This window comes from Plectropomus leopardus, chromosome 10 (genome assembly GCF_008729295.1).
Source record: "Plectropomus leopardus isolate mb chromosome 10, YSFRI_Pleo_2.0, whole genome shotgun sequence".
In the NCBI taxonomy this organism is placed as follows: domain Eukaryota; kingdom Metazoa; phylum Chordata; class Actinopteri; order Perciformes; family Serranidae; genus Plectropomus; species Plectropomus leopardus.
Genome location: NC_056472.1, coordinates 24,327,312 through 24,399,400, shown reverse-complemented (window position 1 = coordinate 24,399,400; position 72,089 = coordinate 24,327,312). Strand labels below are relative to the sequence as shown.

Genomic DNA, 72,089 nt, shown 5'->3' with positions numbered 1-72,089 from the left:
TGGCTGACCTCAAGCTAAAATGGTGTCTGGTCAGCTTTTATTAATACTTGACACCAGTTTTCTTGTGCTGCATTCAGATGCCTTTAACATACATTTAAACCTCTGAAACCTAAGCAATCTGGTTATTTCTTTCTAAAACATGGCTAAAAAGGCACTGAGCAATTTGGTAAGAGATTTCCTGCAAATTGCAAAAAAAATTGGAAAAAGATGACAAGAAAATTACCTGAAAATAAGCAGAGAGAGAGAAAGAAAGACAATTATGTGAAGGTAATAATAATCTTAAAAAAAATAAGGAAAATGTCTAAGAAAACATATTTCTAACTTTTTCCACAGTTTTTGAAAGATATCAGGTCAATTTGCTAAGTTCTTAAAGAGTTCGAAAAAATACTTCGGAGACAAACACCAATGTGTCACTTTCACTAGCTTAGCTGGAATAAACTGCTCTCAGACAGAATACTCCTTTCAATGACCTCAGATGTCCATGTCATTATAATATTATGCTATCATCATATTATTTCTTTAAGTGTGAGCAGAGAAAAATGTGATGCATTTGGGTCACCTGTCAAATGCTTAAAAAATGTTTGTGTTTATATGATTAATGAGTCCCACTGTCTGAGATTTGCAGTGATGTTACAATGAAAACATTTGTATGAACATGCACACGTTGCCTGACACTCAAGGTTTTTTTTTTCTTTCTCTTTTTACAAGCGTGTGAAGTATTTCTGCCACCTCCTGGTTAACTCACTGGTGTGCACAGCCCTCCTGCTTCTATTAATAAGAGCATTCTTGTCTATCTTGTATCTCTGCAACACATTCAGTTAGGGATTTAACGCAAAAATAAAAATTCTTATTAATTACACAAAAAGTCAAGTGAGACAATGACAGGAGGATGTCAGTCAAATAAATACATCTCTGAACAAACAGGGTTACGCTCCAGCTGTGCAGTTCATACCATATATTTATGTTTTATATCCATTTTTAAACCCCTAAGTTTGCTTCAACTGGTCAGAAACCGAGCGAGGCAGAGAACTTTTTCTTTGGCTCCACATCCCATGAATAACCCACTATAATCTGCTCCTCAGAGTGTACTCAGTAATTCTTTACAAGTGTCATTTCCACCTCAGTCTCAGTCCACTCATCTCCTGCCACGCTCATTTTATTACAGCCAACTCATCTGTAGCTTTTCTAATTCACATCCTAAACCACATCCTTAGTGTCCACTCCATCACTGGCTCTTTGGATCTTTTCCGCCCTCTGACCTTTTCTCAGCCGACTGGTGATTTTGACATGGCCGTGCCACTGTCTCCCCTGATGAGAGCTGGCCTTTGAAAGAAGCACACCTAGTTTCCACAGTGACAGAAGCCAGACATGCCAAAGAGTCCGGAGGAATGCCGCTGGGTTTTTCCCAACAAGAACTGGGACCTATTTTGGAGCGGAAGCTGCAGTCTGTTCCCAGTAATCAACAATGTGATCCATATATAAAAAGTAATTTAGGAGGCCTATTATCACCATCTAATTAAATACATGATTGCAGGATAAAAAAAATCTTAATTTATTGATCTAGTGAAACCATTTAAGTTCATAATTTTGACAAGTTGTGTTGACATAATAATGTTGATTACTACATCAGCTAAATATTGTGTAAAATGTAAGCTCCAATTCATGCGTTAATTAATTTAAAATAAAATTTAAGTTTTAGTAAGGTAATGAAACTGGCTTGATAATTTAACTTCTCCACCTTTACTTCAAAATTTTAAGTCTCCTCCTTTGACTACCAAAAATGCCTGGACAGTTTAGACTGTTTTAGGGGCCTGTAGGACAAACAACTATAACATAAAGGAAATTTCGTACTTAAAAAGTGATGTTTAGCTGTCAGTTATTAAGCAAGCACAACTTAAAAATGCCTTTGATTATACAGAAGTTAATTTCTCTAATTCAACATAGTGCACTCAAAGTTTTTTATTAGAAGTTGTCATAAATCAAAAAGATTGATGCAAATAACTGCATTTTTTTTAGAGTACATACATAATACACAGAAGAGAAGGAGATGTACAAAAATCAAGCTGATCTCTGAGAGTGACAAACTGAGCAACAACCTTTTTCTATTATTCATATTATCATTGTTATATTATGGTTTTAAGTAAGAATACTGCTTTGTTAAGAGGGTAAAAAAAAGAGTTGAACACATTAAAGGTGTATTTGTAAGTTATAAGCAAATGGATGGTTAACTGTTACAACATTTATCATCAGTACATTGGTCATATATAATGAACAAACAAGCATCACTGATTGTGGTTTAAAAAATGGTGATGTTATCCATTCACTCTATGATGCAAGGAAAAATGAAAGACCTATTAGAGGTGCGGACTGGTTTTAGGGGGTGAGAAGAAATAGATGAAAGAGGTGCGCTCATCCTGAGACATTTGTCAGGTTGAAATATTCAGACACACTTTTGCCAACAAATACTCAGGGTCAAGAAAACGATCAAAAGTGTGTTTGAAGTGCCTGAAATGTTTTGAGGTTTTGTGAAAAAGGGTCAAACTTCAATGGCTTTCTTTTTGGGCATAGAACAACCAGTGGGGTTTTTTAAAAATGTTTTTTTGTGAGTGATTTTTATCAAACAAAATGTATATTCCATCTTTTAATAAGAGCAAAAACTGAATTTTAAAAAATCCGTCTATAAATGTATTCAAAATAATATTTAAATGTATGTGCATATTCAGTTAAAACGGTGATAAATATTGACCTGCTCATGGTTTATTTCAGATATCTACAGAATTGTTATTATTATTATTTTTTTTTAACATCCTTTGGGGGTCATTTTTGAAATTCCTGCTTTTCTGGTCACATTGTGTCGGGGAAATTTTTCACAATAAAAAAGCCTTAAACATTTCCTAAAAACATACTTTAATCAGAAAGGATATCATGATTTTATCTGAGCTGTCAATTTCATTGCCATCTTATTGATTTTAGTAGTTCATCTTGATTTCAGTTTTGGGGACATGTATGACATTTTAGTTTAATTCTTCTGTTTTGAAGTGAATTATTAACAAATGATGGCACGGAGGAAAAGCCTGCAGTAAGAGCACTCACACATACAGTACACACACAGTTTCATATAAAATCTTTTTGCAAAGTCCCAACAGTCTTCACTGACTTTTCCATTGGGAGAAAATCAGCCTGGATCACAAAATCAGTGTTTTCATAGCTTTGCATAAAACTGTAAATTATATAAAAACTTGATGTCATGATAGTTAATAATAATAATGAATATGCTTTTTTGTTTCTAGCTAACTAGAGAGACGACGGGGTCGGTGATATCAGTTATTTATAATGTACATATTTTCCCTAATATGACCGTGTATATATAAGCATAACAAGGTTTAAGAAAATAAAGTTTTACTACCTCTTAGGAACGTCCCAGCACAGTGTCGGTATGTTTGTGTAAATGTGTGTGCATAAGTATTTTTAAAGGGTTGGAAATATTTTGACAAATCTTGCGCCCACAGATCAGAGGGACCATACAACGAGGGTCTGTTCAGTGTCACATAGCAACACCATGACGTTGTCATGGTAACCGCAGAGTGATGGAAACACCTCCTGTCTCTGCCTGGTTTGCTTTTCTCTGACACATTATTCTACATACGTGTTGCCTCCACAGTGACTTGTTCATACAGTAGAGCCACTTTCACACATCTGACATAAACATTAAGCAGCACAGTGCAGGGTGCAATTTAAACAAAGTGACCATAAAAAAAGTATATTATGCCATATTAGCCTCATTTTAAAACCCCCAGTGTCAGTCCGACAGCTGTCAGACATGAAGACGCATATAAATGTGCCACAGCTGTGAAAAGTCATGATGGCGTGAGTAACATGTTGTGAGCTGTTTCTCTCATTTGTGAGATTTACAGTTTAATTTTTCACATGCTGGTGTAAAACAATCTAAATCCCGCACTGATGACTCTCTGACAACCAGTCATCTGTAACAGGAACAGCAGCCACGCTCTACATTTTCATGCAAGGCGGATAACACCAATGTGTCAACCAGTGTGAAACTTTTAGATTGCAGAATAAACACACACGTGCAACTGAGAGATATTTGTGCAATTATGGGTCACAGATCTTCAAAAACAAGTTTTTGAGAAATGATCAGACATGTATCAATGTATTCGTTATGCACTTACTTTTCATAAATGATTCAATGCAACATATTGACAAGTCTTGTGATTTTTTTTTGTTTTGTAACTCTGTATGAATATTCCAAGCTCTGTCACACCTAAATGGCCTGTGTGAAATACTGCAGTAATACAATAACAAGTCCCAATTTCTTCAATCAAGTACTTCCTCATTAATAATAACAATAATAATAATAAAACTAATCTTATTCATGGGTGCCTTTCAAAGCACCCAAGGACAGCTTGCAAGTTAAATACTCATCAATTTATCCATGGATCATTAAGTCAGACAAATCAGTAATATAGAGTAATACTAATAGAAAAAAATCATAGTAAAAAAAAAACTACATATGAAAGATTTAACAACATCTTAGCTTGATTGTATCGCTTAAATTGGTCAATTTGGCATTTCTTATCAAACTACAAACGTTATAAAGCAAAAATAAATATGTTTCGATAAAATGTGATCGAGTTTTGCACCATGTCCACTTTTGGTGTCAAGATCAGCTCTAGAATGACTTAAATGGCTTTGTTACCGATAGATGCTACAAAAAGTGTCCACGAATGAGGGCTACAGGTCTAAGTTGAGCAGAATAAAGTATAAGGTGCAGCAAACCCAAAATACAATGTCTTCATGAGGACACAGGGTCGCAGGACTAAAGTTCCTATATACTCCTAAATTTTCTAAACTTCCTAAAGTTCCTAAACCCTTTTTGATGTGTCAAAAGTTAACATGTAAACACCTGATTGTTTCTTACAGATGTCAAATGTTATGAAAATAGCTATTTCAAGAGACAAGTACGAGATTTTTACTTTGGAATATCAGTCTCCCTCTGGTGTACAATATTAACATTAAGTTCTGTATGTCACAACAAACATAGTGGAATATCAAAAGCTCTGTAAAATTATGAATTTCCTGTTTTCACAGTTGCCACATCCATCACCTTCTACGAGTTCTGTCACTCACACATTAACCACGAGACAACAGCCCAGGGGGACAAGGAGGTACAAATATCTGCGGTTAGAACCCTAATTTTTCAACATCTGCTGCCAAAATCATATGTGGCTGTCGGTCATACACCACTGAGCTCTCAGCATGTCCTGCCCGGCCCAGACAGTCTCAAAAATAAGCAAACCTCAAATTCGTCCACATTGTGTGTCTGTGTGTGCCTCTGTTTCCCCAACTACTTCCAGATGTCCATCTTTTTTGACATTTTAAATAAACGAAACACAGTAAATCGTCCGTCAGGTGTGCGACGCGAGAGGACTCGAGGGCATCATGTGTCCGTAAGATGTTGTTTTTGCTGAGTCAACCTTCGCCCAGCGGAAGCCGAGGTGTCGGCTACTGCGTTTTATACAAGCTGCAATCTCATTAAAACCACAGCAGCTGTGCAGCACTGAACAAATGTCAAGAAAGAATAAGGCTATCAAAACTACAGTTTGTGGAAATGAATCTCAGCTGCCTTGGTACTTCTGATTGACCATTACATGCTCTGAGGGAACATTAAAAACTGAAGTTTACATTAGGAAGCCTCAAACATGACGGAGGACGGCATTTTTAAATTGGGCTTATTACAAATAAAGAGAGAAAACTTTATCAGTGTTTAAGGCACTTTGGAATTACTAATTATTGTCTTTCGTTGCATCATTTGTACTATTAAACATAACAGTAAGGTTGTTATTATAATCTGAAGGCATAACTTCTGTGTAATACTGAGTTCCAATTATGAATTACGAAAACTTTATTGACCACAAATGTGAAAATTCGTCCCCAATTTCACCATGAAAAACATAAAAGACATGCCCTAAAACATAAAAACATTGATAATACACATTTAAGCAAATATAATTTACAATAAATTAATATTCATGTAGAGTGAGTAGTGAGTAGTGAGTGAGTAGAGTATGTAGGAGTCATAGTGGGATTTAGGAGAAATTATTCAACACTTTCATATATTTCAGCAGAGATATTGTTGTTTAAAGGGCAGCCTGCAACAGCCTAGTCAGCAGAAAAAAATACTGACATTATTTATTTCTTCAAACCACTAATACTTTACATTTGTACGTTTCATATTTATCATATCAACTTTTCAAAAATTATGCAATTTATAAGCTGACTTTTGTCCTGGGAGGTGTAGGGATTGGTGGATGGGGTGACACCTACACAAGACGAATGTCGAGTTGCAGACCACTGATTGAAACCAACAACACTGCTCTTTTTTTGGCGAGCTTTCGCTGCACGCAGTATTTATGGCACCGAACGAGTGTTTTCCCTAAACTGTTCCTGATTTTGCAGCAGCTTTTGTGCCACCAAATGTTGGTGTTTTAATCTAAAACATGATCTTTTTTGAACCGTAAACAGGGGCGTTATGGTACAGGGAGAAGTGAGACTGATTATCCAGGGCCCCCAAAGGGAGGGGGGCCCTCAAGAAGCCTGTGATGGTTTTGTTTTGATTTTTTTAAAATCAATTTAATAAAGTAATTGGTGCCATAACTAAATAAGAAAAACGTCTGAAAGAATGAACTTTGTATAAAAAATAGTGGAAGCTCTCTAAGGCCCCTCTTACCCCTTAAAGGTAAAATGACTTAGTTCCCCAGCAAACTGACTTTGTGAAAAAAAAACCCAAAACCAACCTGAAAAGGTGCATGAGCATCCCGCCCTTTCTCTCTTGATGTGAGGACGCCAACAGTGACTGCTTAAGCATAGGGCAAAGAATCTGGTCCTGACCATAACCAACTGATTTTTGGGCCTGCACTTAACCAAACCTTCACCGCAAAGTTGTTGAGAATCCTAAAGTTTAATGTATCCACTGTAATGTAATGTACAAATGTATTGCATCCGAGGTTTGCAAAAATGTAAAATATGAAAAAAAATCTCTGGCAATCGTGTTGCAAGCAATAATATTGACATTGCGTGTTGACGGTTAAAATAAAATTTAGCATGGTGTTATTAATGTAAAAGTTAAACATCGCTTAGTAAGTTGTTGTCATTTGCCTCATAGACGTCAACGCCAAACAGTTTAGGACAGGAATACGAGAAAAAATACAAATAATGATAGAGAGAGGCTGCTGGCTGATTCCTAAGTCATGGAAACACACCTGTCTCTGGTGTCCTGGATTCTTATTGCTCATGCACATGCACGCATGCAGACACACACACACACACACACACACACACACACACACACACACACACACACACACACAAGCACAAAATCTGGCACTTCTACAAACAGTGACAGAGCTCAGCTGATGGGACTGGACAGCCAACATTCTTCCTCAAAGCACTTTTTAATCTTGTCTCTCATGCATCGCACTGAGATGGAAATATCAGCTCTGTCTCTCCTCATGTCTCCAGACACATCTGTCTATTCTCTCCTCTCTGTCAGATACAGACGACTCTCTTCTCGCTGTCTCCTTCTCTTCCTGTGTCTCTGTGAGAACATAGCGATGTCTGTTCTGAACCATCTTCACCCTCTGCTTCATGTCTGTCTGTTTGCCCTCGCTGGCCCTTTTTTCAGTGACTTGAAGACACTTGTTGACCCCGCTGATTTTGGTGGAGGACTGTGTCTCTTTAAACCACCTAGCTAACAGAACAGGAACAGGCACTACAGAAAAGGTGATGAGATTTAACAGTAAATTGGGTGTTTAACTGTTCTTAAATGAGCACACTTCAGATTTGCTCGTGCTTTATGTTTGTATTTGTAGCAAGAACGCATTACAGAAGCATGGAGCATTTGAACTATTCCTTTATTTTACCAAATTAAGTCTCTGAGTTTCTCCTTCTGCTGCCTGACCAAAAGCCAGTGTTTAAAACTTCTTGAACATATTTGGCAAACCACTCTGCCTTCCTCCCTGCACCACAAACCATTTACAAATTTATACTTAAGCCAGCCATGCGCCCTTCCACTCAATCTTGGTAAGTGCACTGACATTGTGGTTTCTCAGCCAGAGGGGAAAAAACATTTGCAGCTCCTCGGCTCCCTAAACGCAGCTTTTATCACAAAGCACACCTCGTAAAATTAACACCTCTTCAAGTCACGCTGCAAATGTCCCTGTTCAAACAAACCCCGAACACAAACCAGAGGAGCACAGCTACTCCACACACACACACTGCCACAGCTGTGCAGCTAAATAACCAAGGTGTTTACTTCTGTGCCTCTCCTTTACTCCACCATTATTCTTACTTTGCTTTGGGTGCTTTTGTCCTTTTTGTGCGGTGCATTCCTGAAGTTTGCAGAATAATGTGTACAGGAGGGTACAATGTTGTTTGTGCACACAGACAAAGACAAGCACAAACTCCATCTGAAAGGTTACTTATTGTGCGCAGGACCAGCTTTATGTCTTCTATAGCACTTTACACACACTGAGGTCACTACAGGGGCACTGACTTTATATCATGATGCACTGCAAGAATGATACATATAGGCAGATGAGAGAGACGTAGAGAACAAAAAATACTTTTTTGTCAATAAGAAGAAGAGGAACACTTAAACCCTATAGAAACTTGTATAATAGTTTTATTTGTGCACAATATAATGTTTTTTGTGTAACATGCTGTGCAATTTCCTACTGCGCAATATTTTACCACTTACTGTGCAACAGTATTTAGGCTGTATTTCTATTTATCTGCATTAAATACATCACACACCATGTGTGTACGGTATACCGTGTAACTATCAATCATGGACATACAGTGTCTGTATAAGTAAAAACTGTATATAATCTACATAGATTTAATTTAATTTTATTTTTATTTTTATTATCATTAGTTTTTATTTATTTATTTTTTCCAATTTGCATTTTGTAATATTGTATCCTTTTTTTAATCACTTTTAATCACGCTTAGCTGCTCTAATGTGTGGGATTATTAGTCTAATCTTATTTTATCTTTACTTAAGGTCCCTTAACATCATGCACAAGACAAAATCACATATTAATAATGATTCAAACAGGAGAGAAAAAGACCAAATCTGCAACCTCAGAAGGAACTAATAACATTACAACCAAGAAAATAATTTATGGTATTTTTCTGAGGACTTCTGCAAATCTGCGTGATGCAACATATCAATCTCAAAATGGATCTAAAATATTTTTTCCTCACATTGTTTTCATTCATAGTCTTGCAGCTGAAGAATTGTGTTCTCTGTGAAATGATTTGATTTGTCAGGTGAAACTGGAGACTCTTTTGAAAACACATATTGTCTATGTGATAATCAGTACAAACACCACTTCAGCTGTAGCATCATACTGACAAGCCTTCAGTGAAAACTAAATATCTGATCAGGATGGAAAATTCTGAATATAGAGATTAAAATAAATAGATTTCATCATTTAGCTACTGAACCATTTAATAGACGCTGTGACTGACAAGGCACTAAACAGATAAGTCACACCAGATCATTACAAAGCAAATTGGGCAGAGAGACAGAGCTGCTCAGAGCCGAAGATGGTGTTTGCTCTGCAGTCTCTTCTCACCAAACTGCTGCTCTTACCCCCATCACATGCATCTGACAGTTTGGCTTTAGCTTTCTGCGTGCGCGCGCGCGCGCACACACACACACACACACACACACACACACACACACACTCACACACACACACACACAAAACATTTCTCTCACAGATGGATGCACAGCACATACTTCAGCTCTCTGGAGCTCCGGAGAGAGAAGACTAACTACTGCAGGGATGCATCAGCCTGGGAAACAGCACGCTAGCTTATATAGGATCTGCTCTGTCTTCTTCTCTTCAGGATGATGATGTGCAGGAGCGAGGCTGACTCCACAGCTAAAGGCCAGATTCATTAGATATTTCGGATCCCCTAGCAGCCCAAAACAGCTATTATTGTTGTCACTCAGATATTAAAACATGGACATGATTTTGGACTATATATATATGATATATAAACAATCTTGAACATTTACCTGCTGTATATGTCACATGCGTGGTGATATATTTAATTAAGAGCTTCTTTTTAAAGCATAAATCAAAGCTCAAGTTGAAGACGAGTTCAAATGACACATGCCATTTAAATATAAAACAAAGGAGTGAAACAAAATTCACTGGATCAAATATTTTCACCATGAATTCCTGCAAAATCCCAATTACAATGACAGTCAACTTTAAGTTAACCATTTAGAAGATGTATTGGATGCATACTAAGTAGTGCAACAACACTGGAACTCACAAAGTCATCATTAAAGACATTTTTCATGCAGATGCACAAGAAAATTCTCCCACTAATCACACAAATAAAGTGCTAATAGAAATTAAAGGAAAATGAAACACATGATACAGTGAGAATCAGAGGGTGCTTACCTTTGTGAGTGGCCGTTTATGGGGAATTAATCACTGCAGTCAGACTATCAGACAGAATAGCAGGCAGACAGACACACAGAGTGAACCCTGGGATATGTGCTCATAACAGACGCACACCTTGTGGACACAGCTTATATCTGCTGGAGGGTGGAGCCACTTGGGTGGGTGGGAGAGAGACAGACACAGAGAGGAAGGGAGGGATGGAGACTTGACTGAGAGTAAATATAACCTCCCAAAAAAGTTATGCCATAATTTATAGCGGCAAAACATACTCACATCCCCTTGCTGAGCGCCCACAGTGGATGACAATGATAAACAGGAATGTTTCCCTCATTAATAGTGTGATCTATGGGCCACTGTGCACAGTAAAAAAAGGACTTCATTATTTTTTGTGTATGAGCCCAGACAAGCTGTTAAAAATCACCTGTCCTGGCACACACCTGTGAAACTGTGAGACAGCCAAGGATGCCACACACCACACACACCACACACCACACACACACACACACACACACACACACACACACACACACACACACACACACAACACACACACACACACACACACACAACACAAAGAATCATAATGGCCATATAAAGTGCTTAAGGCAAATATTTACTGATTTTAAACAATTTTGTCTTGCAGTAGCTGCACAATTGGAAGTGAGAAGAATTATATATATTTATATATTATATATTATTATATGTTTTCAGATAATGACACTGCAGTATATTCAGTTATTTCTGTTTGCTGAGACTTCTTACTTTTACTCTACAGCATTATATTCCAGCATGATGTCATAGAAATATGTGAATTTTTACTAACACATTATGAGGTGGTGGTGGGTATAAAATGCTAGCATGCTAGCAAAACAATGCAAAAGCAATGAATATGAGGATCTTTTGTTGTTGTAGTCTGCATAGTGTGATTGGGAGTGATTTTGGATCGGTCAAACAAACACGGACTTCCACTTAAGCCTCACTTGCACTAGTGCTGTCTGTCACCAGGTATAATCTCCTGGAAAAACAAAGGCTTCATTTTGGCACAAAGGAACCTGCACAACCAAAACTGAAAACCTGTAGCTAGCAGCAGCTATTCCCATTTACCAAACAGTATCAATGTAAGTTCTTTGCATTTCCAGTAGCGGAAATGGCGAACAGTTGAACAACGGAAGTAACAGTTGAAACAGTGGTAGCTGCTGGGCATTAAGGAAAACGGAAAACAATGCGGTTGTCTTTGCGATGGTACTGCTAACAAACTTGGAAGGCTAGAGAGGTAAAGTTAATCAGTGGTCTGTTTGCACTTAAAGTATTCAAAATATAATCTATAAAAGTAAAATAATGTTTTGCATTAATCAAACCATAGATATAGAATTCAATATATGTAATAAAATTAAGTTACATAATGTTTTTGTGTAGTTAGATATGTACAAAAAGGTGCCACAAAAAATAAATAGTGCATTGATTTTACATTAATGAGTCAAAATTGTTACTTTTGAGTATATTTACCGAAACTCAGAAAACCCTCAGGGGGCTTTACAGGTGAGGTTCCCCATGAAACCATCAATCAGTGCAGTCCCTTAGCATTGATAAGTAAAAACAGTTATACAATTGTTTAAAAATATATATACATTTAGGCCAAAAAAAAATATTAATAAGAAACTGACAGGCAGATGAGCACAAAGGAAGAACAGTAAAAAAAAAAAAAAACGAAAAAATCAATTTGGGTTATTGTTGTAGTAGGATATTAATCTGAATTTGTAAATAAGCAGAAGGAAAAATAACATCCTTTCATTTCCACCTGTCTTAGCTGCAGTGTGAAGGATTTACTCAGCATTTAAAGTGGTGCAGAGCTGCCTGATGAGCACCCTGAAGAAATGAATTCAGTCTCAGCCACAAACTAAAAATACTCATTTTCTCAGAGGGTCTTTGTTGGTCTGTGATGACAGACACTTTCCAGGGCAGGTTTGACACCTGTCCACAACAAGCTAGTAACTCTGACGTGTCCAACCACAAACTGTAACGCACACACAGCACGACCCTGTGTACTGCACCTCAGCTATGACTGCGTGTTTTCTCTTTTATTTCCTTTGCGTCAATTGCCGTGTTCCTTGCTCTCGTGATTTTAGATACAGAACAGAGGCCAGCAGTGTGTGCGGATGGAGGGTGGCTTCATGTGCGTGAGTAAGATGGAGAAAGGGCGCGTGTAGTTCTTAAGTGGCAGAGTGGTGTAAAAAGGGTGGATGTCCTGTTGCATTGCCAACAGCCAAGTGTCAGCTTAGTCAGCTTACTGCTGTCAGAGTGACTCTGCAGCTGAGACCTGTCAGTTTTTTGTGATGACGTTCTCAGAAACATCATTGTCTTATATCTGTGTGGAAAAAAGCTCTAAAAGTCCTTTATTAATAAGCAATCTCTTTTTGGTATAATTGCTATAATGACTTTATATTGCTGCTGTTGGTCGCGAACCTCCAATCTCCAAAATGCTATTTTGAAGGAAACAGAAAAAAACGCTGTGTTTTTACAAGGATCCAATGGAGATTAGAGGTTAAGAGGTCATTAGAGGTCACAAGCTTTTTAAGATACATTTCATTGGTTGAGAAATGGTAAAACCAAATGATAGACATAGAGGGGGACCAGTAGATCTATGAAAAAATGAAAATAATGGAAAGTGGAGATGCAAGGTTTGCGCCTGACAACAATTGTATATAATGTCACCCACAACCTTAGGAACAAATGCTAAAATGCAGTTTTCCTCTTTTGGGAGCTTGTAATTGTTCCCCACCCGCCCACTCAAACACAGAACTCCTATAAATGCAACACACACACACACACACACACACACACACACACTCACACACACACACACACACACACACACACACACACACACACACACACACACAAACACACACTTAGAGTTGCGGTGTGAAAGGTACACGATAGCCAGGGGGTAATGAGTTGTGTGTGTTTACCCTCGTGCTTCAATTCTCTTCCTGTTCCATTAATGAAGCCTCAATGGGCCTCACAACTGCCTCTCACCAGCCGGCCTGCACCTGTTGCACTGTACGCCGCTGTGTGTGAAAGTAGACTCTGTGCACTTATTTAGCGTGCCATAAAATCCTCAAACATACCTCTGACACACCTCAGCATTTAATATTTTCTTGTATTAAAATGAGGTTCACAACACTAATCAATCAATTTTTACATTAAGGGATACTTTGGTCATTTTCAACCAGCCAGTTTATTGGTCTGGTGCAGCACAGTGCATTCTGGTATTTGTAGGTTTTCTACCTCTTAAGAAAAAGCTAATGCCCCAGTCTTTTTGTTCTGTTTTCTCTGGTGTTGTAGCATCAATTTTAAAAGTATTTGTATCTTTTTACTGAAGAGACAGCCCAGTTTAATTAAAACACAAGCTTCTCAGCAGCAAAACACAAAGAGAATTAACACCAGACTCAGAATTTCCCCTGAGCTCAACTGAACATATGAGCATCTCTCAGGTCATTGCTTTGGTTTCACTGCAACTGTACAGTTTTGGTTCAGACTCAGAGCTCTGGAATTCACAAAAGCTTCAACCGTCTATATGTATGCATCAACAAATTCATGCACAACTTTAAACAACACAAACAACTTTAAAAACAGTCATCTCTAGTCCAATGATGCCTCCCTATGATAGCTGGTTCACGAGTTACAAAAGGTGTCCATCTGTCCATAAAGTTTGATCATGTTACACGAATCTGTTCAGAAGTAATGCACCTTTTTGCTATAGGCAACTTCTACCCTCAATTAATTATTTCAGATTTTATATAAATAATTTACTGCATTATATATATATGTTATTAACACTTTTTTTCATTCTGTGAGTGTGTGTGTGTGTGTGTGTGTGTGTGTGTGTGTGTGTGTGTTTGTGTGAATGTCATCATGCAAAAACTAGTCCTGGTTACACCAAACCTAAAGCTGGCATTGGATGTCAATATGATGTCTGAAAGAAGTCCAACTCTTTGGTCGTCCAACTTTAGTTGTTTGGCTGTCTGGGGACAGATTTTGTCAATGCAACCGTTGAAGATGCAGCCATGCCAAAAATGTACAGATGGGTAGGTGAAATCAAAATTAAGGCCAAGTTAGAAGATGGGTGTAGTTAGTGTAAGGGCACCAGAATTAGGGGGCTAGGATGTAGAGATGGCGCCATTATTCCTCCACTTTAAGCAACTGGCATTCATTTTAAGTCTCAGATTTCTGTATCACGGCTCTAGTGATCCTATCGCAAGGTGATCTCAAGTGCTTTTTAGTTAGCTCTTCTCTCTGGGGAAATGCTGCCTAGCAGGTTCAAATCAAATTTTTACATTCAAACAATAATTTATACAGATTCAGTAAATTACACAGTATGTTTTGTATATCCCAATATACAACATAAATGACCAAGTTTAAACCACAAGTTTAAGGGATTAAACTACCAGCTCAAAATACATCACTAATAAAGATATACTGCTATATTGCTGCAGTGACACTTTGCTGCTATGTGAAAATAAAAAAGCCATTTTTCCTGAGCGCTCACATACAGCGAGCACAAATAACCCAGATCTACACACAAACACAAATACGCATACCGCTTACCCAAACAGAGAATTGCACGCAGTGTACACGAGTGTCTTTGTTTTCCCACCAGCTGGCACGCCTCCTCTGTGCCCTGAGAAAGTTCATGATGCGTATTATGCATGACATTGTCCAGAGCCCCTCGATGACTTAGGTATTTGTGTTTTTACCTCAGTGTTCCCGCAGAGCACCACTTAGAGGCTTAAATGAAAACACGAACTTGACCGTACAGTAAATACTGTTTATTAATAGACAAAACAAGTCTATGGCAGACAGAGTGGCATTTAGAAAGAACGTGTTGGCATATCAGTGTGTGGAAATGTGCTTATCAGATGTATTTGTTTCTTAGAGAGCAATCTGTGTCCAATCTGCCATTTATCACTGTCTGTGCGCAACGTTCACAGATCATTTTCTGTGACCTCCACACTTCAAACATTGTGAATGATTGCATGTGGTGTCCAGAGGCAACTCACATCTTACTTCAGGGCTTCATGGCAACTGTAAATGCATCTTTTTAAACATTTGCTCAGCTGTGAGTTTACATTTTACAGTCATAAAGCTGAGACAATCAGCCCATCACCGGAGTAACTCACTGTTAAGAATTTTTTTTTTTTAAAGAGTTAGCTATCCAAGTCTTCGTCAAAAATTTAGATGAGTTTATGGCATCTGAGTTTGTAAAGCTCCAACATTCTTCCCTCCTTTTCTCCTCAACATGAGGCAATCCTGGAATTTGCAGTGCAAACAGGAGTAAACATCTGAAAGTGTCCATGTCACCTCGTCCGCAGGGACAGAGAGCTGTGGAATTTAGACCAGCCAGAAAGCACCCCAAAATACTAGTTATCTTTTAAACATTTAGCGTCACCAAGACGAACATGACTGACTATACTTCCTACCATGTCAGCAATGAAGTCAGTGCTTGTCTGTTTTTTAAAAAAAGAGTGTACCCATACTGCATAATTACCTAAATATACAAAATATTTACGTCCTTCTGGCCAGTGATCTCACACTGAGTTAATATTTATCTTTTCATGATGTCACCTATCTGCCTTCAGCTGGTTGGGAATTCTTTCAGCAGAGTAAATCAGGGTTATACCTACAACGCTTTTCAACAAGTGTGTAATCAGCTTCTTTCTTTTTAGACTTTTACTATTTTGAACTTTTGCCCCAGTGCCCAGATCACTGAACCTTGACCTTCCTTTTCTGACCCTACAGGTCACAGTGAACTAACCCCACACCTGAACAATGGAGGGCAGTAAACTAAGAAACTCCAAATTATGTCAAGAATGACATTAATTCTGCACAAATGCAACACTGCCAGAACATCACACTGCATAAACCTCACTTTTATCAAGGAATTTTAGCCCTTGTAAATTAAATCTTGATCTGCCTGTCCACCACTTAAGTACAGACTTAAATATCTCAACAACTGTTTGTTGTCACAAAATCTGGTTAAGGAATTCGAGGTGCCCAGAAAAAAAATGGATCCAAATTACTTTGGTGATCTTTTGAATATTGCCTCTATTGCCAGCATGGATGTATAAAGAGAAATGGAGACATTATGAAAGTTGCTCAGTGGCAAATGATGCCGAAAAATTTTGAGTTTGTTGGTGTATAATCTTCTGTGTCATTGGCGAGCCAGCTACTTCCGGTTTTGCCCTCTGATACTTTGATGGGATAAAATGATTTAATCATGCAGCTCTTCTAGACTTTCATAATGTTACCTGGTGAAATGTATTAAATCTTGCTACTGTGACAAGTCATTTTGGGGGATGACATGCTCAAAAGAGTGTATCCACTGATTTACAGGCGTAGCTTCCACAATGAAAGTTGATGGAAAAAAGTTGTTTTGGCCCCATCATGGCATCATGTGAAGGACCTGGTAGTTGTAACTCCATCGTTTGGCCACTATGAAAATGGCCTCAAATCTGGTGCCGTTCCTGAGTGCTTGTGGTAAGCCAAGTCATCACATACTGCCGCTTTGTAGTGGACTTCTGCATCTATATATTACACACTTGGTATCCCTCTGTGTCTGCTGATGATGCTGTGACTGTGACGACACTGCATGTGGTTATGTTTAGGCAACAAAAGCACATGACAACCAATGGCAGGACATCAACAAACACGTGCTGGCTCAGATGGTTAGTCTGAGATATCGCCATCTGTATGTGTATCATGCTGCTGCAGCAGGTGCTGCCATCTGGCCATCAACGATGTATAATAACCATGCAAACGGTTCTGTCCTGCTGTGTTCTCAGGTGACGCCGCCTGGCGGCTTATCATACAGCCGCGAAAAGTGGCTTTTGGCATCGGGATTTTACGCCAAAATCACGGCAAAAGGAGGAAATTTTAAGTTTTATGTAAGGGAGTAAAAAAAGAGAAGCATGAGGGATTATGGTGTCCCTCAAACCACCAGTGCTCATGGAAGGGAATACTTAAGTTTGGTTTAAATTTTGAGTTTTCAAGTAGTTAGCATGAATACCTGCAAAGTACACCTTTGAAATATCCACAAAATCTCATATGTAGACATTAGAATAAACAGTATGATCCTTAGAGCTTGCTATAGGCCTACAGTTGTTATTTAGTTCAGTCGTGCCCTCTTCATCATAGGTTACGATGACCGTACTGTCGCAGCCTTCAGCCCACACCTGCTACACTCAGGGTGGGTACTTTTCGTTCCTTGCCCCCTACCATGGGTCCGGCAATAAATCACAGGGTTTAGGAGTCCCTTGTGTCACTTCAAAAATGCCCCTCTCACCACCAACAAGGCCAGAGGTTTGTTATTCAGTTTTTTAAGAAAACAACCTCGTTGCTCACACAGTGGGGCTCCCAGGACTCGTACCACCACCTCCCTCTCACAGACCTCCACCCCGTGAAATAAATGCACACTGTGGTGTGAGGTCAAAGTCTCACAACCTTTACTTTATCTCAAAATTATGGGCCATCTGTCATATCTATAATGTTTGTATCTATTAAAGAAATTGGGTTAAGGACAACACAAACTACTTGATCACATATTTAAGCTAATTTTCTCCCAAAGTGGAGCTAAGTGTGTCCTCAGTGGAGGCTCCCATGGTTCAGGCCCAAACACCATGACCAGCCACCATGACCCCAAACACCACAGTCTCCACTCAGTCTGTCCGGGGAATTTGTCTAATGGTATAAGCAACACAAACCGTCTGGCTTTAATTCGTCCTCCTGTACATGTATCTGTGCCTCTCAGTGAGTTGGGGGCTTTTGTGTGTTTGCTGTGAACGTACAGGAGGTCCACACACTCCCCCGCTCACAGCTGGCCTTCACACAGCAGTGTTGCAGCAAAGCCCCCATACATGCACATCAGCGTACACGTGCACAAACATGTGCACTGTCTCTCTTCATTCCACACATCAGAAAACACACATACACAGCACAATCCTTCGCCTCAATCAACAGGCTGTAACATTCCTGTCTCTTACCCGGGGCTGTCCAACGATGACATCACTCTACCGAGAGAGACGGGCACGCCGTTTACAAGGTATGAGGCGGCTCGGTGGGTCGAGTCTGATTCAAGAGGCTTTCTTTTCTCATGGTCTCTCAGGTGGAATCATTTACAAGAAATCAGAAACAAAGAATTCATCAGATGGCTCTTAAATATGTGATGGAGCGCCAGTGTAGAAATGGTTCACATTTTGTGAAATTTGTTTTCTTTCTAAAACTGAGAAGGAAAGATTTATATCAATTTCTTGTCTGTGTGTTAAATACAAAGCTGGTGGCAGGATGTGGTTCGTTTAGCATTAAGATTGGAGGCAGGGAGAAACAGCTTTCTACAAAGTGAAAAGTCATCTCTAAATATGACTAGCTAGCACAATATTTCTTGATTTCACTGACTGATATCTCAAAGACACATCATGTCAAAGCAAAGTTTTTGACCATCATCAGTATATATACATCAAGTACATTTACTCAAGTACTGTACATGAGGAGTAACTAAACCTCCTAAACCACTTTTTTTCAGTTGAAAACCAATGTAAAAGGTGTTCTTGATGATCAAAATTTTGACATTTGAGTGCTTTTGTCACTCCGAGCTATCTAAAGCCGGATCAGCAGCTGTCACGCAGGTGTTATTACTCGCAAAGCATTCGTGTACAGCAGCATGAAGTTCAGCCATCATCAACTCTCCAACTGTCTGTCTCTCCTCCTATCGCTGAGTGTGTCAAAAAGCAGGGGCTGAGTCCCGCTCTCTGCAAACAACCACAAACATCAGCAATACGCATTATGAGACTGTTTATTTCTATATTACACTTTGGACAGAGACAGATAGCTTTTCCCCCTCCCTCCACTCTCCAACACTTAAATAATGCAGAGCTCCTAAAAATACAAACTTGGATGCCTCACATCCAAGAGGCAACCTCTAGGGCTGAGGATCAAAGCCAACGTGAAAGTGTCCAAAAACTGCAGTTCTTTAAATGACCACCTGAGGCTGGCCCCAAAAGTCAGTCAATCGCCATCTTAAAATGACCAACTTTACAAATGAAATAAACATGTTTACAGCCTGGAACAAAAACTGTTTTGGTCTCTTTAGCTAATATCAACATTAATCTACATTTCATTTATATAATTCAACATTTACATTTTACTGAGGCTTAAAGTTATGCATAATTAAGGCTGAGACTGCCAAAGGTATCATCAGGTTCTCAGTCACCACCGCCCCTCCCTCCTCCTTAGCACAAAATATGGTCACCTACGGCGACAGCAAAAACGCCAAACCATCACATAATCAACTCTGTAATCATACGATTGTCTTGAGTTGTCTTGCATCAATGCAACATTAATGCGCTGAGATTAAACTGGAATCAATCGAAACATAACTTGACTGTGTTTCTGCTGCTGTGCACAGATTTTATTATTGGAAGAAACCTTTATGGGAATGTTTAGTCACACCTGCTGGATAATCCCAAACACTCTGCAGTCACACATATGTACAAAACCTCCTGTACTCCCTCATCACACTGTGGTACTACCACCTCTTTCCTATCTGCACCCACAGCACACAGACTCATGTACGTGATATACTGTGAGACATGTCAGAGGGAGACAGACAGTCTGTAGACTCCTGTCACATTTGATTTACTGCTCAGACTTTATGTGGGAGAAACATGTGAGTGATAAATAAACATATTTACAGCTGAACAGGTCATACATGAACAGAAGAGTAAATATGATAAAGACCTTTTCTCCTGTTTTATCTGATCAGCCGTGCTTCTTTCCTGTGGTGACTGTAATGAGCTGATATTGTTATATTAAAGTCTGTTTGATTCACTCACTAACCCACGCACTGACCCTTAACATTGTAAAAAAATATGCAGTAAATACTCTGATTCAGAGGTTATTTTCTTCGATTTGAGTCAAGAACTCTGCATTTTTCTACCAAATATCTTCATAACAAGGAGTCAATCAGGCATGAGCAGAAATACGCACACACACAAAAGTCCTTTCTTTTCTGTTGGCCTCGGTGTGATTTACAGTTTTCATAGTTTTGTGCCAAATCTTGCACAGTGTGTGCAGGGGAGCAGTGATTTTAGCCCTAAATATCAGCACTTTGATTTATGAGCTATTTGCCCAAGAGGATGTTCTGTTGTAGAAATGAGCCTCCCCGGCAACACTTCCTCTGATGCTGTGCACAAATCCCATCTCAAGTCACTGTTAAGCCAAACTGAACACAGAAAGCAAAGCTGGGCACCATCTCATATAATTTCAATGAACAGCGAAATGTTTTTTTTAGCTTATAAGAGTTCTGTGAACTAACAGTGTTGGAAACTCACAGAAAGGTAACCAATCACATCCCAAAATCTGTCAGATTCCTGTCATTCAAACTATCACCATGTCACTACAGTACAAAACTTGGATGCACCAATAAACTGCATCTTGGATTGTAAGGTGATAAAGAGTCAGTCGATCGAGTTTAACCTAAAAATATGGGCCTGGTGATGTCATCAAGGTTATTTTGGATTGAGCTTAGAGATCAGGGAGAAAACAAAGCTGACTATTCATTGCTATTGAAAATGCCAGCTAGCTTTTGCTGTGGTACAAACCACAGATTTACTTCCCTTATAAATGTTGAGCCAAACCATGATGTTTTTTAATTTAATCTTATTTGATTTAAAGGGGACAAAGCATATTAATGAACATCTGTAAAAAAAATACAAATGTAAATATGCCAGAGTTAGCAGGACTGGTATTTTCCATCTGTAGTTCCTTGGCAGGTAACAGACAATAGAAATATCAAGAAAGAAAGAAAAGGAAAAACAAAGTAGAAAAAAGTACAACAATTCATACAGAGGATAAAAATATAATAACAATAGCAATGTAAACGGTATGGCATAAATTATAAATTTTAATTCTAAATGTGCTTTTGTTGCGCAAGGTTATAAACATAAAAAACAAAGTGTTTGATCAGAATTGTAAATGTATATTGACAAAGACTGTATGCATGTAACAAGCAGAAACTGTACATTTCCTTTAAGCATATTTTAAATCAACACAAACAATGAATATACGAGCGCTCCACACAGCATCCTGGAACATCAAATGCACCAAAGTCTACAATAATAAGATACAAGCTTTTATTATAATGCATTTAAACTAAATAAATAAAGTTGTATTTCCCACTGGGTGAAAGGGTGCGGTATTGGGCCATAAACACAGGTGCTTGCTGAAAGGCATTGTGGGTAGGGTATTCTGCAGTGAGGTGTTAGTATGTGAGGAATGCTCATAGGATTCAGTGTTGACCTGGGACAAACAGAGAGCATGCTGGGATGCAGCATATGGGGACAAGACAGCTAAAGCAATTTGTCTCGTATGTGGAACTCAGCAGAAAATTTATTTTATTTATCTATTTTTTATTGTGAATTGCAATGACAACAAAACAAGTAAAAACAAGCACAATTACATAGAAAAAGTCAAGAGAGACAAACAAAGACACAAACAGATAGCGAAGAAGATACTTTAAAAAAATGGTAATGTGGTATAAAAAAAACGCAGCGATAGGGCAAAAACATGCAAATGGGTTTGTGTGTTTATAAAATAAATAAATAAATAAATAAAATAAAAATAAAGCAAGTTCTGTTCTCACAAAACAAAAATAATTCTATTGTTGACTTTTACTCTGCAAACGAGTCAGACAGAGTGCCACATACTGACAATTCAACCAAACTGCACACTCGTGAATAACTGAATTTATAGTCTGCGGCACTTTATTTAATTAATGTCACACTTTGAAACCAAACCCACCTATCATGGTTTCTGTCAACTGCACAAAAGCACTATTTAATGTCTGCCTTGTGACTGAAAGCACATTGAAATAATCTGTATAATGACTGTAAATGTTGGCACTCCTGGCAGCAGGGGAGAACACTTAATGTACAGTCCAGAGTCCCTGACGGCACATATATATATCAGGCAGTCCACCGCACTACCCGCTTTTATTCCACTCTACACACACTGCTGCCATCATTAATGTCAAACCACGGCAGGCAACACATGCCAGGTGTAATATGCTTGACGGAAATGCAACTCCAAAATGTATTCTCAAAACTTTGACATGGAACATTTTTGAGATGGTTTGTTTTGTGCACGTAAAACTCAACATGACAGAGGCCTGTACTTACGTCAGCATACCTAAAGATGTAAAGCAAAGGGTGTCAAATTAGTTTTAAGTCGGGATGTAGGAAAAAATTCTTAGACTCTTAGATGCATTGCAATTCTCTTTTTTTGGTTTAATTTTGGAATTAACGGCTTAGGTCCTACAATAAGTCTAAAATACACAGTTTTTTTCACACCACAGAAAAATAACTGCATCTGTTTGAGACTTACTGCAATCTTTGTCAGGTGTTGGATATTACAGCAAAAGATCACGCTGAACAAAAAGAGGTTATGGGAAAACCAAAGTGGCCCAACTGTGCCGATGTCTATGCCAAAAAATCTTTCTAGTTCTCAGGTTCTGTAAACAGTTTCAACTGTTCTCTTCTCAGTTGGAGTGCAACCTCACCACCAAAACCAAACTCTCTCTACGGTCTGACTCTGCTTCTCACGGGGAAGTAACAACAGATGAACCACTACATTAATGCACACAGAGGTAAACCACAAAACTGCACAACTTTACAGAAACATCGCCGATATTAAGATGGACAACACAAGGCCGGATTTATCGTCTATAGAGCTTTCAACTTTGAGAAGCAATGTAGAATAGATGTATAGCAATGGCGGCAAAGTAACTAAGTATATCGACTCAATTACTGGACTTGAGTACATACTTTATGTACTTTTACTGAACCTTTTGAAACCTGGATTGACATCAATTTTCTTGTGCTGCATTCAGAAGCCTTTCGCCAGCTTTTTGACCCTTTTAAGAGCAAATTGGTTTGATTTTTTTTTAACATGGGGAAAAAAGAAAATGACCCAGATGTCCCAAAAATTGCAAGAAATAAGTAAAGGGTGACAAGAAAATCACCAAACAATTAGTTTTACAGAGAGGGAAGGATTATCAGAAAATTATCCAAAAACTATATTTCTAATAATAATAATTCCTTGGAGGCGCAATTATTTTACAGAAATAAATATATACAATAAATACATTTTTTCCAGCACATTTTTTCCTTTTTACTTGTTTGTCAGTGCTTATTTTCAGGTAATTTTCATTTCTAATGTTTTGATAATTTTTGGGCCACGTTTCTGCCTTCAAACTGATTTCTCAGGTTTTAAAGGATTAACTCGAGTATTTCTATTTTCTGTTACTTTATATGTGCACTCTACTACATTTCAGAGGCAAATATTGTACTTTTTACTTAATTATATTCATTTAATAACTTCAATTACTTTTAATTTTCAGATTAACTATACAAAATTTAAGTAATAAATAAATTATCGTGTATTATTATAGATTAGATACAAATTAAATTTATTCCTTAGGAGGAAAAAATTTACAAAATACCGAGCACACAAGTAGAAAGTAGTTAAAATTAGCTCCACTTTTACCAGCTTCAACATTAAAGTGATTAACACATTATTGCATCAGTGATTAGAATACAGTTAAATAAAACTCATTAAAATTACAAGTTAGATATTGCAATCATAACTGTAAACTCTTTTGGCCACAATAATCACGTAGTGAAAATCTAATATTGTGTCTCCCCCACTTCACTGTTAAATCATTTATTTTGAGATCTATGTGTAGATTCAATAAGTTATAGTTGGTTAGTTAAACAATATATAGTGGAGCCTCTGTGAAGCACATATGCAAACTTTAGACCACACACACAGACACACACACACAGACACACACACACACTTTCCATATACAGTACAACTGAGGTGGCCAAACGGACCTCCTACAAGTTGACCTCTGAACCTCAGAAAAGTATAGATATTGCAGTTTATTTGCTCTGTCTTGGAAGATGAAACACCCATAAAATATGCTTCTCTTCCCCCATTAAAAACTAGAACCAGAACAAAAAATACCACCTCAAAATGTTCACTGTGTTTGACTGTGAATCTGGTTAAATAGAGTTAAAGGTTAGACCAGAATATCTTTAAAAAAAAAAAGAAAGACATCTTGGGCTGCTTACCAGGGAGATGAATCCTTTTATTGTCTGAGTGATAAATGAATGAATTTGGCCTGGAAAAGTTTACATGAGGTGCTCATGCAGAATGAAAAAGAAAATACACAGCACCTGGACAAGGAATGTGCCTAGAAAGCCAAGGAGTCAGACAGAGCTCATCCAGCTCAGGTCCAAGTATCTCTGTCACAGGAAAATCTCCGGGCCTCGAAACCGAGAAAAGATACTGAAGAACATTTTTGAAAAGTAGAAAAAAGCAATTTTAAAAATCTGTCTCACTTTTAGAAGCTACAACTCGTCTTGTTGTCCCTGATCTAAACCAGAACCACAGAACAGATACCTTAATCATAAATATTTCCACAGTACTGTACACTGGACAGCCAGAAAAAAGTAATTCATCAAAAACACAAACTACAGTTTCATTGATTACTAAAGTCCAAGTGTTAATTACAGTTTTACAAAAGATGTATTAATGCAAAGACTGTTGAATTGCATTACTTTAGACAGTACTGTCCTTTCGTGTGTGTGTGTGTGTGTGTGTGTGTGTGTGTGTGTGTGTGTATCCCTTGTCTTTATATAATGAAAAAAGAACTAAAGCAGCAAATTTTCACATTTGTGAAACAGCAATTAGGGGATATTTGGTTGATAATTAACTAAAGTGACTAATTGATAACCTGCATTGTCTCAAATTACTCACAATAACTTAATAAATTAAGAAAAAATTGCATGGGGTGTGACATGTGGCACTGCCGACGTTGAAAAGATGCATTCACAACAGAAACACATTCCTCTTTAATCGCAGTAAATACTGAGCAGAAGAGGTCAGGGGTCGGATGTCACGTACCCATCCCTGCTCAGATCTGCAATTTTATTAATCATAAATTGCTCCTTGAGAGTCCTCATATAGGAAATAGGGATATGGCAGTTTAGTTAGATTTTTTCTAATCTCTATAGTTTTCCAAAAACTGAAATTTCCTCTGTGTACGTTGTGGTCGGAGCATCTGATAGTTTGTGTGTTTGTGTCCTGCAGTGACTCTGAACGGCTGATGTGCACTCCTTGGTATTTCTCTGCTGAAAAGGCAGCAGTGTGTATGACCCTGATGGACAAACACAATTCGTCTCAGTTCACAATAAATACTGGAGGACAATCGGAGGTCAGGGAAGCACTTAAAGGAGGAGAGAAAGAGAAAGAAAGATGGGCTGAGGAGACAAGGGGTTCTCTGCTGAGTTAGTTATGTTCTTGAAATGTGATCAGACCAATGTAAACCTGCAGTACTGCTTTTTCCAGACATTTTTTGCCCTTTTTGTAGCATCAACAGTGGTATTTCTTTGTGAATTCAAGACATTCCCAGCCATGTTTGTAGTGACCAAACTGGGTATTATTTAGTGGGTATTATTTAATTTCCAGTCACGTTTGTAGCAACAGAAGTTTGTATATTTTAGGGGGAGTTCGGGACATTTCCAGCTGTGTTTGTATTGACCAAAAAAGGTATTTTTTGTGATAGCTCACAGCTGTTTGTAGCAATAAAAGCAGGTAGTTTAATGCAAGATTTCGAGACATATCCAGCAATGTTTGCAGTGACCAAATCGAGTATTGTTTTGGTGAGAATGCAAGACATGTCCAGCCTAGTTGGCAATGCCAATTGTTTTTTTCAATGTAAAGTGGTCATGCTATATTTTCCAAAATGCTGAACTTTTTCTTTGATGCATACAGTGAATGGGAGACAACCAAACCTCTGATCTTTTAGTTTTCAATCTATTTTTTTTTACCATTTTTACTACGACACCATCAGTTAATCTATATCTTCTTTTCGTGTTTGCATGTGTTCGTGTGCACATAATGATTAACGAGCTCCTTGTTCAGTTGTTTATTAGTGTGTACTCCCAATGAAGACGAGACTCCCAGCAGAGTCAAAATGACACCCATCATTTACAGTCACCGGTGGTTTGGAGGGTGTGCTGCTGATTATTTAGTCTTCAGATAAAAAGACCTTGTTCCCAAAGCTCACGTCGAAAAACTACAGCAAATTCTCTGACTGTAAAGACAACAATCTGTGGTCCGATCACGGCTGCATGTCTTCCATCTGTTTGTGTGAGGAGGTATGTAGGAAGCTGAGTGTGATGTATATGTCCACTGTCCCACTGGAGGGTGCTGTGGTGTGGACAGACACTGTGGTTAATGGTTATACAGTGCTGGACCACCAGCCGTGATCTCCCATAAGGCCATGGGAAGGATACTGAGACTGACTCATCAAGTCACTCGTGTTTATTTAAAGGAACAAAAAATGTGGAACAAACCGGTAGCTAGAAAACCACGTTTCCTTCCACATCGCGAAAACCACAACCGCAGACCCTGAGACACTTAAACTGTACCGTTCCTGTACTGAACCCCTGTGATGACGGATGGAGGATGACATATAACTCAAATGCTCTGGTGTATATACTCAGACACATGCACACAAACAAAGGTGCATGCATGGAAAACACAGAGTGCACACAGAGCGTTCACTGTCTGAGTACTCAAAGCTACATTGATTATGCTGAAAATAAATCTGAGGAGAAAAATAATCACGTGGGTCACAGACATTGTGTAAAGGTCAAAAGCATTTAAACTTTTTTTTTTTTTTTAAAATTGTTAGTTTAATATATAAAAATGCCTGATATTATGAGTTTTTCTTACTTTTTATATATAGAATTTTCAACTGTAGTGAGCACAAAGCCCTTGGATAAATTCAGCACTGAAACAGAAACAGAGATGGTACAGTAAGTACAGTGTCGCACAAAGTGGAATCGCTGTAGTAACGTAACTCAAAATTGTACCCTAAAGGGACAGTTCAAAATCAAAAATCAATATTCTTCCTTTTCCGGCTGTAGAGACGTCTGTTCACTTGAATATAAATAAAGGAACTAGATGGCACTCAGATGTGGTGCTCAAAGTGCACTTGACAACTCACATCAAACAATAAACAGCACTACAGGAAGGAACACAAAGTTAACTCAAAACAATTTTCCTGAAGAAATTATTCCTCAATAAACCTCAAACTTGCAGCTACAATCCATCAAAATAACCCAAAGTCAAACCAGACACTGTTATCACTTTAACCCATGAGCCATGATAGTTCAGTTGCCTTACAACCTGGAATAAAATCTCTCTGGAATTAATGTAATCCACTTATTACCAGTGTAAACACTTCAATAAACTCATAGTTTCCACACAATTTAGCTGCTAAAAATTCAACACAGTACAAAGTATCAAGATTGATGCTGCAATATTAGAGATATTATCTGGTTTGCATCCACACATTGTTCTTCCTAGTCCACATCTGGTGCCTGCATTACCCACAATGCCATCAGTTCATTCAGAGGTTTGTGTGTTATGCTAGCAGCTAATGTAGCCTGAAGCCCCTCGTATTAAACAGAGATGAAGAGCTGCTACAGAGGTCTGGTGATATCACTTCTAGATCTTTCTCATTAACAGATTTGTTGTCTTCAGTCCCAACTGCTGCTGACACAAGTGATGTCATTTAAGTCAATTTATCAGATTCTGCACAGCTCCCTCTGGAGTTACAACAGGCTTTATACTTTTTTTTCCCCCACGTTTCCCTTTAAGGCAAGAAATCTAATACAAACCATTAACCTACAACTACAATCCCTCAAAATAAGCCAAACCCAAACTAGAAAACAAAATCTATCCAATTTATAATACTTTAAAGGCTCTTAATCTAAACTGTAACACTGACATATCCTCAAATTAATTTTAATTTTCCCCCCATCAACCTGGAAACTGATATGAAACTTTCAATACCAGACAGAGGCTTTGGCTCCTATCAAAATTGAGAAATAAGCTTAAAATGAGACGACTGTCTGCTCATATTCCCATAAACTCGTCTGAAATCTCACTCACAACCAAAAGCTATTTTGCAGATATTTGGGGACACACTTCTGCTGAGAAACTGGAGGCCACAGCAATTATTTGAATCAGTGATACAGAAGGAAACAATGATTTACAGGTGACTGATTTGCTCTTATCTGTGCCCTACACTGACTCCCAGTGGAGACAGTTATCAGTGCACATGATTCACTCAGAACAAATGATCTGTAAAATGACTCACAAGACAACAATAACTGTCATTGCGGCGCATTAAATAAAATGTATTCCTACTCGCTAATTTTGTCAAACACTGCATTTTGACATAATCCCCTCTTTACGTTACTTATTCAGATTAAACCAGTAAGAGTCCTGCACTGGCATCGCCATGGAAACTCCTGACCTTGTGGTGACTGTCAGGACCTCGGCTGAATTCTTTAAAGTCCGATCCTCCCTTTACAACTGAGTGTGCTAGAATACCAATCAGGTTTCAGCTGCATCTGTTGACCTTCTCGAGCTGACTGGTCAAAAACAGCTACATGCTGAGACTTCAAACAGGAAATACCATTAATTTTCCTCAACAACAGATCAATAATCCCCTACAACCTTGTACCTTGTATCTTTGGTTGATGTCCTTCAAAAGGAGGCCATGCTTTGTCCATTTATATTCATAAGAGGGAACTTAAGAGCAGAGGTGTTATTGATTTTTTTTTTAACATTTAATTGTAATGCTTTTATTTGCTGTTCAGTCAGTGTTGGCTGCTAAACACAAGTGTTTTCAAGTGTTCAATCCCATCAGTGAACTTTGATTTTTTTTTTGTTTAAATGGTCTGAAAAAACTCAAAGGGAAACTTTTTCCTTTCTTTTTTTTACCTAAAAAAGAGACGTCAGCAAACAGTCAAAAAGTCAAAAGAGAGGACAGTGTGAGCACATTTTTCTAAGGTAAGACTATTAATCCCCCATCAGGGGAATTCACACATTGTGGGATAAATAAAGTTTTACAAAAATGTGTTTTCACTTTCCTCTCATGTCAGGCTTTTGGCCTGTTTGATGACGTCTCTGTTGAAGTGAATAACTGTTGCTCTTTGATTGTGTGCAGACATTTAATCACAACATTATTGCTCACTGGTGGGATTAGCTAACACTTGAAAACTTCTATGATTATGGTTTTGAAGTATGAACAATATTGTGGGTGGTGGGCTAATCAATACCTAAAGTGTCAATATAAGACTTGTTTTGAGTGTGATTTGATGAAACTAAAACCCAGATATGTTAGGCCCATAAATACTCTTCTTAGTGCATGCATATTTGCTTCTCTGCTGTTGTTGTACGGTGCACGTCACCTTCATAGTTCACAGGACAGTTTTAAACAGTAAAATGTGTAAATGCAGCGTTTTAACATGCATGGGATCTTTTTGGGAAACGCAGAGACCGTCCACAGGAGGGCAGAGCACAGACTCTTTTTATTTGGGAAACTCAGGCTTTTTTAAGCTGTAGTTGATAACTTTTATAAAAAAGTAACTCTTTATCATATTTGCTTAAACTGTCACTATACTCTTGCAGCAGTGCACTAGAAAGTCTTGTTCCTCGGCCCTCCCATTATGATTACTCCTCTTATTGCACACAATAAGAAGAGAAATCATGAGGTAAGAAACAGGCATTGCAGTGACAGATTCTTGACTCATATTTGATCACAGCTGCCTAGTTTGATAGTCTGACTGCAGTTCACAAGCTGTGACTGATATGATTGCATTTGAGACTCCACAGCTATGAATGGTTGTGTTCGTTAACGTGCGGTGGATTATTGCAAGTGCCATGACAGTTTTAATGTGTGCAGCAAGATGTCGCAAAGATTAACCAGTCTGTTGAATGTGCTGTTTTCATTCTGCACTAAATGAACCATCTGAATATACTGTATATCCAGTAAATCATGTATATGTTAACGTATGTTATATGTGAAATTAATTTCTTTAATATTAAAAGACAGCTCTGCATCTTACTATACAGATTTCAGCAATATATGCTTCCCTTGCACAAATGCACAATTCATTTTAAAGTGTATTTTCAGGACTAGTAACTCAGTAGAGTTAATCCTATCTTTAGTCTATATTCATGGTTGAATTTATTAACTTAAATTTTATTTAGTCTGTTTAAGTTTTGGCCTTTTACTTGTACTTTATCATCTACTTCATTTGTTTTTTTGTGATTTATGTAAAGCAGCTGCTGTAAAAGTTCAATTTCCCTTTGGCATTACCAAAGTACTTGTGTCTCTCCCCTTTACATGGCAGTCAAAAGTCATTTTTAATAATGAAAAAAACCTATAGTATCAGTATTGGTGATTCTGTCTCTGTTTGCAGACAGCTTTTGTGATATGGCTTACCTTCACAGAGCGGGGTTTGGTTGTGCTGATTGTTTCCTGTATTAATCCCTGCATCAGCAGGTACAGACATGATGCAGGCATGTGATGACTCAGCTCCCACCAACTGACTTTTCTCCCCAAAGGTTGTGCCAAGCCTTCATCAAATCTAACACGGGAGATGAAGGGGGAAAAAAAATCCATTAATACTCAGCTAACCGTCACGATCAAACCCACACACAGTTTTTAATAATGCATAATGTCAAGAAAGGTTTACATAAAAACAGCCGGCCATTGACAACTTGTTATAATACTCTGTGACCACCGAGTGGCACCGTCTAGTTCCAGCAGTCTTTCCTCACTTTAACATTTCACCTTTTTATAATGAAAGCTTGTCATTATACTTAAGCCAGTATCATATCATGAACCAGTTCAGAAATCCCCAGTGTAGTTTCAAGACAAAGACCAGTCTTTGTAAGGGCTGAAAATGATGCCAGAATTTTATGTATAACAATGTTAAGTGTGAAGAAGATGAAGCTGGAGATGTCTGGTGTAAGAATTATGTCCATATCTGTCCATCTGTTAATACGCAATTTAATGCAACATATTATAGTGGCCCTACACCAAAAGTTTTACTTTTAAGATTATAATGTGCGAGAGTCCAATTCACCGCCACCATAAACTAAGACAAAATATAGGACCACATGTAAAGTGGAATCAACACCTCTCTGACAGCTTCAGCACTTAAATTCAGCCTCTCTTTTCCAGCTCGAAAAACATACTTAACATTGTTTTATGAGCTTGATACCTCAGACTTTACTTAGTTTTATGAAACTCACCTATAAACTTATAAACCTGATTTTTAACTGATGACACGTTTCAGAGGAAAGCTGTAAAACATGGTTCATTAAAAAATAACTGATTTTCTTCAGTAGTGTAGTTAAAACTCTCTGGGGTCAAACTGACCCCAAAACATGAGTAATGACTACATACTGTGTATGTCCTTATCTATGAATGACAGCTGTATTACAAAATGCAACACAATAACTGTTCTGCAGTTAAGTTACTTTTATTGTGCCTCTAACATTCAGCTTTTTGAGATAGTCTTAGAGGTGTTGAAGGGAAACTTGAGTATTTTTCAAACGCTACTTTCCAATGTTTTTGTATCTAAGTGACTAATGGAGACAACAGTTTTTGAAACTTTTCCAGTACGGAAGCAGACTGCAGAGCTGAAACAGGCTGCAATGCAACTAATGGGTGATTGTAAATCCATTAACAATGACGCCAGTTACAAAAACTGAACTTTGTTGAAGCAACTTTGTTTATGACAGAGCTGTTGCATTGAATTGCAATAGACTGTACAGGTGCACCTAATAAAGTGGCAAGAGAGTGCATTTGTTCATATAACGTCCATTTAACGTGTAAAACATTTCTCCGTTTGGTGTAACAACACTTTATGGCCATGTCTTTTTTTTCCCACCTTAACCAAATGTGCAGTTTATCACCAATTTTTCAATTTCAATGTCCTTTATTGGCGTGAATGTTATTTGAACAATAATGCCAAAAGGTCAGATATATTAAAGTTAACAACACAATGCATTGCACCACTTTTATGCCATGGATTTTAATACGAAGCAAAACAAAAAATTTAAAAAAGCAGAACAAAACAAAACAAGAAAAACATTGTATGGAGAAATAAAGGTTAGTTTTGTTGTTTTTTAAATGTATATCTTTAGCATCAATGTGACCCCAAACAATGAGGAAGTAAAGTAAATGTCAAAAAATAAAAGCTCAAAAAAAGCTGACTTTAGAAACACACATTGTGCTGCAGGGATATTACACTTGATTTAACATGTTTTTCTATAATTTTCTCCAAACCTACATAATAGTATGTTATCTATATCTGACTTTTATTGTAATTTGTAAGACGTCCCTCGGGGGGACTTGATGAGCATGCTGCTGAGTATTTTGGAGTTCCCCTTGTGCCCTTTTGCAAATGTGTCATAGAAACACAGATAGGGAAAAACAGGCGGAGGTTGTGTTTGGGAGAGAATGTACGAGTGGACAATTTCAGCATGACTGACTGTTTGGCCGCGTCTCTGAACATTACACTTTCTTACACCCTCGTGGACATCTGCCTGCAGTCTGCACACACACGTAGAAACACACACACACACACTGAATCATCCGACATGTTACTCAGAGGCTACAGGCTAAAAACTGTGTTTGTTGCTACATGTTACTATTGGTTACTCTTGGCAGTTGCATCACATTCGAGCTCTTTGCCAAGTGAGGGTGTATTGAAGAACAACAATAAGTGGATATTTCTTCATATTAATGTTCTGCTTGGCTCTCCAAAAATGTTCGGCTTGGATGTCATGACAATAAAGTGCCACCCAGTCATTAATCAGACAAAATATACTTCTTTTCCTGCAGTCTCACTTAAATAAATAACTCTGTATTGGATTCCCTTTTTATATTCCAGTATATATTTAATTCTCTTGTGCCAGATTTGGGTGTAAAGGCTCACACACTAATGGGATAATAAAAGGCGGGTGGGACAATAAGTTTATTAGCCCACATGGATCTTTATAAACCAGCTGAGTTTCACACACTCTGGAGTCACTCCATACGTCCCAATAAATGACCAACAACACAGCTGTTACGTTGATTTTATGGCTTTGTCATTAACCACAGACAGAGTGCATTATTACACCTGCACTGTACTTTTATTTTATAAGACTTCATACTTTTACTTGTGGACATTTTTGCATACCATTTTGTTTTCTACGATTCGATAAAAAGAAGATATTATTTTGTAAATATGGAAAATTCACAAGAACTAAAGACCTAAAGAAAGCTATAGGAGAGAAGAAAAAGAGGATTTTTTCAAGATAATCTGTAATTGTTTGGTAGTTTCTTGTGTGAGGAGTTCCTCTGGGATGTTTTTGTTAGGTTTTTAATTTAATTGTTTTATTTTATTACTTTTTATTCGTTTTCCACGTTTTATTTTGTAAATGCTAGACTGAAGATGGTTATAGTGTCTTGAAATGTGGGACGGCGCCAAAATAAGTCATGACATTTAAATAAAAATTAATCAAACAATGAAAATGTCATTTTTAAAGAAACAGCTTTTTATTACTTTCAATTTACTCCTTTGCATTTATCTGATGGCTGGATTAGGCTTGTTATTTTGCAGATTATTTACTACATTGTATATTTTTATTGCTCAAATCTAAAAAACGGAATTTCATCAATCCTGAAGTAGAAAGTTTATGCCTAGATGTTCATTACACATATGCACGATAAAACCATATATTTACTGTGTCATAATTAATTTTTAGAACATTTCAGGAAAAGATTATAGATAGAAAATTTGCTGCCGGGTAAAACACTGAATGCATCGTCACAATCAGAAAAATTGCACTTTTTACTCCATTACAACCATTAATCACTTTAGTTACTGGTTACTTTACGGATTAAGTTTGGCTCTCAGGGACTCCAACAACCACAGTTGATTCAAGCCTAAAATTACAACTTTATTCTCAAAATATATAGATTTTTTTTCTTGAAGTTTCAGATGCGGTTGCCCTATATTCCTACCACTAATCTACTGCATGTTTTTTATTATCTTATTTTATAGTTATAACATTGTAACAAGCAGATGGTGGAATGTAAGTAGTTTATTCACATAAGTACTGCCCTTAAAATTTGAGGTACTTTTACTTTATTTGAGTATCAATTCATAAATATGACATAACATCCCATCATTCTCATTATCTATATCCATGCTGTGCAATAACCATAACAATAGCATTCTCTGCAATAACAAATAGGTAATATCTACCCAATTTTAAAGTATTTATTAGCCCTTTATTTATTGTATGTGAGGCTCATATTTTATTGGTTTATGTTGTTTATATTTTTAATACTTGCACTGTTTCAGCACTTCCACTGAACTTGTACAATGACAATAAAGGCTCTATTTCAGTTCTATATTCATCGATGCAACTTTGTACTTATAAGTGTTATAATTTTTACTCCACTACAATTATTAAGAAGTCTATCTTTAGTTACTAGTTACTTCAGAAATGAAGTTTGGCTTTCAGGTAAGCTACTTCATGCACCACTGTTCATTTTTGGCAAAATTAGAACTTTATTTTCGAAAAATGTGGACTTTATTTCTTGAAATTTCAGATTTTGTTGTCTTGTTACAGGCTACTGTCTCTCCACTGTTGAGACAGGTAGATGTGTATATATCTGTAGTTATGAGGTCTCTGTTGTCAAAACTTTATACAGTACTGTGCAAACATCTTTGGTCACCTTAAACTGTTATTTTAGTAAGGTTGTAATGATCATACATATTTATTTCTCAGTAGTCTCTCTACTAAAATACAACCAGAACATACAAGAAATATGTTTGCAGTATTAAAAATGTATATATTTCAGAATAAAACAGGCTAAAGTTGCAAGTATTTAGTGTGACCTCCCTTTCCACTTCACATGTCTGGAACTCTCTTGGCAGAAATTATGAGATTTACAACATTTATCTCCTGGTGCATTTACACCAGGTTGCATTCAAGACATGTCCAAAGCTCAATATTAATTGTCTGAGCTATATCTTTTGTTATGGTTGTACTAATCAATGTTTCACATGTAATATTGACTTCAGTCTGAAGAAGTCATTTTGTTTCTGACTTTTTTTTTGTTTTAATGCATTGTACATGTGCTCTGTATTTGTTGCATCGTAATAAAGAGACTGAGATGTAAATATATATTTGGAGTCAACAGATTATCGGCCTGGCCAATTATTGGGGCTGATATATGGCATTTTGATGATTATCTGTATCTGTGTTTTATTTTAATGATAGCTGGTCAAAAAAAAATGAATTAAAAAGTGGAGTGCAAGCGAGGAACGTTGCTTTTTAAAACCTCAGGGAGCTCTTTTTTTAAAATTATTCTTTAATTTAAATTTTCACTTGATTTTATTTTTAAAAAAAGGTTGCTGGGGAGTTGGTGTATATGATGTTGAAAGTTGAAAGTTAAACATTTAACAGCATTTAAACAAAGTTTGTTATGTTCTAAATTATAAATATTAACAGAAAGATTTTCATTTTTATTGTAAATGCATATCGGTTCCAAATATCGGTTATCGGTCTTATTAACTAATAATAATTGGTATCAGCCCTAAAAAAAACAACAAAAAATCAGTATCAGTCCCTAATATATGTACTCATTACAACTTTTCTGTAACAACACATCTATAACACAAATATAAGACTTTTGCACAGTACTGTATGTGTCTGGAGTTTTTAATAATGTTTTTCTTTTATTCTAACACTGCAACAGTTCTTGAAGAGTGACTCTGAAGGGGGTGTGTTGGTGGATCTGGGATCGGACCACTTGGGGGACTCGGGTATCCCAGTCCCGGATCAGGAGGAGGAGCCTCGGTGGAGGAAGTAGCTCCACAGCCTGAATGTGTGTATGTGTGTGTGGAGCAGTTACCTCCATAGTGAGAGTGTCGCTAACCACTGGATTGTTAAAACGACAAGCAAAAGTCATCCCCGGGAGGAAAACAACACGCGGACTCGCTCTCGAGGACTAGGTTTTGTATTTCTGCCCCTCTCTCGGTTCAGGTTGAAGCGGTGCAGCCGGTCCAGAAGCGAGCAGTATGCATTCAGACTGCAGGCTGCTATGGGCTGCAGAGCGGTAATGGTGGGCAGGGGACCGACAGGGGCCCGGGTTCTCGTCCTGTCGATTCTCATCATTCTCACCACGAAGGGCTGCCGAGCGCAGAAAGGTTGGTGCCCCGCAGCTGCGGTGACAACTGGAGGAGTTACAACCGCAGCCACATGCGGCCACGCTGCCTCTTTAAAAAAAAAGTGTGAACACTGACGGTTTTAGGTGTTTATAGTCGAGCTTTAAGGCAACGGTACATTGTTATTGTCCTCCTAACTTACAAACGTACCTTACATGGCCGTGTGTACGTGGAGTTCCGCTTGGTTTACACCGCCGCCCGTCATGGTGTAACACGGCTGTAGTGAAACCAGGCAAACCGGTTCCCAAAAAAACTGTGATTGTGGAGGAATAACGGCTGTTTGGTGGATATGTGGTTTGCCGAATTAGCGTGTGGCTTTAAGTGATTTACTTAATGTTTAAATCCACAACCCTTCACTTATGTACGTTTCCAAATAAGCTAGTTACCTTTAATATGACTGTTTTTGTAGGGGTCCGGTTCTTTTAAAAAAAGAGAGAGACATTGTGGAAGGAATAGCAGCTGCCTCTTTGATCTGTTGCTTGCCGATATTAAGTGTGGCTTTAAATGATTTGCTAAAACTTTAATGCCGCAGCACATCATACAATTTGGATTTCCAAAAAGGCTAGATGACTTTAAATATAATGTTTTTTAAACGGGGTTCAGTTCTACTGAAAAAGCTGAGATTGTGGAGGAATAGCAGCTGCTTCTTTTATCTGTTGCTTGCCGAATTTAAGTGCGACTTTATTTGATTTGTTAAAAGTGTAATAACACAGCATATAACTCAAGGTAGATTTCTAAATGGACTAGATATCTTTAAATAGACTTTTTTTAAACGGTGTTCAGTTGTACACAAAAAACTGACACTGTGGAGGAGTAACGGCTTCTTGGTGGATCTATTGCTTGCGGAATTCACGTTTGGCTTTAAGTGATTTGGTAAAAGTTTAAAGTTACAGCCTATCACCCAAATTGGGTTTCCAAATAAGATAGCTAAACTTAAATTACGTCTTTTCTTTATGGAGTCTAGTTCTAAGATCTCTGTGTTTACGTACTTGTGGCCTTGTTTCTCGTTACAGGTAGCCCAGATTGCGAAAATACCGTAAACTTAATACCACAATCACATTAGGCTCAGTATATTATGATTGTTATGTATTTCCTTAACACTATATTGTACCTAAACTCAAATATTTTGTAGGTTTTATTGAGCCTAAAGTCAACCTCAGGTGGTCAGAGTTGGGGGTGGGGTAGCAATGGGGGTATGACTGTAAACACGTGGACACAGTTTGTCATAACTCTAAATTTCACATAAATTATAATTGAGTTTTGCATAAAAAAAACTCATGGTGTGATTATAAAACATTTGGATGGATTTAAATCGTATTTTGAGCATAAACTCTAGTAAGGTAATGTGAACTGCTGAATGCCATGCAGTTGTTCAGTACTTGTGAGTCAGAGTTGAGGGAAGCAGCTTTGTTTTTGTCCTGTTCATCTGGATAGTGTCCACCGAGAGGCTCTTACATAACTCCAGGCCCACAGAACATCCACTTAGCACCATGAAGCGTGACTGAGTGTTATCTCAGACAGTCCTCAGCATCAACACAACAATGCATCTGCCTTCTGACAGCTCAGAGGACACAAAAACAAATTTATCCATAGAAAATATGAGGTAATAATTTTGTAAAACTTGAATTTGAGATGTGTTAAATCATCTTAAGTTTTAAGTGTGTGGTATTCATCTGCCAAAAACAGATAAAATAAGACAGCTGCATCTAAAATTTAATGTTTCTGGACAGTTTATCTTCTCCGCAGCACAGCCAAAAGTTTTTATTGTCTATAAAACCCAAAGACAGCACATTAATTTGGCTTTTAGTCAGAGTAGGGCTGCAAGTATTTTCTTCATTAATTGTTTGGTCAATAAAACATCCTGATGACGAAAGAAACTTAATTTGCAACTATTCTGATAATCATTTTAGTCATTTATTAAAGCAAGAGAAAAAGCTAAACATTTGCTGTTTCATGCCTCTTAAATATGAGAATTTAATGCTTTTCTTTGTCATACATGATAATAAACTGAGTAACTTTGGATTTTTGAACTGTTGGTGAGATAAAAGATGTCACCATTGTAAATTAATTATAAAGGGCATGTGTATTTTTTTTACTTCTTTTTTTGACAAAATGTTTAAAAGAGAATATAACTGGCAGATTGATCAATAATGACAATCATTAGTTGCAGCCTGACTGAAAATATCTTGTTTTGTTTGACTAACGGTCCCTTTTTACCCAAATATATTCAGTTAAAGATCAGAGACAGAGTAAAGATGCAGTTCTTCATATTTAAGGAGCTGCAACTAGACAATATTTCTTGTTTTTGTTTAATAAATGACAAATCAGTTTTCAAATTAGTCACAGTCAGCTTATCATTTAAAATCGAATCCAAAGAAAACTACAGTTTTTACGCCACTTTCACAATCTTTTCGGTGTTGTGTGTTTACCCGAGGACTCTGCAAAATGTCGACAGGTGTTGAACCATCAACTGTATGATTTATGTCTGATTCATCGCTTTAGTCACCAGCACTGTAGTCGCCCAAGATATCATTATTATTTTACATTTAACAGATGGAGAGGCCCATTTTAGCAAAAGCCAGCTATGTTTATTACACATTCGTACATTTATGTTGTTTTAACTTGCAGAGGAAAACGTAAACAATTCCCTAAACATACAAAGCTGTTTGGAAAAAAGTTATGTTTGGATTTACGACACTGCTCATTCCCTTCCCGTGTTTGCTAAAGGAAACGAGTCTCAGTAATGTAACATTTATAGGTGCACTACAAGTGCATGTCCTCGAGGGTGGATCTCTCTCCAGGTGGAAGTCTCAGTGGAAAAAATACAAGAAGTCTAATCAAAGCAGAGACATTTAAGCTATACAGATAGGTGGTGTTATTCTATATTTTTCTCATGTCAGCAAATCCAATAAAAAAGCCACACATGCATTGCATCAGGCTCTTTATAGGAGACATAATTATTTTAAAATGTGTTACAAATATATATAGTTTCACTCTTTTAACAAAAGGGCTGAGAGATTTCATAAAACAGCTGGGCACTGTGGATTTATCAAAACTTGCAAATGAAGGGAACTTTGTCAGAGACTTTTTTCACAGTATGTGCACTAGTGGGTATTTAATGCAGCAGTATGGTGTGAGATTCACCCAAAATAAACTAGATTACGAGTAATGAAGGAACGTGTTTTCGGTGTGACGTGGATGTAGAGACAGCTCTATGTAAGACAGCCTACCTTTGACGGTGTTGCACTCAGATTTGTCCCAACGGCAATGCTGAGCAACATTGTCCAGAAATATGCATAAGGCGGCCTTCCTGCACAGCAAAAACATGCCAAAGAATATAATAAATGTTAAATTCTGAGCTTTTTACTAAAATGAATATATTTGGATGTTGATTTTTCTTTAATGAGCAACTGTAATTTAATTTTAGTAACTAGTAACTGTAGTAACAATAGTAACTATACTGGAGGACTTACTAGTTGCATCTCATTTTTTGTGTTTCTATTAGTTTTTTTTTTTTTTTGCTTTGGCTAATACTCAAGTGTTGGATTAATTCATTGTTAAATTTACATTTTTATTGATCATTTGTCTCTTGAGTCAAACAAAACTTTCTTGGCACGTCTCTCCCACTTCCACCCCGTCTGTGCTTTTTTCGCTGAAACTGTGTGTTTGTGTTGTCCTGCAGGTGATGGCTGTGGCCCCAGTGTACTTGGCCCCAGCAGTGGGACTCTGTCCTCTCTGGGTTACCCGGGGACATACCCGAACAACACGGTGTGTGAGTGGGAGATCAGCGTGCCCCGCGGCAACAGGGTCCACTTTCGTTTCGCAGAGCTGGACATAGAAAACAGCGACTGCCAGGTCAACTACCTCCGCCTCTACAACGGCGTCGGACCCGACAGGAGTGAGATCGGTGAGAGAGACGAGCCGACACTAGACTGGACTTGAACTGAGTAAACAGCTGCCAGTTAACCCCTCACCTGTCCTACGTCAGAGAGGGTGGGGGGATTTCTCTTACCGATGATGTTACGAACCAAAACCAATAATGACATTTGCACAAGACAAATAACCGTGCAGCCTGAAGTGATATTTAACAAATCTGTACAAATAGTTTCATTATAATAATTTTCAGCATTAGAGCATTTGAGTTCACCAGTTGATTTTTAGCCCAACGTATGGGGAATTTTTAGATGCTACAGAGGAGGACTTTATTTTTTCCAATTAATCAGTTTACTTGTAACATGAAATCACAAAACCTCAGTGAAATAAGAAAATATTTTGGAAACAAGGGCAAAAAGGATCTCTGTTTTCCCCAGTCACACTGCCTCCAATGTGATACTTTTCTCTCCACAGTATTTATTTACATGATGATTAAGAAATCAAGCTGACGAAACCAGGTTACTCAAGTGCATGTAAACCAGTGAAAGACGTCGGCCACATGATGAAGCCTCCAGTCACAGCTGGTCTCATGCCAGAGTGCTGCAGGGCACGCTGCCAAAGAGAGTGAGAGTGAAAATTAAGCTAAAATATCAGACCTATAGACGCACAGTTTAATACAAAACGAGCTGTGAATGAGGATGTTAATTGGCTATTTTTTATTTTTATGGTGCTATAAAAGATGTCCTCTTAAATAGATTGGGAGAAAGTCTCGATTTGGTTTCTGCGGGGGAAATATCACTTCACTGAGAGTCTGTCTGAGGGGATTTTAATGAATTAAATATGACATATGAGGCCAAAATGGTATCTTGAAATGCTCTGGGTTTCAAAGTACACTCCAGGGTATCTGCAGGTGATCATGAGTACAGTCGTGTCTACTTCCACTTTGTTTGATACGCGTGCAGTGGTGTGTACACCGTGCACAGTACCCGGGCACCGTTCATCAAGCTGCGTGTGGGTCCACTGTAAAGGTGGTCTCATGTGTAGCTCTCATCAGGTGTCAAAACCAACTGTACCGAAACACATAAGCGGACTGTTTTTTAATGCAATTCGCAGACAGCAAGAAGGGTTGCAAAGGCATTTCTCAACGTCGCCTATCTCCTCAAAAATCTGCACCCAGCACGCAATCTCATCCTCTAAACTGCACAGCGATGGCTGATAAAGTAGGAAGGCAAGCGAGAGGGTCGTCTTGACATCGTTTCCAAAATAAAAACAATAGTAGACATAATGCAAAAGGTCGACTCCATAGTGGTCTTGGGATTGTGCCCCATTGTGCTTTTCTACACTGTGGCGACAATTTTCTACACTGTGGCGACTTGGACACGCTACAAAGCAATCATACTTACTTTGAAAATGCCGTTAAAAATGTAATTGTGTTTCCTTAAGAAAAGGCCTTTCAAGGTCAGTGTTTTTAAGGTTAATGAAGTCTTTACTTTACACATTTCATATATTTTCTCCTGCCTGACATTAAATGTTAAATGGACTTGCACTTGCATAGCACTAGTCTTCCAGCCACTCACAGCGCTTTTGTATGATGAGTCACTTATTCACACACACATTCACACACCAGTGGCCGAGGAGACCGTACAAGGCGCTAAAAGCTACTCAGTTTTTAGACATTCACACACTGATAGAACAGCCACCGAGAGCAACTTTGGGTTCAGTGTCTCGCCCAAAGATACTATACTATACTATACTATACTATACTATAACATGCGGACTGAAGGAGCCGGGGCCACAGCCTCCCCACCATTAGACCAGTTACTTCAACCACTAAACAAGACTACTTTTGACACCAGTATCTAAAATAATTAAATATTTTGTTTTATTAGGTTTGTTGTTGTAAATGTTAGACTAAATATGCTTGGGTAAATAACCAGAACGTCTTTCTCCTGTTCCTGCTGTGTCTCACCCCGTGCCGTTTAACAGTGAAGTACTGCGGTTTGGGTCTGAAGGTCAAAGAGCTGATCGAGTCCACGGGCAACCAGGTCACCGTCCAGTTCATGAGCGGGACCCATCACAGAGGACGTGGATTCTACCTGTCCTACTCCACCACCCAACACACAGGTAACTTCAGCTCACTCCACCTCTGTGTGTCTCATCTGTTTAGTGTCTCTCTGAGATAAACCAGCTGTTTAACCTTGCGTTTGCGTACACGTCTGGCTTTGTAATGAGGTGTTTTTGTATAAATGTGAATTGTTGTTTTGTCATGTAAGGCAAGGGGGTTGTTTTCAGTTTGGTTTGTTTGTCAGCAAGAATATAGAAGAACTATTGGTAAACTTTAATGAACTTTGGTAAAAAGGTACAGCATTAGTAGAGGACGAGGGGTGATAAATAATTTTCCACTTTTGTTAAGACTGCGAGACAGGGCGTTTGGCTGTGGTGCCCTTCTAGTTGTTACTGTGTTTCTGGCTTTAATTTGTGACTTTTTTCATTGGAGTCTGACTGGTAAAGATGGCAGAGAGGGATGGACGAGAAACAAGACAGCATGAAACCTCATGAGAGAAACAGAAACAAGTGGAAAGAGGAAGTGAGAGTAAATGAGAGTTATACTATTATTTTGTGGTTATATATTAACAATTTCTGTCAGTTTAAAGCTGCTAAATTTCCCCCAGTGTGATATATTAATGAAGAAGTGTGTTAAGAAGCACAATTTTGAGTTAATCTGATGGCAATTTAACGTCTTGGTCTCATAAAACATAAGTCGCACCGAAAAAGATTTCCTTATCAGCTCAAATCTGAATTGAATTGCCTCCATTTAACACATTTTCCTGCCTTCAGAGTTCACTGTAATACACGTATTATCAGTTTAACATCTATTATGCACAAAGACAATAAATCAATTTTGATAAATGAATCATAAAACATTCTTTAAGTGCAACCTCTCATATCAGATCAGTCTATAAAAACTATTTTACCCTCACAGAACAACCTTGGCAACAACCAGCCCTCCCTCGCTATATTTTTTCCCCCTTTTTCAATAAATTTGTGCACAAAACGCTTTACATACAGCAGTGTAAGAGTTAACAGGGGTTAAATAAGAGTCCCAATTTAACTATCTGTCATCTAGTGAGTGTGCAGCACTGTCTAATATTATTCAAAAATCGTGACCTGGTTGCTCTAGATCAGGCATGTCAAACTGGTCCACAGGGGGGCCGGTGTGGCTGCAGGTTTTTGTGCCAACCAACCAAGAGCACACAGTTTGACCAATCAACTGTCTGAAGATGGAGATCAGTTGATTAAATGAGTCAAGTCTGGTGTGCTGCTACTTGGTTGGAAACAAAACCTGCAGCCACACCGGCCCCCCTGTGGACCAGTTTGACATGCCTGCTCTAGATAATTCACAGACCTTTTTGTGAGCAGTTTCATGTAGGAACTATTTTCTTTCTTAACTACGCACGCAAGCGTGCATCTACTGCCAGCTCATCTAGCACCACTGAGCTCGCCAACTTTACAGCTCCATTAATGTTTACATCTTGTGCTGTCACAAGCCTCTTGTCAATGAGTAGATGCACTCTTAAAAAACAAAACCCCAGACTTCTCTGTAACCCATCAGTGTTTACACAAATAACCTCAGAGGACCTTTGCTGAATAAAGCACAGTGGGAATATATAAAATATTTATGTCATATGTAATCAAATCAAAGAATAAGCCAGCAAGCATCTTTTTTCTCATCAACAAACGATAACTGATTGTATAATCCAGCTGATGCAGGAATACTGTAGCTACTGTATGTTTTAGGGGTCGACAGATTATCGGCCGGTTATTGGGGCCAATATTTGGCATTTTTGCTGATCAACTGTATCGGCATTTTATTTGAATGATCTCTGATAAAATTAATTAATTAAAAAGTGCAAAGAGTGTGTTAGCATGGGAGGAACTTTAACTTCGTAAAACCTCAGGGAGCTATTTTTATTTATTCTTTTTTTTTAATTTAAATTTTCACTTGACTTTATTAAAAAAAAAAGTTGCTGGGAAATTCTGTATATGATATTTCAATTTTGATTAAACATTTGTTAAAGGCATTAGAAACAACGTTTGTTTTGGAGTTTGTAATATTCCAAATTCTAAATATTGACAACGATTTTCATTTTTATTGTAAATGAATAGCAGTTCTAAATATCGATTATCGATCTCATTAACGACTAATAATCAGTATCGGCATTAGCCCTGAAAAACCAATATCAGTTGACCCCACGTATGTTGTAGTCCATGAGACTTTCTGTTTAATAAGATTGTTGTTGTGACTGTGATTGTAATTTTAGTCTGCTTTGCTTTGTCATGTGGAACGTTTTCAGATAAACATATAATTGAAGCCACAAGAAGAGGAGGTCAGTGACGCGCGTGTGTAATAATTCTAAGCGGTCATCTCGGTGCGACTGAATCACTGGAAGGCAAACAAGTCCGTCAGTTTGACCGGACTATTTTTTTCCTGTCAAAGAACTGATGCGTGTTTGTCGTGTAACCAATTGTGCAGACGAGCGTGGGCGTACAGTTTGCACAGCTAAGTAAATCAGTCACCGTGGCGACCTGCGGTGGTTGGGGGGTATTTGTCAGGGTGAGTCAACAGTTGGTTTTCCAGATAAATGGGTTTTTTGATAATGTGGTGGAGACTCACTGGGACTGACCACCACTGCGGGGTTTAGTAGAGTTCCCAGCAGCCCACAGCATCCTGTCGGACATATGTGGTGTGTCTCATCACTCAAGCACTCACACTTTACCCTCCTCTAAAACTGAATATCATCGAGCGTCAGCTGATGGTCAGTTTAAATGTCATCGTCAGCTCTTGGAAATCGTAAAATGCAGGGAAAAATTCCTGTCACAGAACAAACAATGAATCAGATGAATCTATAATGAAAATAACAAATGTTATTTGATCTGATTCACTACTGTCTGTCAAATATCTAACATGATGAAATGCCAACAAGAAGGTCTGAAAGCTCAAGGGGAAGTCTTTATTTTAATTTGTTTAAAACTTAAACTAATTAATTTAAATTTATTTAATTTGAAACAAGCAGCAAATCCTCAAATCCTCCTCCTTTCCAAAACCTGGAATCAGCTAATGATTGACATTTTTGATTAAATCATTAAAACAGTACACAGATTATCAAAAAATTATAGTTAGTGCTGAAAGGATTAGTCGATTAATAGATCGACAGAAAAATAATCAGCAGCTATTTTGATAATCAAATTGATTTTTTCAGGCAAAAATAGTAAAAGAGAAAAAAACAAGCCAAACATTATCTGGTTAAAGTGTGTCAAATTTAAAAATGTTCTGCTTTTTTCCTACTATTTTGTGACATTTTATAGTCACCAGTTCAATTAATAATTAATATTATTTTTAGTTTGGAGTAGATTTTTATCAAAACAACTGTAAAATCCTTCAGAGGGACAGTTTGGTCAATTTTTTATGACTGCTCTTCATTACTTTAAATACCCAAAACACGAGATAATTAAAGACATAAATTACCTGGAGAAGGTTGGCAGTAGTTTTCTGGCCTGAAACAGAAAAAGAGAGAGGGTGGTGTGTTAGCAGGAGAGCGTGCAGAGAAACCAGTTCTCACTGTTTGTTTCCGTTTTGCAGATTTAATCACCTGCCTCGACAAAGGCACAGATTTCCCTGAGGCAGAGTTCAGGTAAATAACGTTTTGCTTTGTTCGGATATTTGTGCAGAGATCAAACTGTCCGATACATTCACTGTGTCTCTGTCTTCTTAGTAAATACTGTCCTGCAGGCTGCCTGACATCGACTGAGGAGATTTCTGGAACTATCCCTAAAGGATACAGAGAGGTGAGCACATACAGCATTAGGGGCCGACAGATTATCGGCCCGGCAGATTATTGGGGCCGATATTTGCCATTTTGCTGATAATCTGTATCTGCATTTTTTTTTTAATGATCGCAGAAAAAATTAAATAATTAAAAAGTAAAGCATGGTAGGAACTTTTACTTTGTAAAACCCCAGGGAGCTATTGTTATTGATTTATTTTTTATTTAAATTTGCACTTCATAAAAAAAGGTTGCTGGGAACTTGCTGTATTTGATGTTGAAATGTTTTGATAAACATTTGCTAAAGGCATTTAAACATAGTTTTGTGTTAGAGTTTGTTAAATTCTAAATACTGACTGAAACGTTTTCATTTTTATTGTAAATGCATATGTTCCAAATATCGGTTATCGGTCTCATTAACTACTAAACCGACATTGTCCCTGAAAAACCCATATCGGTTGACCGCTGTACAGCATGCATATTTTTCTCTTTGTGGCGTCCTCAGCGTCACATTTCCAGACGAGTCGTGGCGTCCTGTGGTCTCCTGCTGTTTGGTCATTTTTCCCCACAGGATCCAGCAGACCATCAGCATCTGCTTACTCATGTTTTCACGCCATCCGTTACTGTGCCGCACATCTTTCCGTTTGACTCCTATTTTTCTTCCTTGTGTAAACGGGCCCCTGCCCTGTGGTATGCAAGTCCTGGACTGATGACCTCACAGCACCCCCGCTGCGTGTGAGGTCATGGGCGCCGAGTCTCTGGCTGATGACTTCATGCTCGGGGTTTGTTGAGGGAGGGAGGGGTATCGCTTCTGGCTGATGGGAGGACAGGGAGGAGCGTTGGGGTGTGCTTCAGGGAGTGAGGTGCCCCACAGGAACAGAGGAGGGGCAGGGTCAGCGGGTGAAAGAGAGGTGAGATAATAGTTTGGCCGAAAATAATAAGCCTCTAATCCAGTCCAGCTGCAACAGGCCGTGGAGCAGAGCTGTGTGTTGAGTGTGTGAGACGAAAAGCTGGAGAGTGAGTCAGTGTGAGGGAGAAGCTGGAGAAAACATCTGAGCGTGCCTCGGGTTTGTGCAAGCGATTCATTCATGCCTGAGTTTGAGGTGTGTGTGTCACCAGGCTGTTAAATGATGGTGACAGTGCAGGGTCAGTCTGCTCCACCCAGACTGTTTTTGGAAAAATCCATTTTTCAGATCTTGACCTATGACTTGTATCTTTGAAAAGTTTGTCATCAGAGAGGTATTTTCACATCGCTCAACTAAGGGGGTGTGATTTGAAAATGTGATTCAAAAGTATGCCACGCAAGCTAGATTAGGTATGTCACTAATCAGATGTGTGGACTTGAGTCAGATTTTAAACAATATTTTTAACTTTGACTTGACAAAATGAAAAAAGACTTGCAAGTCGACTTAAACACCAGTGACTCCTGACTTCACTTGGCCTTTTGACTTGAAAAAACTTGATACCTGCCATAAAATGAATTCATTGCCCGAATCAGCTGATGTTGAAGGTATTGACTCTCAGCAAGTTGACAATTAATTCCCTCAATACACTTTGTTTGAACCAATCTGACAGCATGAAGAACTAACGTTACGTTGTCACTCGTAAATACGATGTTTCCGAGGAGCATATGAAGGTAGCATAACAATGTTAGCAAGCTAATGCTTAGCTAACGTCAGCTTAACGGCTAAGTAAATAAAAAATGTTTTACAAAATAAGTTAACTTTTAAAGAACATTGTGGTTTTTTTTATAAATCTAAAATATCAGTGCGTTATTGAAGAGCGCATTATGACTTGCTTAGGACTCGAAACACAAAGTTTAGGACTTGAGAGTGAGCGTTAGCTGACAGGCTAAAGGTGAGGGATGTTAGCCTACCTGTAGTCCCGCTGTCCCAGCACCGTCTCCCGGTCAGCTCGCTCTCTGTGGTCCAACACGACAGCGTCAGTCCTCAGTTGACAGTTTGTGGACAATAAACATTAAATTGACACTAAAACTTAATCGGAAACAGCAGAAAACTCCACCATCTGTCTGAAACATCTCATCCGCTGCCCTGGTCCCCATCATTTCTCTTAATCACTCTGGCACGCCCCCGTTCAAAGTAACACAGGCTCTCTGCAGAGCGTCTTCATGCTCACCGCTGTCACCTGTCAGCCGAGCAGCTGCAGAAAGAAGAAAGCAAAACTTAATTATTATGAACTTCTCAGTGAAGGATAAAGAGTATTTTTTTCAACTATTATGTGGGAAAACAATGTTGAATTCAATATTAGAAGAAGGTAGATTTATTAGTCATTTTTTAAACAACGTTTAAAAAACAAAATTACGTTTGTCCTTGATCCCGCTGTATCTTTGGAGTTGAAGGATGAGTTGATTAAAAGCAGCCGCTACTCTAAAATTTCCATCTGGTTCTTTGGGCATGTTGCTGCTGGTGGCATCATTCAATACCTGCAGTGCATGTTTTGAATTTGCACCAGTATTGTGTCCTTATGGCTCCCAACAAGGTCTGTCTATCCATTGTAACAGCTTGAGCCAGGATGTTAGGGGTTAACCATGTGAAGATGTATGCAGAGCAATCTTTGATCTCCCTTTGCTGAGTGAGCCTCAGTCACATCTCATCCACCTAATTCTCCTGCGACTGGACATTAGCCAGCTTGGTAGAGGAACAGCTCCCAGTCCAAGTCGAGTCAGCCTCGCCCTGATGCCGGCTCTCCTTCCTCTCTTCTTCCGGCACTTTCGGTTCCGTTTCTCTGGTCTGACTAGCCGGTCAGCGTATGCCATTAGTGGAGATCCTCTCATTATCTGCTGCATTCAGTCCTAACAAACACAACTTTTCCTTATGTTTATAAATGCTTCTCCATAGCAGAAAAGTCAGCGTCAGCAGAAGGGGCCATGGAGTTGAGAAAATAGAAAAATATAGCAAAAAAAGTAGCACGGATTTGAAGAGTTAGAGGCTACTGCATCTACATGCACTGCTGCATAAAGTTTTTAAACATGTCTGAAGAGGGACTTTACCGGGATAATTTGGGATTTTTGAAGTAGGGTCGTATGTGTCTCTGAGTACCATGAAAAGTGCTCTATAAATAACATGATTATTATAAATAACATTATTAATATTCTACAGCCCCACTCAGAAAAATTTAAACCATCCCTTTAAAATCTACAGTTTCTTACAGTGATCCATGTGCTGGTTTCTATATTTCTACACGCTACATATCACATGTCTATGTGTGTGTGTGTTTCATGTGTGGTTTCCTCTGTTGGAGGCAGGGTGCAGCGGTTTTGGAGCAAAGCTTTGTGTTTGTGTTAGCGGTTTGGTATGGCACTCTTTAGGATGTGGTGTGTGTGTTTTTGGGAAGTTTAAGAGTCACAGGGGCAAGTGTTGATTGCTTGTGGCAGCATTTTGACTGCCGTGAGCGGCGTGTGAGTGTGTGTGAATATATGTGCTCGTCACTCTGTGGGTCGCCAGAGTTTTCCCACAATCTTGTCAGCTGTGAATTCCAGTGTGGGTCTTTTCCAGTAATAAAATTCCACCTCACTCAACCAGCTGCTCCCTGGAAGCAGCTCGTGACCGGAGAGGAATTGGGTTTTTTTTGTCCCTGTCTCTGTGATATGGCAGCAGGTTTGGATAGGAATGCAGCCAGCAGTGAATCATTACCGTCAGTGCCCCTCGGTATCCTCTCTGCAGCGCCGTGACATCATGCTGACTCATCAGTCACAGAACACAGTCTGAAGGTTAAGATCCTGCTCGCTGTGTTCACACTGTAAGACAGGACTGTCTGTGCCTGCACAAACTTACCTGCAAACACTTCTAGATCACAACAGTATCAAACAGTATGGTACCAGTATAATTCTTATGTGTTTTGGTTGTTGTCTGTGTTTTTATAGTTGTTTTTTGTCTGATGATTGCTGTATGGTATATAATTAATTTCTGTAAAAACTAATATCTATCCATTCCAGCTCAGGCTGTACTGAAACGTTTTTTTATATATCTTTATCTGTTAATCCTGTTTATACCCTGTGTTTCTGCACAGCTGGAGATAAAGATTAGGCTACACTTATATTATTACTATTGTACTATTTGTAGATTTAAATTCCATTAATGGCTGTGCAGGATTGTTTCTGACTCGTGTAATCCAAAAGTCAGTTTTAGAGACTCCGATTTCGGGTGATGAAGCCATAAAATATGACGACAAACATTCAAATCCTAATTCCTAAACCTGTAAAAAAAAACAACAACAAAAAAAACAAAACACGTTATCACCCAGCCAGAGCACCAGCCATATTAAGCATCACTACCACCAACTCTGTGGCTGTGCAAATAGTGTTTAGTGTTTTAAAAAAAGCCTTCTCTTAATATCTGTTGTCAGTCTAATATGCCTAATCTTCACAGTTCATCAGAAGTGTTGGGTTACGTTTAATTACCAACATTTTTGTGATGGAAATGGGAAAGTGCATAACCAGTTTACTTTAATCTCATCTTTTTTTTCATCCTGCAGTCCTCTCCCGTGTGTGTGGCCGCGGTCCATGCAGGTGTGGTGTCCAACGCGTTGGGCGGGAGGATCAGCGTGGTCAGCAGCAAAGGCATCCCTCACTACGAGGGCACACTGGCTAACAACGTCACTTCCACTGGGTAAGACCATCAGATCCATTTCAAACATCGTTTTAAAAAGCCAACAGTGCAAGAAAAGGTTGAAATTATCAGATTATAAAAATACCTGTTTTTTTTTTCTTTGAAAGATGACATTGAGTTGATTTCTTTCAAAAACATGGGAAGAAGGCAACAAGCAAGAAATGGCCCAAAATTAGCAAGACATAAGTAGAAAAGTTAGGAAATAAAATAAACTGAAAATAAGACAAAGAAAACAGTTTAAAAAACAAACAAACAAAAAAAACAAATATACAACCAAAAAAACAAGAAAATGACCTCAATGAAATGCTTAAAAATGTTCATAACATTTCTGTAACATCATTTTAAATCTTTAATTAAGAGAAATATAAATATGGTTTTATAGACATTTTATCCTCTTTTTTTGGACAGTATCCAATAATCGACCTCCATTTTCAGATAATTTCCATTTCACCTTTTCCTTTTTTTTCCTCCCCAGTTTGCACAACATTTCTTGTTAAGTTGCTCATTAGTTTTTTACCATGTTTCTTATTTTTTTGTAAAGAAATCAGCATTTTTTCTCAGGTTTCAGAGGTATAAATGCTGTTAAAAGACGTCTGAATGCAGCACAAGAAAACTGATGACGATCCAGGTGTTAAAGGGTTAATTGCTTATTTCTTTACAATGACATTAAATGTATGCATTTTGCAGTGATTATTGGTCAAAACAATTCCAGCCTGTGTTCCTCTAATCCTGCACTTCTCTCCTCAGAGGAACTTTGTCCAACAGCCTCTTTACCTTCAAGACCAACGGTGAGTTTCTGTGTTTTCTGAAGCATCATAAGAGCTGTAGTAGTTTGTAAATCTAATTATTACCATCAGCTTCTGTAATTTAATGAGCGTAAATCTTGCTGCGATGTCTGTAATTTTTATTAGTCTGCAGCACAAAATCTGGAGTGGATTAGCTGCTGTTTTATTTTATTTTTTTACACATGCTCACAGTTCAGACTTCACTGCTGTTATCATCTGACTTAAAATCCAAAACATTTTATGTAGTTATTAATGCTGGCGTCTCTGTGTTTGCAGGCTGTTACGGGACGCTGGGTTTGGAGTCGGGTGGTGTTGCGGACACTCAGCTGTCTGCTTCGTCTGTGTGGGAGTGGAACAACATTATTGGTCAGCACAGTGTGTGGGCGCCATCAGGAGCGCGGCTGAAGAAGGTGGGGCTGCCCTGGGCGTCCGCCCAGAGTGACCAGCATCAGTGGCTGCAGATCGATCTCAAGAGGGAGAAGAGGATCACAGGTACACAACTACACACAGTCATATACAAACACACACTTACAGAAACAACCTTTTAATTTGACTGTAAACCACGAAAAATTAGTTTTACTGAAAGTGATGAGTTTGAGTTGTGTTAGCAATATGGCTCTACGCATCTCAGCAGCAATTGGATCGATTGCTATAAAAAAATAATAACATCTATGGTGCCCAGAGGAAGAATCTTTATGACTGTTGTGATTCCCTGACTTCTCCTCAAGCTCAGAGCAAGTTGTACAACTTATCATTGTATATAGGTACAATGACAAGTACCATAAAGTACCTTTTTAGTCTGGCTTTGCCTCTTTCTTTATTTATTGACCATTTATTTATAAATTTTAGTGTGTTTAACTGTTTTACTAGATGGTTCATCATTTTATTTTTAACATTTTTATCTAATATTATACTTTTTGCTGTTATCCTTTCATTGACCTTTAATTTGCCATTTATTCTATTATATTTATTATTATTATTTTAATTTATTTATTTTTTAAAATCTTTTTATCTATGGGTTTTAGTGCTGCTGTTTTGGCCAGGTTTCCCTTGAAAAAGATTATTGATCTCAACGGTACTTAGTTAAATATGGGTTAAATAAACAAAAACAAATTGTCTGACCAAGCAGCAGTTACTGAAGGAGGCGGGACTTTGGATCAGTCACTTATAATTACTTAGTCGATCCCCTGACTGTTTTTATTACCATCATCGAGTCAAATTATTATTTTAAAAAAATTTTTTTTACCGAAAACCTGCAAAATTACAGGCCTTCCCATCATCCTCAGCTTTGTGTTTAGTGCCATGCACCCAATGTTAACATGTTAACACACTAAAATGATGAACACGGTTAACATTACAGCTGCATCGGCATGTTAGCATGCTGACATAAGCATTTTGCGCTGTGCTTAAGTGCAGCCTCACAGAGTAGCAAGATGTGTTTAAACTGTAATTGAAGTGAACCGTACATCATCGTCTTGTTCCTGCTGTCTGGTCATCTAGGCATCATCACCACTGGCTCCACTGTAAGAGAATACCAGTACTACGTGTCAGCATACCGGGTCCTGTACAGTAACAACGGGCAGCAGTGGCACATCTACAGGGAAGCAAATTCTACACAAGACAAGGTAATCCATCACTAAATCAATAAACCCTATCTGCTCAGTGATTACGTCATGGGCTTTTAGTTTGTTTTTTCCTTTAAATTAGTGCAAATGGACAAAAATGTCACTTTAGAAAGCTGCAGGCGCACATACTTGGACTGTTGCCATAGCAACTGGTATTGACTGAGAGATGTTTATGGGAGGAAATGATAGCAGTCAGTGGTTTGAGTTAAGTGCTGTGGTAGATGAGCCAGGACACTTGGGCATTAATAATGAATGGATATGGATTTAGTGGCGGGGCTGTTGGGATGGAGCTGCTGTCTGCGAGACGCTCTCTGCAAGGATCCTCACAGCTGCTCATTGTGTGCAGGAAAGTAGTTATTAGCTCGTCAAGTTGAAAAATAATCAGCTTAAGGCTTATTGTGCATTTGTTCAGTCTGAAACAAGAGTTGTTTTGGGCATTTTTTCTTAACTACTGCTACTTCTAGAAGTTTGGTTTAAATCTGTGGGAATAATAAGAGCTCTCATTTTATGGTAGATTTTTCAAGGCAACATCAACTACCTGCATGAGGTGAGGAATAATTTAATTCCTCCGATCGAGGCTCGGTTCATAAGAATAAATCCGACCCTATGGCACCAGAGAATCGCGCTCAAGTTGGAGCTGCTTGGCTGCCAAATATCCGCAGGTACGTAGAGGTGGTTGATTTGTACAGAAACAGTTAAAAGAAAGGTGTAAGTTTCCAATCTTTTGTAAATTTCTTCTTTTCCCTAAATTTTCTTTTGACAGCGAGGCCGAGGATGAGGATGCCGCAACCCTCTCCTCATACTTCACCTACTGCGGGCACAAAACGCCCGCCTCACCTCGGCCAAACCACACACACGCCGGACATCAGAAACACCACTATGCCTCCTCACACCAGCAAAGGTGCGCCACGAAAAGTCCTCACTAAGACAAAAACAATGGAAAATGTTTTAAATTTTTCATTAATAACAAAAATCAATGTTTATTTTTTTAAACAGACCCCATGGGTTGTTTTTTTTTTAAATATCAGTCTCTACCAAATGGTTTCGATGTCTGTTCATGGTGATTGTAAAACAAAACAAACAAAAAAACAAAATAACAAATAATGTACTGTTACAATGCTTGTAATATGTTAGTATGCCAACATATATCAATTTGTGTCCAATGAATTAGAATTATTACAGAAATGATATTATTTCCACATATTTATTCCAGATATTTATTCATACTACTACTTATACTAATTTATACTACTAAACTGTGATCATACCAGTCATACTAATACATTCTTTTCCATCAAATATATAATGGATTCACATTAATAACATGGTACTGATAACAATGAAAATTCATCCTTTTTTATGTAATAAAAATGTATTATCTTAGCATCGCTACCTTTACAGAAAAAGATCAACTCAACAGTTTGGTAAAGCATTGCTTTTGACAGTAAAAACAAATCGTACTTACATAATTATTATGTGTATTATATGTAAGTAAATAATCAATTCTAATTTCATTAGCTTAGCTTCACTAGCTTTACCATTAAAGGCTGAAACGAACGTTTGGTAGAGCATGTTTTCCTACTTCCTGTAGGAGGCGAACTGAAAAGGCAGACTGTTTAAATACGCAGCGACATCTAGAGGATTTTTTTAGCATTGCATACCTAAACTGAATGGTAGAGATGGCTCAATCAGGTTGATTTTTCATTAAAATATAGTGACTCAAAATGTGCTCTACCAAATAGTTGAGCAGGATGGTAAAGGGTTAAAAAAAAAAACCTTGTTAGATTTCCAATTAACATATTTTATGGTGATGTTTATCGTCACATTCGTGCTCTTAGACATGGTGCTGGCTGCAGTCCTGGTGCCCGTCTTGGTCATGGTTCTGACTGCTCTCATCGTGATTGTGGTTTGTGCGTGGCATTGGAGGAACAGGTAAGTGTTCTCATTATCACGCAAAGCAAAAAATCCATTCGATAACTTTAATTTGACTTTATATCTGTCCTCGTAGGAAAAAGATCTCTGAGGGAACGTACGATCTCCCTCACTGGGACCGCACAGGTGCGTCATCTGTCCGCAGCTCAGGCTGATAGTTCTGTGTGTGTTTCCTGAGAGTTTACTGGTGCGACTCCCTGTGTTTCTGCTGCAGACTGGTGGAAAAGCATGAAGCAGCTGTTGCCCTCCAAGATGGTGGAGACGGAGGATTCAGTTCGGTACAGCAGCAGCGAAGTGGGCCGGCTAACGGGGAGAGGTGCAGTACCCAGACTACATGCTGAACCTGCAGGTAAAAACTCTTCAACAAGGTGTTCAAGTAACAAAGTGTTCTTACAGGTTCACTGCAGTTAGAGAGGTTGTTTCTTAAGAGATGCGTAGAGGTTTCAGCTGCTTTTAAAGGTCCCCTGTGGAGGTTTAGGCCACATAGCCACGGATATTTTGTAAATGTAGCTTTTTGAATGCATTTTGTCTGTCTGTACACCACAAAGCGCATTTTAGGTCACTAAAAATGGACCTTTTGTTAAAACTTATTTTCCCTGTCTAAATGTCAATGCTGAAAACTGAATTGTTGGCTCGAGATGTCAAAGACTGATCTGCTGTTTCCTTTGTGAGGCGTCAAAAATGTTCAGTGGGAGAAAGAACAACCTCGAGAATAAAATAAAAGAGTATTCTAGCACAGATTTTCTGCATCACCGATAAATGCTGCTGTGGCAAAGAAAGCAACTTCAGCAGTTTGTGCTCCTGTAACTGCTCGGCTTTGTTTATTGGCATTACTAATTACGGCTCAACGGGTTGAATAAAGTGGATTTTTAGGGTATTCCTTCAGCTACGAATCTGTATTGCTCATAGATTGACTACTGACTGTAAAGTGACGCTTTTTTCAAAGGAAATGGTTAGTGAAAGTCGCTTTTTAGTCAACTGAAGCCAAAACTCTGAGCATAAACAGGTCCGGACCAGGCTAACCATGTTGCATGAATTGCCATGGCGATCTAGCCAGCTTCATAGCAGAAGACTGACTTTAGACTAAACATAAGAAGCCACTGAAGTTGCTTTGTAGCGCAGCCGTCTGGTAACCTATGAGCTATGAACTCTCTTTTCAGAGTATGCTCAGCCGCTGGTGAGTGGCGTCACAACATTAGGTGCCCGCTCAACATTTAAACCCGATGAGGGGCCCGACCCAGGATACTCAGACCCCGACCTGTACGACGCTCCCATCTCACCCGATGTCTACCACGCCTACGCAGAACCCTTACCAGCCTCGGGATCCGAATACGCCACACCCATCGTGGTTGATATGGGCTGCCACCCATCAGGGGGCTCCACTTTGAACCAGCCCTCCGCAGTGTGCGGTTTTATGGGTGCCGGGGCGACCTCCCTGCTCACGCGGACAGACAGCAGCCATTCAGAGAGGTCGGCTTACGATACGCCCAAGAACGCCACTGGACAGGTCACGCCCACTGAGGATCTGACCTATCAGGTACCTCAGAGTAGCACTCAGAAGCCGACGGGAAAGAGCTGAAGAGTCTGGATGCACATGGCCTTAATCTGCCCCTCACTGCCAACACGACCCGACGGACACAGATGGAGGGTCGTTAACGGCGGAGGAGGTTTGAACCTGCGAGCGAGCCCTGGAGCCTGGGCTCGAGTCTTGAATGAACACTACCTTAGCTTTAGATTCATCTGGAGATGTCTGTATTGCCTAAATGTTTCTGCATGGCCACAATCTGCTTGTGTAGTGCCATTACAGTCCTATCACTGAAACCACAAAGATGAATGTGTTTGTGTCACGTGTGAGAGGCGGAGACGGAGGGAGGACGAAAAGGAGAAAGCTGACTACTATTTGTTAAAGACTTTGTCCCTGTTCTGTGATCCTCAGTAGTTCTTGTATTCTGTGAAACTGTGATTTCATTTTTTTTTTCTTCTGTTACAAACTGAAATGTACCTGATGATTTAAAGTCATCACATCTAAAAGGGTTCTCTTACTGAATTAACTGCATGTTGCGTTAAGTGCCCCACATCGACGGTCAAAAAAATTCCTCCTCGCTAGAGAAACTCTAGTTTTCCACGGTACGTTTTTGTCTTACTTTGTTTAAAAAGCATGACTTGAAATTGTGTATAGTTCTAGTAATTCCATTATTGCAAACCTGTTCAAACTCTCAGATGATTTACTGATATTTATTTTTATTTTCACATCCTGCTGATGAGGAGAAACTCTTTTTTTTTTTCTTTTTTTTTTAAATAGCCCACCACTACCCTCAATGATTACACAACAAAGACGTGTAGTTGCACTGTTGTGGACACCGACATTACAGGAATACTTTACCCGCAGAATGACCGTTTGTATAGCAATAAATCACCTCGTGGCACTGAATTTGTGAAGAAAATGTAGCTTTTCTAGCATGTGAACGGAAAATCCAAAAAAGGCAAACATTCATAATGAATTGAAACAAACGGGGTCCACATTTGAAAACAGCAAAATTATATCAAAGCGTGTTTACAAAGTCTTACACATCTTCTGCAGAGGGATCCAGTCCTTCAAGGACTTTGCAGGCTGTTTTTTGGATTGTCGCAGCCTGAAATGCCTGATTTCCCTGCAGTTTTTCTAAAACATTCGATGCATTGTTGTAATGTTTATGGGCGTTTTTTTTTTTTGCGGTGGCAAGTGACAGTTGCAATAACAGTTGTGATGCCATCTTAGATTTGGAGCTTATTGTCATGAGCCTTCGGTGTTTTCCACAGACAAACTGTCCCAATGAAATGAGACTTTACCAGTTTTAAATGGTCAATTTTGCTGTAAAGTTGCAGTGACTGGAAAAAAACTGCAAGGTACAAGGCTCATTTATCTAAATGTATGCTCAGTACTTCCAAAACATGCATTTTTTGCCAAAATGTAACAATTTAAAACAATGTGCCTGGGTGCTGTTGAACTTTGAGGAGGCATTTTATAATAAAACATTTAATCAAAAATGCAAGTACAGATCATATAACTGGATAAATGAGACTTGGATTATCATACTTCAAATCATTAAGACTGTGAGCTGTTTTTGGATTCTCCGCGAGAAAAGCTTTTTTTCTTTTTTCTTTCATAAATTCAAAATAACACACGGTGATTAATTAGCGAAGACATTTTGTGGGTGAATTATTCCTACAAGTAGTTTTCCTTTAATCAACCCTGTCAGAGATGTTGTTTGTTAACTTGAAAAGGCTGATCGGAAAGATCAATCCAATGAACTTCAAAAAGTGTCAATACTTTTTGTTATCTTGAAGACCAAATGTTGCCTTTTTCTGTGTTTATGCAATCTTAATTCACAACAGAACCAATTTTCACAATCGTGCCAACAGCGCAAGTTTAGCCAAATAATCATTAAAGCAGTCTTAATGTAGAAAAGACCATTTTAAAGGCCTAGTTAGTTGATGTCCTAGCATAAAAGGTACAGAGAAAAGAGGTAGAGGGGTTAATCTGTTACAGCTGATGATTTCATAGAGTTTCCTGTGTGTGTTTGTCCTGAACTTTTAGATTTTATCGTGCATCATGGTGATTGTCTCGTGTTGAAATGGGTGTTTGAGTGTTTCTTCTTTGTATCTGTGCATCAACATCTGTACGTGTGTTAAGCCGTTTTAATATTTCAGTCCCGTGTGTGTTTTTTTGGACTGGTTTTGATGCGGCTTACAGTTGTATTATAAGATGTGTTCAGTCGTTGTCTGTAGCACCAGTTAGACTGCATTCCTCTCCTGTCCCACCTGTGGTACTAATCTGACCAAACGCTCTGTGGCAGGAGTGCAGATGGAGAAAAATGGAACAAGCTGCTTTATAACTTTACAGAATAGCAACCCCGCCTCGGAGGAGGGAAGGTGTTATTCACACAGCTGTGCCACCAATCATGCTTTGATTATGCTCAATAACCAAGGTGATGTACAAACAGAGTTTTGGTGCTCCCTGGTCACAGAGGGATTGTGTTTATGTGGCTCTCACTGATTGTATATAGAGAAATAAAGAGTTTTTAAAAGAAACAGTTTATTACAATCTTCAGTTGTTGTCAGAACAACAAAATGTAATAGGACATAACTGAGACGGTACAAATGGTTGATGTCAGCAAATGTTATTATGCTGACATACTATGATGGTAAACATGCCAAGTGAAGCCTCACAGAGCCGCCGGCACGTCTGTGGACTCTTATGCTACGAACAATACATTAAAACGAGGCTCAGTTTAGCATCGGCTAACCTTCGTTGTGCTGTGATTCACAAAATTACACTTGAGCTTGAGAATTAGCTTTAGTTTGTTTGACAGCTGGTATTCTGTTTTTTATATGTTATTTGAGTTATTATATAAAGTATAGTCTTTAGACTTTGTATCTGCTGAGACATGAAATAAAGCCTTAAAGGAGCAGTGCGTAAGAGTCAGTGGGATATGGCGGTGAGGTTACAGATAAAAACCTAGTGAATATCCCCTACAAAAGGCAGACATTAGCGGGTGTTAGTGGCTGAAGTGGCCAAACCACGAAATTACAACTGCTGGGTCCGACACAGGATGCCCCCAAAACACTTTTTTTCCACAGACTTAAATTTTACAAGACATCTGTAAATCAGCAGATAGTTGCAGTATTAACAATTAAACAGCCCTCATTTAAATAATTATGTCCTACAAGTTGAGTTACTTTCTTACTGTTTGTGTGAGCGAGCCTGAGCGGTCGGGATGTGTGGTTGAAGGAAACACTAGTGCTCTTGCTCCATGGGCCCCACGATGCAGATGATCTGGGTCATTTTGTACCCAGAAGTCAAACTTTTTGGCTTCATGCACCTCTGAGCAACTTTCATAGAGATCAACGGGGCCCTGTCTCTAACGCTGTATCCAGTTCTCTTTATACGTCAATGGGCAAACTCCCTGAAAGAGGACTGTATGCAGATATAAACGGCTACTTGTAACCTAGCAAATAACACAATCCTTATTTTCAGATGATTGCACACTAGTGAAACAGTAACGAACATTTTGTAACACTTCTGCCAATAGATCCCCCTACACTGCTCCTTTAACACCATAGAGACTGGAATTTAGTTCATCCTTAATGCAATAATTTTAATAAATATAAGTTTGTTGATAAATATTACCAGTGCAAAGACAGAATGGTGTGTATTTTTAAAAGGTTCATCAAGTAAAATCAACACGTAATGAAAGTTTGAAGCCGGTGCTAACACACCTTTCTTTCAGTGGGTTGTTAAGAACATCACAATAAAAGCTTTAACACATGTGGCTCATTTAACCGATACGGAAAGTAATTTTCCAGATGTCAAACCTTCATCTTCGTCATTGGTTTTCAGCACATGCTGTTGTGGTTTTGTACCAAATTAACTTTCTTTTAAAAAGCATTATCCTTATCCTTCATCTGCGTGCATCAGTGTTCTTGTCGTTTCAGATTTCTTGTCTCCTAATCAGCATGACAATTTTCACGAGTTTTTCACTCCTCATATTCCTGGTGCACGTCTTACCCCTTCATTCCTCCATGTTCTTCCCATTCTTCCCAAACTTGCACCACGCCACCGTGAGGGCGATGGCTATCAGTAGGATCAGGCAGCTGGTTACGAGGTAAGCAACGGGCAGGAAGTGGTTCTGACCTCCAAACCAGGTCAGCGTGGTCAGCACCACTTCCTTTCTGCCTCGGAAGTACTGCACAGGGAAGTCTGGGAAGGCAGAGGTCAAGGCTGAAAATAGGTGATCACAAAGAGGAGCTCCATGGAAAATAGCCGATCTGTAGTCCTAAAATAGTCCCTGTCCAAATGCTTGTGTTAAACTGTAACAGCAGATATGACAAAGGAAACACATGCACACAATGGGACCAGTGTAACGTACTTTAACCCACGCCAAAGTTCCCATGACAGACACGTCTCTGTCAGCAGTGAAAGGATACTGTAGGAAATGTCGATGCTGTAGTTCCCAGCTGGCAGACCTTTAGTAAACGGCTTTCTGGTTCGGTATAAAACCCCGTAGAGCTTCTTGAAGTTGGGGAAGGCTGCCTCTCTCATCCATACGATCAGGTCGTCATTGATAAAGCCGTTGTTTGTCGGGTCGATGGGATCCAGCTTATATACAGGCTTCTGCCAGTACAGGGGCTTTGCTGTGCCTGTGTTGTGATCACATATCAGACACGATGAATGACACAAATTTGATACTGATTTTGTGTTTGATCAAAGGCTAAATCCTTTGTTTACCTTCAAAAACTTGAGCCAGCGTCATGTTGTCATTCTTTGGGTTGCGGTACTTGACATTTTTGTCCGTGTACCAGGTGATGCCCCTCCGTAACAGAGGGACCTGAACTCGAGGACCACTGGGGCCAACATACGTAAAAGTGAAGGAGTCTGGCAGAACAAATTGGAGTTACAGAGTAAGTGTGGTATTTTCCAACCTGGAGCCCTTTTTTTTCCATGTTTTTGTGTCTAAGTCACTAATGGGAATAACAGTTTTTGAAAATGTTCCAGTATTGAGAATGACAGCGACTGACAGGCTCAGATTGTTATTGTTAGTGTCAACATTATGGAACGGATCCCTAGAGTGACAAACCTTATTGTTAAAGACTATGATGCTTTTAATTAAACCAGAAACAGCCCCGAACTCACTGTTGCCAAACTCAACAGACTATTCAAATAAATAGTAATTTTATCATCATAAAACACAAACACATACATCTTGGTTCATCTTTCCTCTTTTTCAAAAATTGCAAACTTTGGTTTGGTTGAAATAAATCCTTAATTCACAAAGTTAGATGTGAACATATGCTGGCTTCTTACACGCTAAAATGAAATTAATTATTTAAATGAAAGTCTGGTGGAACTGGCTATGTTGATTTAGAGTTTCTGGTGAAATAAAAAGGATCTTACTTTAACTTCTGTGGGCTCCTTTCCATAATGTCAGACACTTAAAAATAACAAAATAATCTGAGCCAGTCAGCATCAAAAACAAGCATTTCTCACGGCTACACACTGACAGTGAGAACCTGCCCCAAGAGGTGACATTGCAGCCTGTTTGGCGGCTGCAGCGCTCTCACTCAAATACTAGACCACTTTCAAAAATCGTTGTCTCCATTAGTGACTTACACACAAAAACATGGAAAAATAGGGTTGAAAAATACAAACTTTATCCTTTTGGAAGCCGATGAGAGTGGAAATAAAGTGGAGGATGGATGTTATATTGATGTGCGTGTTGTGTGTAACTTACCATTGAACATGCTGTTGGCCACAGCACCACAGGGTGCAATGGGGAGTCCATTTTTGTCCTTTGTAAATGGCTCACAGTACTTACTCGGGTTCTAGTGAGGATACAAGGTTACTGGTGAAACTCAGATTATTTAACAATTAAAAAATAAGCATCAAAGCAGAAGTGTTCTAAGTACATTTAATCATGTATTGTACTTCAGTTCATATTTTAAGGTCCTTGTGGTTTATTTGGGTATTTTCTTAAGCTTGTATATCATTCATTTTAGACAAAATTATGTTTTTTATTCCATTTATTTTTATTTTATTTATACAGTTTGATTGCAGGGACAGTGCACATTAATGGACATTTCTGCAAATGTGCCAGTTTAGCCAGCTTGGCTAATTTTTAGTTGTCCCTGCAGGTGTGATGACAACTACAGAAAAACACAATTAATACATTAAAACAGGAAAAACAGCACTGTAAATAAGACAGAGTACACTTCATAAGAACACATAAAATATGTAAAAACAGGGACAACAATACATAAAATATAAAAACAAAGCACACTTCAGATTTTAAATATGTTACAGAGTATGGTCACATACTCGATTGCCTTTAAGCCATGATTTTATGTTATTTTTAAATGAATAATATGTGTCACAGTCACTGATAACTGTTGGCAGACTGTTCCATGTATGAGCTGCTCTCACTAAAAAAAACTGACTGTCCAAAGGCAGACATCCTCATAGGTATTGCACAATCCCCTCTTGCAACAAATCTAGTGTGTCTATCGTCAGTCGTTTTCTGATTTATAGAAGCACCAAAGAGGGGAGGAGTACAGCCGTGCAGAACCTTATAAACAATACAAGCATCCGTGAATTTGATGAGCGCAGAAAAAAAAATGTGTCTCTAAACAGTGACAGTGGTGATGAGTATTTGGCTTCCTGTCAAGAACCTTAAGAGCCTGGTTATATACTGACTGTAAACTCGATAAACAAATGAAAGCACCTCCATCACTGTCCAATTCTAAAAAATAAAAAAAGCTTATTAAGTTGGAATGACCTAATAAAATATGTGAACTTATGCTTGGTATATAAAGTCACCCATGACTTAGCTCCACCACCACTTGTAGCCAACATCAGCAGAAGAACTAACCGTTTCTCGGGGGGGTCAATAAAAAGAGATTGTACTAATAGTGTTGCAGAAAAGTTATTTTAGCAACTCAGCCTGATCCGTCAGAGAGTTTATATTCTTTTCCAGTCGTGAAAGTGCATGTCTTGCTCTTTTGTTTGTCTGATTTTTTTTCTCTTGCTGATGTGTTTAAAGAAGTTTTTTAAACTGCTTTGCTTTGCTTTGCTTTGCTGTGTTTTGGGAAGCTGTGTGTAACACCTGGGCCAAGGGATTACAGATGAAAAATACCTTCCTGATTAATTCTGGCATTTTTATACCTTGCGTATTGATTCATTTGCACTGTCCCTTTTTAAATGAACTAAACTTACAGGGTCCAGTGTTGTACTTGAGGTTTGTGCCCAGCTAATCAGACAATATAACAAATGTGACATGATCATGGCATTGAAATACAGTGTCTGCACTTTAGTATTTAGACAGTTTGTTACATGGCGGATATTTGACAAATTAAACTTCATTTATTACCATCTTAATTTGTGTTTCAAATGTGAAATTAACTGGACTGTATAAAATATCTTGCTGTACTATTCAAGAGTGTTAGTTGTTCAAACCATTGAATAGAGTCTCCTCCTGTGTTTTTGTGATAAATAATGAATAAGAAATATTGTGGAGCTTACCTTTAAGTTTCTCTTCCTGCCGACCATCTGTCCATCATCTCTGGAGTCCATGTATCTGCGGAGGTTCTGATGGAAGTTTCGGAGGCCGTAGTAGAAAAAGACGTCTCCCTTAAACAGCAGCAGGATACACTTTATCAGCAGAAGTGTGCTTGCTAAACTGAATTCTGTCTTTGACTGACTTTAACCACGTGGACCAGAAATGAACACAGTGGGAAAAAAGGCATGTTGAGTGTGAAATGAATGACCTCAAAATATATTGACTCTAAACTCAAGGTCCACTTACAAGCCTTTTCAGAGCTTTAAACCATACTTGCATTACTTCAAGAAAAAGCTTCTAAGTGGACCTCAAGTTGAGACCGTTTTATCACACTGTGCTGTCAAACTTATAGACTGTTACCTTGAATGCTTTCTCGATGTTAAACACCACAGTGCAGCTGCAGGACTGTGCTGCATTGCTCACATTTTTACGCTTTTCAAAACATATATTACACGTCCCGGCCTCTGTGTAGTCCAGCTGAAAGACAGGAGAGGGATCATTAGTGATTAAAATAAATTGCGACTACACTGTTCCTGTTTATCTCACTCAAACGTAACCTTGGATCTTTCCTCTCTTTGTCACTCCCTTTTTTATTGCACACGAGGGCATATGGTCTCTTCCTCTCTTTCTCTGTCTCTCTGACTACCACATATATATGCATAAATTGTGTATTTTACTACAATATTTCCACATATTAAATATAAAAATACGAAAAAAACAAGTGCAAATTTCAGAAACTCACACTCACCTTTATTTCCTGTGTGCTCTGCACTGTCAGAAGCAGCCACACTCCCAGCAGCATGCATATCAGAGCCATAATGTAGAAGAAGGGCAGCACAGTGTTAGCTGTTAGCATAGGAGACCAGGCAGGTAGCCTCTGCTGCTTGAAAGCCGAGTTGTCCGGCCTCCGAGCCAAGGGCCCAGACTTGCTCTTCACTTTGCCCATGAGAGGGACCTTCGCTTACGGACAGAAGAGGAACTTCCAACAGCCACAGGTCCAAAAAGTGTGTCAGAGAATACGCTGCTCTATCTCTGCTTCCTGTTGTTGACTTCAGCGATATCTTCCTGCATACACAACACTCTGCCTGCCAAGAGACTCTCCCAGCAGGCCTTGCAGGGCGGGGGAGACCGTTGTAGCCTGTTACTAATTAACCACAATCCCTTACAAAACTACCTCTTTCTGTTTTCTGTTACGTCCATGTTTCTTTGTGATTATTTTGTGTTTCCTTCCTACAAGACAAACACAGGTTTCAGTTTATCCAAATGATACAGATGTGTGTTTTACATTTTTGCTTTGCCACGGGAGATAATATGTTGGTTCTGGTTCGCCTCCGTGCTGCTTTAAGGGGCTTTATCAAAAGGATGTTATGATAAATGGGACTTCCTAGTGGGCGAGTAAACTCATGACCTCACACTCTCGGTAGGAGGGACTTCCCAAGGTCAGACTAAACAAACAAAAGGATGCTGCTTTCATTCTGAGTCCGTTTATTCAATCCATCACACTGGGACGACGCGTTGGACAACAACAGTGAACAAACAGCATCGCACATTTGACACGGCCTCTTAAAATAGTAAAAGCACAGCGCAGATTTCATACGGACACAAAGGGAAAACAAACAGGATGAGGCCCCTCGGGGTGTAGCGAGGAGCATCAGTATGAAGCTTTAAACAGCAAGGCGTCTTTACAATGTGCAGTTAAAAAAGTCCAATTTTGACTTTGTCTTCTTTGCAACCAGTCAGGATACCGCTCTCCAAGAGCTTCATAAAGTCCAGTTTGACCTGAAACAGACACGTACGTATGATGCATAACACAGAAATGTACTTTACAGAAAAAAAGAGACACCCCAGCAGTGGTGGGATATCTACATACGTTTACTCATGTAGCAAATGAATTTGAAATTTTTACTTTTCTTGAGTATTTCTATTTAATGCAACTTTATACTTTGACTCCACTACATGTATTTGACACTTACAGTTGTGTATTAGCTTTTACATAAAAAATGATGATGCAGCACAATACGACTAATCTACACAGTAGTAAGCAAATTGACAAAGTACGCCACTAAAATCCTCTTATTCATTAGTGATAAAAACAGAATAATAATAAAACATTCTATGACACCCTGAGAGAAGCAATTCTGCAAAAAGACTACTTTTACTTTTGACACTTTGTGTACATTTTGCTGATAAAACTAACTGACTTAAAATGCATTTTGAATTTTACTTAAAATGGAATACTTTAAGACCATAGTATTTCTTCTTTTACTTAAAGGGTAACTTCAGTATGTTTAAACCTGGATCCTATTTTCCCATGTTCTTGTGTCTAAGTGCCTAATGGAGATGACAGTTTTCCAGTGGGTCCAGTATTGAGCGAGAGTGCTGCAGCAGCAGCAAACAGAATGCAATGTAACTGCTGGGCAATAGGCATCCGTTTCAATCCACTAAAAGTGCTTGTTTTTGCCACTGACAGGTTGAGATTGTTATTCTTGTATTATTGTAGACATGCCTTAAGTGGTTAAATTGCACCATGGGTCTCAGACATGATACATGACGTAAAATAGTTTTCTTAGGAAAAAAATAAAATAACTTTTACTGTGTTAAAAGTGATATCTACCCCTTCCCCACTGGAAAATCCAGAATATATGCAAATAATGCTCATTTCAAAAATTAAACTACTGGACACAAGATGTCTCCTAATTTACTGATATTTCCATTCTCGCAGAGTTACAGTAAACACAGAGAAACTTTCCCTCCTCAGCAAATAAATGTGAAAACAGCCTTCTAGTGTCAAACTGCACAGTAAAGCCAAACATTCAAATGAAGTTACAGTTTAAAAAAAATAAACAAAAAAAGTTTTTTAACCATGCAGTGTGATTAGTCACAGCAAGTTATCTTATCAGTCCAGCAGGGGGCAGTAGCTCACCTCAGGAACGTCCACCATCCTGCGCAGTTTTTGGTCCCTCCAGTTCCAGTCCAGAACAACATATCTCAACGCCTGCAAGCTCAAACCCTCTGGACAAAGAGAAAAGAGTTTGCACAGATTCATAAGACCTCAAACGCTTTGAAGTGGAGGACTATTGTGTCCACGCCTACCTTTCTCAATAAGAGCACTGATCCTGCCAGGTGTCCCTACTCCGATGTGGGTGACACCCTTCTGCAGCAGCTTCACCTGCTCCTCTATCTGTAGAAACAAAACACAGACATAAACAGAGCTGTTTATATTGTTCTGACAAAACAAAATGCATTATAATGAACTGTCATCTCTACTACCTTGATGTGTTTTGCAAAAAGTTTCACTGCTTTGGCTTCACCCTTGAAGGCTGTCAGCTGCCTGTGAATAACACAAAACACATGAGAATATAATTAAAAAGTTGCAACAGAAGAAACTCATAAAACACCTCTGTTGCATTGCTTACTTGATGAGCTCAATGGTCCGGAGCGCAGAGCTGCAGACGACGAGCAGAACCACAGAACTCTTTGCTGTGTGCTGTTTTTGTATCTTCGACCACTTGGGACAAACTAACAGGAAAAAGAGGATACAAAAGTGAAATGTGTGTTTAAAAGTGAACATTTGATTTAGTTCTAGAGAACCACTCACCCTGTTTCAGATATGAGGAGAAGGTGTGCGTCAAGTCATTACTGGACAGGAAGGAGGAGTCTGGAAGATGCAGGAGGTCAGACGGTGACCTTAGTGAATCAATAGATCAGCAGATATTGACTGAACTTCCGAGTTAAAGGGGACTTGCCCCGACTCACCCTGCAATTTGAGCTCCTCCTGCTCGATCACAGAGAGCTTGTCTGAGAAGTACTGTGCGACCACACTCTGCAGGTCTGCAGGACAGCCTGCTTTTGGCTCCGATGAGGATAAGACATCTGTAATTGTCTTCTTTTTCTGGTAAACAAATATATTCATGTACATTTGATATATTCAAAGCACAATGACTGTTGTCCCTCTTTGCAACAGCAGATGTCACCATGCTCACCTTCCTCTTTCTTTTAGGTTTTGCTGACTTTCCATCCTCAGTCTCTTTTTTTGGAGGTATGACACACTCTTTCTGTGGAAACAATTCAATTCAATTTAATGCGAAACACTTAAATTGTTCCCGGGGGGCAACTTGCTGAGAAAAGCAGAGTAGGTAACACAATATAGGAAAAATATTTTCAAAATGTGCAAAAAAAAAAAAAGAAGAAAAGCTGCACACATGATTCAAGTATAATACGTAAAGATGAACAATTAATGGCAGTGATATGACAATTAAGATATTATTGCAAAATAAAATGTACACATTATGATATTAATGATTTAAGAATAATACAATACAACAATACAATGCAATAAAATGATAAATGACAATACATGAAGAACACATAATTCAGACTCACGCTCTTTTATGTGTTACATATACAACAGTGGTTTGAATGCATTTTAAATTATGAACTCAATAAATGAATCGTGAATAATCCAAAGTATGAATAAGACATTAAAATATGTCTTTTTTTAATCTGAAATTATTATTAAAAATTTCATATGCATCTTACTGTAACAAATCAATCAACATGCTATGACCAAATCAACAGATCTACAATAAACAGGCTTCAATTAATGTTTACTACAACTAATTCCTCTGATTTTTGGTTAAAGCAGAATTTGTAACTTTTATCTAAAAAATACCAAAATACCGTTATATTTGGTGAAACTGTCACTACATGAGACAGATAAAACATGTTCTTCTGCCTCCTCGTAGTGCCTCTGCATTTGAATGAAAACCAACAGTCAGACCAAAGCAGCCGTCAATCATACCAGTCACTCCGAGCCGCTGTCAAATCTGCTTATCAAATATGAATCAAGATTCTGTTCCTACATTGTCTATTTCTTACCTCAAATGTTTTCAGAAACATATCTTAGTGTAATGTTAAGCTATAATATGAGAAAGCACATGACCTGGTCGCCAAGTTAAAAACAGTCGAGGAAAAACCCCAAACACTTCCTTCCAACTTTTTCATTTATCAGCTGAACAGTGCGCTAAAATCTGTTTCTGTAAACATTTGGGGCGAGAAATAAATAATGCAATAACATAATCTTGTCTCATATGTGATCAGAGCTGCCTGGTTTGACAGTTGGACGAATTCACAGGCAGTGACTGACGGGACTGACGGCTGCGTTTGGAGACTCCTCGGCTCTGATTGGTTGTTTTCATTCTCGTGCAGTAGATTCTAGAAAATGCCATTAGAAGCATTATGAGGATGAGGAACAGGACTTTTTTCACATAGCTGTGTTTGAAACCGTCCCCTCATTCACTCACTCACTCTTCACTATGTTGTGTGTATTAAATAGTGTACTATATAGGGAATAACCAAACAAGATTTTGGACAATACGTTTGAATTGTTTCCCCCTGGAAATACACAACCGCATTGCATTGTGGTGTACGCGAGTTGAATGTAGTGTACATCATATGTACACTCAAATTTGCTGTGCATTGTAGGTATTTTATAGTGCACTATATAGTGGATGAAATTAACAGATGAGAATTCGAATATCACTACAAAATGGCGAACACACTATATAGTGCACTATATCCGTGATAAGGGACGATTTCAAACACAGCCATCGACTGAGTGCCTCACATACTATTGTCAGGATTTAGTTTCAGTTACATCACATTGGTATATTTAAAGAGGCACTATGAAGGATTTAAAAAAATATAGTCATCAGACTCAAACAGAAGTAATTTCTCTCAATCATAAATTAGGACCCACTAGAAGTATGTGGCGGTATATTTTTCCGTAGAGACTGTGTTTGTGTTTTCCTATTTTCTTCTTATTTTCTATGTTTGCCATGTTTGGGAGCGTGTACCTCCTCAGAGCTCAGAGTGCACAGGTGCCAGACCGTAAGCAGCAGGCATCCAAGAGACACAGTGCTTAAAAAAACATATCGCAAACAAAAAACAAACAAATGAAAGTGAATCTGGGGTTTGCTTTTACTTTCAATCTCTATGGTGAGCATCTTTAAACACTAACGGACAATCCTGCGGTATATACCTTTAACGCTTGTTGATATTATTGTTTTATTACTCATGACGTTAGTATTGACGGCAGATTTTATGCTATTAATTTGATACATTTCCTGATATTTATTCAATCTAACAGGATAAAACTGTGACCATTTCAATAAAATGTGTTGGAAGAAAACTGTTTTTAATTAGGTGTGCTGTAAAAAGCTTCTGATTGTCAGCTTCTAGAGCTTCTGAAACATTATAATACCTGTTCGTTCTTTTTCTTCTTCTTGGCCTTCACTGTTTTATCTGTTACACTCTTCCTCTTCTCTGCTTTTGTCTTTGTTTTAGCTTTTTCTGTTGGCTGTTTCTCTTGTTTCTCCTCCTCTGCCTCAGACACATCTGGAAAAAAAAGAGAGAAACGTCATTATTACACTCCTGGATTTATGGGTTAAAACTTGCAACTGAGAGTAGAGCAAAATAAAGAAACTAAGATGAGGCAACACATCAGAGCTTGGCCAAAAGGTTTTGCTATTAGACACACTCTCTATGGATACAAGCTTATAGAGTTGGAGTAAGTTTCCATAGTTTGGCCCCTGAGATTTGGCATTTGCACCTCCCGTCTCAGGCTGGTTGCTCATCAGATGCAAGCGTCGCTACAGAAAAAGCACAAATACACAAACTTTCCCAGAGATAACAACAATGCAGCAGACCTCAATCCAAACATGTGGTTATATTTAGCTTCTCTGTTGCTACCACTTCTCTGTGCATACCTCTTGTCTGATGCTATGAGGTCATGCTCAGACCCCCTGGCATATATGCACGCTTGTTCAAAATACTTTAAAAACAGATGCCAGAGTGCACTCGGCAATAAATCTGTGTTTCACTGCAGTGCCCCTCTTGAATGTGCATTTTTAAAATACCTACTTTTGCTTTGCAGTTCCCCAGCTCGACATCACCTCTGTTTACCCAAAGTGGACGATTCGAATTTGTCTCATGTATCACTGAGAGCCAAAGTTTGAGTGGGATGATGTCTGACTATATAACATCTATGACATTTCACAGGAATGCGTGTATGTGTGGCTGTGGTGGATTGAAATCTCAGGCATGTTTTAGTTCTTGCCAAAATCTAATCAGTAGCACCAAAAGAGGTTTTATGTCATTAACTACTAATCAAAAACACGTGGTGTGACCTCACTGATTGGGACATGTCCAGAAGTGCAACCAGATAGAAAGCAACGCAACAACAGTTTGCTACCTAAAGTGACTCTAACTCTTTTAAACCTTAAAGTGACAGGTCTCCCCAAAATCAAAAATACATATGTTTTATCTTATCTGTGGTTTATCCATCTCAATTGTTTTGGTGTCAGTTGCCAAGAATTGGAGATATCAACCAAGGAAACATTTCCCTTCTGTCCAATATAAGAGAGCTAGATAGCATTGGGTTGTGGTGCGCAAAGCAAAAGGTGAAGTTTGGGAGAAAGAAAATAGTTCCTACATGAAACTAATCACAAGGGGTCTGTGGATTATCTTACCAGGTGATGATTCATGGAAAGACACATTACTGTTCAGTTTTTCAGATGTCTTTTTTGGTGCTTTGAGCACCACAAGCTG

General features: G+C 38.6%; 4 protein-coding genes across 4 annotated transcripts in view; 1 reads left to right on the top strand and 3 right to left on the bottom strand.

Annotated features, from left to right (window-relative positions):
* Positions 1-31,046, bottom strand: part of col8a1a (collagen, type VIII, alpha 1a) — a 35,981-nt gene extending 4,935 nt beyond the window's left edge. The window contains exon 1 of the mRNA XM_042495133.1: positions 30,928-31,046. Within this exon, the coding sequence (XP_042351067.1) occupies positions 30,928-31,008 (81 nt within the window). The 5' untranslated portion in view covers positions 31,009-31,046. The remainder of the gene's footprint in view (positions 1-30,927) is intronic.
* A 5,239-nt stretch (positions 31,047-36,285) lies between these two features.
* dcbld2 (discoidin, CUB and LCCL domain containing 2) lies at positions 36,286-59,460 on the top strand. Its single transcript, XM_042494175.1, has 15 exons — positions 36,286-36,703; positions 40,404-40,628; positions 42,581-42,718; positions 46,236-46,287; positions 46,369-46,441; positions 50,914-51,047; positions 51,795-51,835; positions 52,109-52,324; positions 53,333-53,457; positions 53,972-54,119; positions 54,221-54,358; positions 55,296-55,389; positions 55,466-55,515; positions 55,604-55,738; positions 56,550-59,460. The coding sequence occupies exons 1-15, from the start codon at positions 36,388-36,390 to the stop codon at positions 56,966-56,968; spliced, it is 2,304 nt and encodes a 767-aa protein (XP_042350109.1). The 5' UTR covers positions 36,286-36,387; the 3' UTR covers positions 56,969-59,460.
* tmem30c (transmembrane protein 30C) lies at positions 59,448-65,809 on the bottom strand. The gene is made up of 7 exons (XM_042494176.1): positions 65,230-65,809; positions 64,842-64,958; positions 64,445-64,552; positions 62,661-62,751; positions 61,658-61,804; positions 61,357-61,569; positions 59,448-61,129 (listed from the first exon to the last, which is right to left on the bottom strand). The coding sequence occupies exons 1-7, from the start codon at positions 65,425-65,427 to the stop codon at positions 60,942-60,944; spliced, it is 1,062 nt and encodes a 353-aa protein (XP_042350110.1). The 5' UTR covers positions 65,428-65,809; the 3' UTR covers positions 59,448-60,941.
* Positions 65,810-65,949: 140 nt separating this feature from the next.
* Positions 65,950-70,869, bottom strand: cmss1 (cms1 ribosomal small subunit homolog; the record flags this gene model as incomplete). The annotated part of the gene is made up of 9 exons (XM_042494173.1): positions 65,950-66,260; positions 67,405-67,493; positions 67,575-67,662; positions 67,752-67,812; positions 67,898-68,000; positions 68,080-68,139; positions 68,238-68,373; positions 68,465-68,536; positions 70,744-70,869. Coding segments are annotated over 9 exons (819 nt in total), but the record flags the coding sequence as incomplete, so codon positions are not given.
* Positions 70,870-72,089: the final 1,220 nt, after the last annotated feature.

What these genes read in the sequence shown, in the direction of transcription:
- dcbld2 (XM_042494175.1), top strand. Translation starts at nt 36,388, where the DNA reads ATGTGTGTGTGGAGCAGTTACCTCCATAGTGAGAGTGTCGCTAACCAC. An exon ending in GAGGGAGAAGAGGATCACAG is followed by an intron (nt 52,325 to 53,332) that starts GTACACAACTAC and finishes CTGGTCATCTAG; the next exon opens with GCATCATCACCACTGGCTCC. An exon ending in TGGCTGCCAAATATCCGCAG is followed by an intron (nt 54,120 to 54,220) that starts GTACGTAGAGGT and finishes TTCTTTTGACAG; the next exon opens with CGAGGCCGAGGATGAGGATG.
- tmem30c (XM_042494176.1), bottom strand. Translation starts at nt 65,427, where the DNA reads ATGGGCAAAGTGAAGAGCAAGTCTGGGCCCTTGGCTCGGAGGCCGGAC. An exon ending in ACATCGAGAAAGCATTCAAG is followed by an intron (nt 64,553 to 64,841) that starts GTAACAGTCTAT and finishes CTGCTGTTTAAG; the next exon opens with GGAGACGTCTTTTTCTACTA. An exon ending in GGCCAACAGCATGTTCAATG is followed by an intron (nt 61,805 to 62,660) that starts GTAAGTTACACA and finishes TTGTTCTGCCAG; the next exon opens with ACTCCTTCACTTTTACGTAT.